We start from the raw sequence: 72089 nt of genomic DNA, 5'->3' as shown, positions 1-72089 counted from the left end.
AAAAAAAAGAATAAAATCAGAACATCCACTAGCAGCTACCCAAAGAATCTACAGCACTGACAAGTGCCAAGCTGTCGTTAATCTGTGATGACAGTCACAAGAGGTGTTCCCACAGTGAGGAGATGCCAGAGAAGAACTTGATCTATCTCTGAGGCTGGAGAAAGTTACTCAAAGCTCTTCCTGGACTAGTGGCAGATGCCAATATAGAGCAAGGAGAAGGTGTTATGGCAGTGAGAACTCTACCAGGAAGCACCAATTGTGTTGCTGCTCTGGGAGTGGGAAACGGCCCCTGATTCAGACAGGGAGGTCCAGAGCATGGTGACATCCAGGAGCTCAACTTCTTTGCAGAAAAATGATACTAGAGTAATTTACCTTTTTTTCTTTTCCTCCTTTTTATTTTAATTTTTATTTTAATTAAACTTGGTAACTCTCAGGGCTTACTCCTGGCACTATGTTTAGGAACTATGCTCACAACTCCTTTGTGGGATCAGGAACATATGGGGTGCAGGTTAGCAAATCCAGGTCAGCCACATGCAAGGTAAATGCCCTATCCACTGTACAGTGGCTCTGGCTCCACTTTTGCCTATTTTTTATCCTCTCTTCTTTCATTCTTTTCTCTCTTTTTACTGGAATGCTCAAAATACCCTCTGCAGAAATTTAGTTTTGTTTTTGGCCACACCCAGTTTCTCCTGTCTTTGCAGTCAGAAATTACTCCTGGAGGAGGCCACAGTGGTAGGGTATTTGCCCTGCACTTAGCTGACCCAGGACAGACCTAGGTTCAATCTCCAGTATTATGGTCTCCTGAGCCTGTCAAGAGCGATTTCTGAGCACAGAGCCAGGAGTAACCACTGAGCACCATCGAGTGTGGGGGAGAGAGGGAGGAAGGAAATAAGGGAGGGATGAGGGAGGAATTACTCCTGGCAAGGTGGAGGCCCATATGGGATGACAGGGATTGAACATGAGTCAGCTGTGCACAAGGCAAGCATCCTATCCACTGTGTTATCTCTCCAGGTCCCCTATGCAGGAATTTATTTTTAATTTAATTTAATTGTAGTGTAGATATGCTTATTATAATATCACATCACATGGTATTTCACTGTAGTTTATATATGCTTATTATAATATCAAAGTACATGATATCAGTATACAAATTTACAGCATCCCACCATCACCAAAGTATTCACAGTACCCCCACCATTTTCCCTATGTCACCTCTAGTCTTTTCTCTACTCATGCCCCTGCTTGATTAATCAATTTTATATTTCAAGATCATTGGTCTGTCATTGTTCAGTACTGTCTATTCCCTGCCTGTATTTATCTCTATTCTACAAATAAGTGAGATTATCTGATATTTGTCTTTCTCTCTCTGATTTATTAGGCTTAATGTGATGTTCTCAGTTCCAGTCAAGGTTGTAGCAAACAGCCTGATTTCATCTTTTCTTACAGATATATTAGCATTCCATTGTGCAGCTACCATAATTTATTTATCCACTCATTTGGCTTTGGACATTGGGTTGTTTCCATATTAAGATTATTGTACTAAGCACTGCAATGAACTAACTAATTTACACAAGAATTTAGTGGAGGGGCCAGAGAGATAGCATGGAGGTAAGGCATTTGCCTTGCATGCAGAAGGACGATGGTTCGAATTCAGGCATCCCATATGGTCTCCCGAGCTGCCAGGAGCAACTTCTGAGCATAGAGCCAGGAGTAATCCCTGATCACTGCTGGGTGTGACCCAAAACCCAAAAAATAAAAAAGAATTTAGTGGAGGTAGCACAAGCCTGCATGAAGCTGCAGCCAGGGCTTCTCTTGGCTCAAGAACAATCAGAATAAATTATAGAGGAGAATCAGTACATAAATTGTAGGTCTGGCCAAAAGGTTGCAGAACACCTCCAGGTTGGACTGAGTTCTTCTTGAAATTAGGTTTCTAAGTCTAAAGTATGGCAGTGTTGTCACTGTGTAGTGATCAAGATGTGTTTAGTCATTCAACTTTTTTTATCAATTAAGTGGTTTTATTCTATGCTGTTCACACACAGTATATGGGCAATGAGTTCAAAGCCAAAGATGTTGGCATGATCACCTCAAGAAATTCCAAGAACCTTATAAGAAGGTGCCATTATTATTGCCATATTATAGATAAGAAAACAGGCTCAAATTATTTTTTAGTATCTTTATTTAGGCATCATGGTTACAAACATGTTTATAGCTAGGTTTCAGTCATAAAATGTAAACCCCCTTCATCAGCGCAACCTTCCTGCCACCAATGCCCCCCATCTCCTTCCTCCCCAGCCCCTTGCCTGTCTTCGAGACAGGCATTCTATTTCTCTCACTCACTACCATTGTCATGATAGTTGTTGAAGTGATATTAAATATGTGAGGCTTTGGTTCAGCTGGTTAGGGACAAAATGGCTCTTTATTTGGGCTTCTCCATGCTTCAGAATTGTCAGATTCATGCTATTCTTTTATATTCCCCTATGTATACTGCACAAGACCGTACATATGTCATTGCTTATCATTCATGGTGGTCCATAAGAGATATGTTCAGAAACACATTATACTCAAAATAATAAAAAGCAATTTAGAGGGCCAAAGTGATAGTCCATTGAGTAAGGTACTTGCATTGCATATGGTTAACTTGGTTCTATCTCAGGCATCCCATATGGTCTCCTGAACCTGCCAGGAGTAATTTCTGTGTGCAGAGCCAGGAATAATTTCTTAGCACCATCCAGAGTGGCTCCAAAATAAAAATAAATTAAAGCAATTTATAGAGAATAAAACACACATCATTGGTTGGTTTCTGTCAATTGGGGCATTGATTGTTCTTCAGCTTCTCGTGTGCCACTCTTTTGCTTTCTGACTTGGTACCTATCAATAACCTAGAATCAATTCAATGTAAAAACTCCTTACAGGAAACTTGTGATTCCAGGAATCCAAAATCATCACCTAGAACCAGTAAATCAGATAGACTTAAGCTCTTCAAGCCAATAACCTAGGGCAGAAAATAAAATCTCTCTGAGCCTGCTTCCTCCTCTGTGAAATAGATAATGTTGTAATGAGTTGTGTGAAATTAAATGCAATTTAATTTCCCTTGCTATTGTTACTATTATTACCAAGAGTGTCTAAAGACTCTGAGGTTCTATCCACAGCTGAGTTCTGCTGTGAGAAACAAAATGGGAACATATACAAAGAAATGCCTAGAAAGCCCTAAAACAGAGAGATAAGACAAGGGAAAGAGAACCAATGAGAAACATCCTGAGAGGAAGACAGACCTGAAGGAGGAAGAGAAGATACAGTGACCAATATGCCACTTATCCCATGGGGCTGGTGTGGGTAGTGCTTACCCTGCATATGACAAACTCGGGTTCAATCCCTGTCATCCCATATAGTTCCCTGAATACCACTAGGAGCAATTCCTAAGTGCAGAGCCTGGAGGAATCCCTGAGCACCCCAGATATGACCAAAACAAACAAAATGAAACAAAAGCATGACAGTCACCTCAGTGAACAAATCTCTTGTTTTTTCTCAATTTTCCTTCAGAAGTATTTGCCAGCAGAACTTACAAGTCACTAAGGATAATAAACATGAGAAGAGAATATGTATCACCCATTGCAGGCTCTCTGTGCTCCAGCAGGGAGCTGAAAATCAGGAGGAGTTGGTGCCCACACTCAATGTGATATCTGGGAAATGCAGGGGATGAGCTAAAGAGGAGAGGGCCTGAGCGGTGGCGCAGGCTGTAAGGCATCTGCCCTGTGCACGCTAGCCTAGGACGGACAGCGGTTCTATCTCCTGTGTTCCATATGTTTCCCCAAGCCAGGAGCGATTTCTGAGCGTATAGCCAGGAGTAAACCCTGAGCATCACCGGGTGTGGCTGAAAAACAGAGAGAGAGAGAGAGAGAGAGAGAGAGAGAGAGAGAGAGAGAGAGAGAGAGAGAGAGAGAGAGAGAGAGAGAGATCTAATATGGTCCCCAATCCTGCCAGGAGTAATCCCAGAGCACTGCCAGATGTGGCGAAAAACAAAAATAAAAAAAGGAGAGTGGGAGTAGAAAGTCTGGGCACCATTTTCTGGACCTTCTCAGAGAAAACACGGCAAAGCCACAATTGCTCACAGTCAGGCTTTATCAAGCCCAACTTGTACTCCTTTGCAAAGAACTCTTCATCCAATAAGAAAAAAATTATTTTTCATGCCTGGTAGAGCCACTGGTCCATGGGAACTTTTCTTCCCAGATATCCAGGGTAAGCTTTGACTCCACAGCAAAGAGCTATTAAAATAGCCCAGTCTTCCATAGGAGACACAGAATGGGCCAGAGGACACTTAAACCTTCCTGTCACTGAGTCAGTCTTTGAAATAATAAGTATTGTCTGTACACTGGAAGCTTTTAACTTGTCATCAATACACATTTAGATCAAATCGGCTAATAGATTAGGTCACATCTGGAACAAACAAGTACATCTTAAGAGGAATGTTGAGAAAAATCATTGCAGATAATATTTTTCATTCATAAGCTGCCAGAGAAAGAATTCGAGGGAAGGGGACCAGGCCACAGGGTGGAGTGGTAGGGGCGGCATCCACATCTGAAGATGCACAGGAATGCCTTCTGGCTTCACACTCAGGAATGACTCCTGGTGCTATTGGGCAGGAAGGTGCCAGGGATCAAACTCAGGTTGGCTGTATGTAAGGCAAGCGCCCTACCTGCTTTAATATGACTCCAGTCCAAAGTCTGAATTCTAAGGTCTGAACTTTATTAGTGTTTCCCAACGTGAGTGATGCAACTCTATAGGGACAGGGAAGTGACTAGAGGGATCCAGAGTTGGTGGGGACAATAATAGCCTCAAATGCAATTAGCTGGGGTACTTTCTGTTTGTTCACTTGAAAATGATTGATTTTTCAAGGGGGTGATCAGTGATGTCTTTTTCTGAAAGGGGCACAGAGGCTAAAGATGTTTGGGAACCTCTGGTCTAAATTATTCATTACTTTATTCCCAGCAAATAGCTTTTTCTCAGGTTGCCAGGAAGAAGGGAAAGTTTGCAAACAAAGAGAACAGACTTCAATTTCCCAGGGTACTCTCTTCTCTCCAGATGGCACCACTCTTGTCCACAGCCACCACCACCTCCTTCCTATCCTAGCAGGGGCTCACCCTGCTGCATATATGACAGCTGCACCAAATCCTCCCATAAGTAAGTATTTCCGTGGCTCCAGATACATAGAAACATGCAAGCTCTTCTCTGCCTTCCAAATAAAACCCACTTTATCTTGTTGGAAGATAGTAGTGGTGAGGCCTTATGTACTGAGTTATGTAGGTATCTGGAGCAACCCTGGACCCTGAAGGGCCCAACTATAATGGGTGCCTCTTTCCTTCATACCTTGTCATAGTCTGTCATAGTCACCGTGGTTTACAATACTACTGTATAATACAATATATGGTTTCCTGTTTACAGTGTTCCAACACCACATCTCTTCCAGTGCCCATCTCCTCCCACCATTATCCCAGGGTTCCCCTACCCTAAACACACAGACTGTGCCCCATCCTCCTTCCCTATAAGTTTGGTTCTGTAAACCAATTTTCAAGTTCTGTTGTATTTGGGCAACTTGTTATTCCCCTAATATGATTCTTATTTGATTCCCACATTTGAGAGATCGTTCTATGTCTATTCCTCTCTATATCATGCACAAAAATCAATTCAAAATAGATTGAAGACCTCAATATCAGACCTGACTCATAAAATATACTAAGGAAAACATGACAATAAATCCAGGTATCTTTGAGGACTCTATGTCATTGGCCATGCAAACGGATACAAAGATTTAAAAATATTTCTTTTTTTTGTTTTTGTTTTTGTTTTTGGGCCACACCCGGCGATGCTCAGGGGTTACTCCTGGCTGTTTGCTCAGAAATAGCTCCTGGCAGGCACCATATGGGACACCGGGATTCGAACCAACCACCTTTGGTCCTGGATCGGCTGCTTGCAAGCAAACACCACTGTGCTATCTCTCTGGGCCCAGATTTAAAAATATTTCTACATCAAAATAAGAAGCTTCTGCATCACAAAATAAATAATGATCAGTAGTCAGCATTATAGTACAGCAGGTAAAGGTGCAGGTATGATTTCCAGCATTCCATATGGTCTCTGAGCCCCACCAGGCATGATCCTTGAGTACAGAATCAGGAGTAAATCCTGAGCACCACTGGATTAGCCCATAAAACCCCCTCCCTCCAAAAAAGACCAGAGAAAGAAAAATAAAGACTCCTTTTTATTTCATTTCAGAACAGTTGTTCTGAAACTCAATCATGAATAATTTTTTAATTCACACTGATTCAAAAAATTTAAAAAAAATACATTTTTTAAAATGAAATAAGAGATTTCCCAGGAGCAAAGAACTTATGGACTTGCCTGCCCCCTCCTCCCAGATTCCAGCAGGTGGAATCCTAAAGCCAGTTAACAGATCATCAACTTTCATTTTGTAAAAAGTGCATCAAATTTTGAAGATAGGGGCCGGAGAGATAGCATGGAGGGAGGGCGTTTGCCTTGAGTGCAGAAGGACTGTGGTTCGAATCCCGGCATCCCATATGGTCCCCCAGGCCTGCCAGGAGCAATTTCTGAGTGTAGAGCCAGGAGTAACCCCTGAGTGTCACTGGTTATGACCCAAAAACAAAAAACAAAAAACAATTTTTGGAGATAGTTGATACTGGGTGGGTAAGCAGCTATGTGGATTCATGAAAGTATTCACTTGGAAGAATTCTAGGCCATATAAAGTTTATAAAGAAAATATGATGCTTGCAAAAAAAAAGGGGGAAGGCAGAGTATAAAGCCTAGTACTGTCCTCTGTCCAGGTTTATATTTTTTTTCTAGATATGGCCCTGCACTGGAGGAGACATCTAATGAAACTTAGGCCTAGCAGTCATACTGGGGAATGGCCACATCTTTTCACTGTGATGTGACCTGCATCCTGCTGATAAGTGTTTTGCTAAATTGCTGTAAGTTAGCATCAGTGATCCTTAGCCTGTATCCCAAACAAAAACCAACTGAGACATTCTGGAGAGGCAGCGCAGGGGCCTGTCTCCCATGATGAGAGGTGGATGGATGAGTGGCTGATCTTCTAATGGTCTCCATGCCAGCATCCTGCTTCTGCATGGGAAACAAGGGGCCTATGGAGCAGTTTTATTTGTTAATAAATCACACCTTTTTCTCCAAATAGAGGTTCTGCTAGTCAATACTCACCAGATAATACTGATGGTCATACAGTGTATTCATGGATTTTATGCCCTTAAACTGTGTACTTAAATGTGGTTCATGTCCTAAGGATAGTAAAATGGGTAGGGCCATTGGCTTGCACACACCCAATCTGGGTTCAATCTCTGGCACCCCAAACAAACTCCAAAACAACAAGCAATAGAAAGTAGTTCATTGCAAGGCAGCCAACTTAAGTTTGATCCCCAGCATCCCATAGTGTCCCCAAGCCTGTCAGGAGTGGTTTCTGAGTGCAGCCAGGAGTAATACCTGAGCGCCACCAGAGGTGGCTGAAAAAAAAAAAAGAAAGAAAGAAAAAGTAGTTCATTTCTTGCATGTGCAAGGCTGTGGGTTTGAGGTCCAGCATTGCAAAAGAAAAAAAAAGTAGTTACGGATGGTAAGTTATAAGTTATATATATTTTACCACCATTTTAAATCTAAGCAATAAAAAAGATTAATTAAATGCAGGGCCAGAAAGATGGCCAAATGAGTGAATGCATGCTTTGCATGAAGGAGGCCAAAGTTCTGTGCTCCCCAGCACAGAACAAGGAGAACCCTTGAGCACCAGTAGATATGCCCCCCCCAAAAATAAATAGAACTAAGTTCCAGGTACTTTAATAATCACTGAATTAGTATTAAATTGGAGCAGGGGTGGGGAGAAATAGGACCATACCCAGCAATGATCAGGGCTTACTCCAGGATCTGCACTCACAAGGTTTCAAGGGACAAGCATCCTACCCCTGTATTATTGCTGCCACCCCTGGTTTAGTATTACATTATTTTTAAGGAGAATTTGGAATTACGATTAAGAATAGTAGTTTAAAGTTAATAGTTGAATTTTCAAATCAAAAGCAAAAAATATATATGCACTTATACCAAAATGGGCTTAAATGGAACCAAAGAGGTAGTATAGTGTGCAGGCCACTTTCCTTGCACACAGCTTGCCTGGGTTCAATCTAGCACTCTATATGATCTATATGGCCTGCCAGGAGTGATCCCTGAGCAAAGCCAGGAGTCAGCCCTGAGCACTGTCAGGTGTAGTCCAAACCCTTCCCACCCCAATATTTTTTTAACTTAATTTGAAAAAATAAAATGACTTTAAATTTAAAAATCAGGGGCCAGAGAGATAGCATGGAGGTAGAGCATTTGCCTTGCATGCAGAAGAATGATGGTTTGAATCCTGGCATCCCATATGGTCCCCCGAGCCTGCCAGGAGCAATTTCTGAGTGTAGAGCCAGGAGTAATCCCTGAGCGCTGCCAGGTGTGACCCAAAAACAAACAAACAAACAAAAATTAAAAATCAATATATTCTCCCTGGCAATATGACTACCCCTGTGAGTGAGATTTTCTAAAGACAGTAAAGGCTAAAGAGTCTAAAGACTAACAACAGAGCTAAAAATGAGTACTTGTACAGTAGGTAGGGCCCTTGCCTTGCACATGCCAACCTGGGTTTGATCCCTGACATTCCATATGGTTGCCCTCCAAAAGTAACTAGGTGGTGCAAAAACAAAAACAAAAACAAAAAAATAAAGACTAATGGTAGACTTTTCTTCTAGAAACCGGTTTTTCCACAGTTGCAGCTTGAAGAACAATCCATTCCCTGGAGTGGTTTACTAGATTTCCCACTTTCTCTTTCATAATGAGCCACCAACTGTCTGTTCTAGAAGGTTCTGTATAGAAATGCCAATAAACACAGCCCGCCCATTAACGTAAGTGGAAACATGTTTTATGCAGAAAAAAAAAGAATAATCTAAAGGACTGAGCTAATGGAACTCCACAAGAAGATAACTCCACTCAGATCCTGAGCCCCTGACCAGAAAGATTTCCTTCCCCTGGTTAAAAATTATTCAAGAAGCAAAGGTCACTCATGGGTACTAATTAACTCTTATAAATATCAACCCACCTAAGCAAGTGCCTCCTCTCTGAAATCATGCCAGTAGTTGAAATCCAACAATCTGTTGGCAGGCAGTGAGGAGCCCTGAAGGAAGGGAAAAGGGAGAATTTCTAATAACTGTGATCATATGCAAGTCTCTGGGGTAGGTCAGTGTTGGGTATACAGTTTCTGCATTGCTCAAGTTTTATCTCACTCCATGTTTCTGGCACAAGTGACCTCTGAGCATATTAGTTAAGAGTAATCCTGTAGGTAGACACCTCAGTGCCAAGTCTGAAAAGAGAAAACAGATGATCACTGTCTTCTAGCCAAGAAATGTCAGGTGTAGCATTCTGCTCCTCCATCAAAACTGAAAAATAAAAAAGAGAGGCCGGAGAGATAACATAGCAGTAAGGTATTTTCCTTACATATAGGCATTCCAGGACAGGTAGTGGTTCGAATCCCAGCATCCCATATGGTCCCCTGTGTCTGCCAGGAGCGATTTCTGAGCTCAGAGCCAGGAGTAACCCTGAGCACTGCTGGTATGACCCAAAATCCAAAAACCAAATCAAAAAAAAGAAGAGGAGGAGGAGGAAGAAGAAGAAGAGGAAGAGGAGGAGGAGGAAGAGGAAGAAGAAGAAAAAGAAGAAAACAAAACAAAAGGGAAAAAGGATGGAGAACAAAAAAGAACAATGGGCTCTATTAAGAGTTAATCTTATGTGCCCTACAAAGGTGTCTGGATCTGCCCTGGATCTCAGGTCTCTCCAGGTCTTAGGACAGGAAGATGTAAACCATCCTTGTTCCATCACAAGATAAAGCAATGTGTTCGCAGTCTTGAGTCATAAGACATCAGGAAGTGCACTTGCCTTGCACAAAGCTGACCTGGTTTGATATTAAACATTCCATATGGTCCTGTGAACCAAACTGCCTACCCAGTGAGCAGTGTCTTGCTCAAGGTCTTCCTGTCCCAGAGTCCTCTTTTTTCTTTCCTAGGTTTTTAGGACACGCGCAGTGGTGTTCAGAACTTAATCCTGGCCGTATGCTCAGGGGTTATTCCTGGCAAGGCTCAAGGAACCATATAGGATGTGAGGGGACAAACCCAGGTCAGCTACACACAAGGTAAGCACCATACCAGCTGTACTATCTCTCCGGTCCCTAAACAGGAAATTTTCAGAGAAAATTTAGAAATTCAGGTTCTTGCATTCAGTTGTAAGGGATAAGGAATTAGTCAAACCGTGAAGATGAGCAATAAACCAGGAATGAAGTACAAATTTGAAAGTCCCATACATATGGTAGTAGGATAATTATTTAAACCATGAAGGCAGTGAATTGGGCCTAGCATGCCACCACCATTAACTCTAAATTCTATTGTAGTCTATTAGGGAAGAGTTCTCTGGGGATTATGAAAAGTGCTTCTTGAAATAGAAACTACAAAAACAATTGCACTTTTTTTTTGGTTTTTGGTTTGGGGACCACACCCAGTGGCCCTCAGGGGTTACTCCCAGCTCAGCATTTGGAAATTACTTCTGGCAGGCTCAAGGGAACATATGGGATGCTGTGGATAGAACCAGGGTTGGCTGCATTCAAGGCAAATGTCCTACACATAGAACTAATCTTCAGCCCTACAATTGACACTTCTCTGTGGACTAGGACTTGAAGAAAAATGATTTTTCACATGGTGACCTTAAATTAACATCATCATCTGAATAGCTCAGATTCATTCTTGCTTCATGTCACCCTCATTAATCAGTTTGTATTAAAGATAATATCGTACATATTGGATAGCAGTATACTCAGCATTTAAGACTTCCATGTTGCAGCATATCTTGAGTGTGAAGATGTATCACTTCAATTTGAGAACACATATCAACTTTTTTATGTATCTTCACCTAGATTCACAGCTCAAGACCCCTAGAATAATTATAACCAAGACTCTTGTTAACTCTGCAGTTAGCTCCCTGACAGTCTTCATACTTTTTTGCACTCTAAAAGCTGACTTGACTTTCTAAAAAATATGCCTACGCTTAGTTTTCTAGACCAGTTTTTCACTTCTGCATTTTAAAATATAATCATATGATTTAAACATCACAAGGATCAGAGATATAGTTCAAGAGGCTTGGTGAATGCTTTGTGTGAAAGGAGCCTAATATCAATCCCTGGCATTGCACAATCTTCTGAGCTCTACCAGGAGCAATCCAAGACCACAAAAATCAGTACTAGCCTCTGCGTGCCATCAGATGTGGCTGACCACCCCCAATTAAGTAAAGGAGCCTAAGAGACAGTATAGTGTGTAAAGCACTTACCTTGCAAGCAGTCTATCCTAGTTGATCTCTGATGCCACATATGGTCCCCCAACACAGCTGGGAATGATGCCTGAGCACAGAGCCAGAAGTAAGCCCTGAATTGGCCAGGTATAGTCCCAAAACCAAATAACTGCAATTATAATGGACTCATCAAAACTTAAAAAGGAAATAAAGCATTGTACAGGGAGTGCCAAAGCAAACTAAGACTAATATCCTGCAGCAAAATTTAACCTCCACCTGACGCTTGATTTTAATTATTAGGTGGACTTTCCCATTGAACATAGGGATTACTAGCTGGGATAACCCTTGTGGAATGTGCACTGTGATATCAAAAGTACATGTGGGGCTTAAATTTGAAGCCTCATGCATACAAGACTTGTATGCAATACATCTCTGAACTATCTCCTTGGCCTTTTATTCTGCATTTTACTGCACAGCAAAACTCATCATTTCTAAATACTAATAGGGAATTCATTCATTATTGTTTACAATAATCTTATTTTTAAGGTATCATTAAACAGAGGAGGTGAAATGCCTTGTTAAAATTTAAATCATCATTAGACTTAGGAGGCAAAACCCCTTGTTAAAATATTCATGACAAAAAGAAAATGTTCATGACAACGGGAAAATGAGAATGAAAACCCTCTGATCCTGTTTGTGGTCCTCTTTCTCCTGCATATCTTTGTGAAAATTCTGTTACTAAGGATCTAACCTCTGAGTTACTCACATCAATCCTTAACCACCATCAAATAAATAAACTCCTACTTCCTACTTCCCCACCCCCACTTCAGGGTCTACACAACTCTAAAGACCATGTCTCTCCTTGAAGGGTTCTCTCTTCAGGAACTCACCTCAGTTCATTTTATCTACATTTTCATTTTTCATTTGTTTTGTTTGATACCCTTTTGGTAACAATATTGAAAATCACAGTGTCTAAAAGGAAAGGAGAGAAAGAGAGAAGAAAAATGTCTACCATCGAGGCAGGCATGGGGGAGAGTAAGAAGCAAACTGGGGATACTGGTGGCAGGAAAAGTGCACTGGTGAAGGGATGGGTTTTGGACATTGTAAAACTGAAACTCAATCATGAACAACTTTGTGACTGTATCTTATGGTGATTTGATTTAAAAAAAAATTTTTTTTTTTATTTCTGGGCCATACCCAGTGGTGCTCAAGGTTACTCCTGGCTCTGTACTTAGAAATTGCTCTTGGCAGATGGGATGGTAGAGCAAGGAGCCCTAGACTTCTAAGTCATGGCTTCTGAGTCACATGCATCATCAGTGTGGCCTTCATCTCTGGGATCTTAGTTTAAGAGGACATAGCTGCTTTAGGCAGTTTTTAAGACCCCTTCTAACTTTCATACATTGTGACAAGGTTCTTTTCACTTGACATTTTAAAGGGATAACAGGCTTCGAAATAAATCTTGGCAGGGGGATATTTTAGGGCATTTTCTTCTCATACAGAGATCTTACAAATCTTTAAATATGAGAAACTTCTGACTTCCCTGATTCTGTTCTCATTCACTAATGCTAAATTTCCAGCTTATAGTAAACTATCAACTTACCAAAAAGGATACTATGGCTTGTGGATATTGCTGTCTTGTTTTTGGTGTGTTCTTATATTGATTGCCCATTGGCCTGAAAATACTCATCGTTAGCCTGGGGGAAAAACACACAAAAGAAAACATTTTCCTTTCCTACTGACTTTTTTTCTGCTTGCATAAGAATCAAATGAACTTATATACATGAAAGCACCTTGTACACTGTACCCTATCAATGTAAAATGTTGTTATTTCATTAATTACTATTTGTTTAGAATGGAGTTTCCTATGCACTGCTGTAGCTAGGAAATGTTGAAATCAGCTGTGTTTTTTAATTAATCAATAGCTGCAAAATTAAAGTATCTTCAAAGGATAAATAAAAAAGAAAAAGGAAAGAAATTGCTCCTGGCAGGCTCAGGGGACCATATGGGATGCCGGGATTCGAAACACCATCTGTCCTGGGTTGGCTGCGTGTAAGGCAAATGCCCTATTGCTATGCTATTTCTCCGGCCCCTAAAATTTTTATTTTAAATAAAGATCAATGAGAAATTTAAATAATTAATAAATGCCAAATTAAAAGAAGATTTTTCTAATTTTTGTCTTCCATTAGATTGTTTTTATTTTGGTTCATTTTTAGCACTATTCTGGGTTTACAACTAACTCTAAACTTGGAGATCACTTTTTTTTTTTTTTTGGTTTTTGGGCCACACCCGGCATTGCTCAAGGGTTAATCCTGGCTGTCTGCTCATAAATAGCTCCTGGCAGGCGCGGGGGACCATATGGGACACCGGGATTCGAACCAACCACCTTTGGTCCTGGATCGGCTGCTTGCAAAGGCAAATGCCGCTGTGCTATCTCTCTGGGCCCGGAGAGATCACTTTTTGATGAGACTCATTAAACCATATACGGTACTGAGAATCAAACCTACGTTGTTTCCATACAAGGCAAGTACCCTACCTACTGTCTTAGACTTTATCTGCTTGAGGGGCAGTCTAGCAACCACAGGAATATTTTCCACAGGAAACATTTGAGTTGTTCCAAGAAGATGAGGCGTAAGTCATGATAGAAAGTAATCTTGAGGGCCGGAGAGATAGCACAGCAGCGTTTGCCTTGCAAACAGCCAATCCAGGACCAAAGGTGGTTGGTTCGAATCCCTGTGTCCCATATGGTCCCCATGCCTGCCAGGAGCTATTTCTGAGCAGACAGCCAGGAGTAACCCCTGAGCACCACCGGGTGTGGCCCAAAAACAACAACAACAACAAAAAGAAAGTAATCTTGAGAGGCCGGAAAGATAGCATGGAGGTAAGGCCTTTCATGCAGGACAGCATCCCATTTGGTCCCTGGAGCCTGCCAGAGGCGATTTCTGAGCATAGAGCCAGGAGGAACCCCTGAGCGCTGCCGGGTGTGACCCACCCCCAGAAAAAAAGTAATCTTTTTTTTTTTTAATTTTGGGCCACACCTAGCAGTGCTCAGGGGATACTCCTGGCTATCTGCTCAAAAAGAGCTCCTGGCAGGCAATCTCTCCGGCCCCAAAAATAATCTTGATAGGGGCTGAAGCAATAGCACAGTACTAGGGCATTTGCCTCGCTCATGGCTGACCCAGAACGAACTCCAGGTTCAATTCCTGGCATCCATATGGCCTCTTAAGCCTGCTGGGAGCAATTTCTGACTGCAGAGTACAGTAGTAAACCCTGAGCGCCATTGTGTGTGGTCAAAAAAAGAGAGTAATCTTGAATAATGTCAACCCATTAGCTCAGCTCTGCAGACTCACTAGACTCATCAGAGAAGCAAATCAAGTCATAAAAATTTATGAGTACACTGATCATCAGGCTAAAAGCTCTGAGTTACCTTTGAGTAACAGTGAGCGGGCAGTGAATTGAGTCTTTGCCCTGCCAAAATCCGCTTAGGGACTACTACTGGCTCTACACTCAGAAATCGCCCCCCTGCGGGCTCAGGGGACCATATGGGATGCTGGGATTCAAACCATCCTTATGCACGCAAGGCAAATGCCTTACCTCCATGCTATCTCTCTGGCCCTTCCTGCCAAAATCCTGACAGTTGCACCCCATAGTCATCATCTGACAAAGGCTCAAATTCACCATTTCATGACTAATCTCTGCAGAGATACTGACAAAATCTTAAGGTACTCTGGTTTGGGAACTGAAAACTCTGGGATCTTCTTGGAGTGAGAACATAAAACCTCCTCTATACTTCCAGAAGCCCTGGGCATCACACCCACATCCTGTAGCCACTCACATGTAAGCTTATAGGCCATTTCTACAAATCCTGGAGTATGGGCCACACAACACCACCAAGTTTTTTAATAATGATACTCTAGCAGACGCACACCAAATTAGATGGAAAAGTAGCACAGAAGCCTACTAATCTCAATAAACAGAAACAACCACAGAATACTCAACTCGCAGCAAATAGTAAACTTTCAGACAAGGATTGAACAACCCAGTTGGGTTATCATAGCCTTGGCAAGGTTAGACCAAATGATTCTGAGGGTCATGCACACCCCCAATGTGAAGGACCACAGTGAAAACGTATGAGAAAGCCGAAAGGGTTTAACTGACCTCAGGTAGAGTGGGGTTTTTTTGGAAGGAGGGGAAGTGTCATACCTGATGGTGCTTAGGACTCACTCCTGGCTCTAACTCAGGGATCACACCTGGTGATCCTACTGTACAGGGCCCATACCAATGGACCCTGCTGTGTCCTGTGGAATACTGTGGCATCAGAGGGTAGCTGCTACTCTGCAGCTACAGTATCAAGCATGGCCTGTGACACTCCTACTAAAAGCATCACCAGGCTCTGTAGTGGGCAATACAACATTCTTCCCACTCTGAGACTCTGAAAAGAGCTATCAGGGATGTCTTAAGTCTTGGAACACAGACACAGGGCCCTAGGAGGGAGCAGGACCAGAAGGTACACTGTGGAGGAGAAAGAGCAGGGCCTGCCAGGCTGGTAGTATTCATTTATGCACACACATAGAAGCCTCCTGGGACTCTCAGTAACACAGAGACTGTGTGTATGTGTGTGTGCACGCGCAGAGATTGTGTGTGTGTGTGTATGAGCTATTGCCCCAGGGACTGGCCCAGAACTATTTTACCAGGTGAAGTCCTACTAGAGTGGGTGGTATAAAAATCAGTGTCATTTGAGTGGCATGAATGATGTGAATCTCTCTGTACTAATAGCTTTGTACTAATTAATTCTCTTAGTACTAATCTTGGGTCATATTTGAGATATTGCTTAACAAACAATCATGACCAGGTTGTAATAACACCAGCTGTCAAAGTAAATACTCATATTTCATATGACACTCTGTGATTATTTAATTTAGCATAAGGAGCCTTCATTTTCCTATACCCAAGAAATGATTAATGTCATTTTACTTAGGGAATAACATGTTTACCAAAAAATAAGGTTCAACAAGTACTGAGAGGCCACAGAAACAATACAGCAGGTAGGGCACTCCCCTTACTTACAGATGACCCAGGTTTGATCCCCAATATCCCATATGATCCCCTGAACAAAACCAGGAGTAAGGGGCCGGGAAGGTGGCGCTAGAGATAAGGTGTCTGCCTTGTAAGCGCTAGCCAAGGAACGAACTGCGGTTCGATCCCCCGGCGTCCCATATGGTCCCCCCAAGCCAGGGGCAATTTCTGAGCGCTTAGCCAGGAGTAACCCCTGAGCATCAAACGGGTGTGGCCCAAAAACCAAAAAAAAAAAAACAAAAAAAAAAAACAGGAGTAATTCCTAAGTACAGATCCAGGAGTAATGCCTGAGCATTACTGGGCATGGTCCAAAAACTAAAAAAAAAAAAAAAAAAAAAAAAATGTAATAAGAAATTGAGATCCAAAGAGGGCAAGGGAGGGAAGAGAAAGAAAGAGGAGAAGGAGGGCCGGCAAGGTGGCGCTAGAGGTAAGGTGTCTGCCTTGCAAGCGCTAGCCAAGGAAAGGACCACGGTTCGATCCCCCGGCGTCCCATATGGTCCCCCCAAGCCAGGGGCAATTTCTGAGTGCATAGCCAGGAATAACCCTGAGCATCAAAAAGGTGTGGCCCAAAAATCCAAAAAAAAAAAAAAAAGAAAGAAAGAGGAGAAGATAAAAAAAAAAAAAAAAAAATGAGGGGAGAATGGGCTGAGAACATGATTTGTACACAGGAGGTTAAGTTTTATCGTAGGGAACATTGTAATGATCCCTGAGCACTGCCAGGTGTGACCTTGTGCTCATGACCCCTGAGCAGTGAACCAAGAGCAGCATCTGAGCACCAGTAGATATGGCCCAAAATCAACAGCCAAAAAAAAAAAAAACAAAAAACAAAAACAAAAAAAAAAAATTTGAAATCAAGTACTACCATGACAGAGAAATTATTCAGGTCATGCTTTGAATGTTTTTGACATCAATCTAATTCCCAACATCACATGGTCCCTAAGCACATAGGGTGTGGCCCTCTGACCAACACCATAGGATACAGTTGGCCAAGAAAGGGGCCTCCCTGGAAGAGGCCTCCAACACTTTGAGCACCATTTGCGAGGTGTCCCCCAAATTAAGGAACGACTAAACAACAAAATACTGAAAAATCAATTTTCTAAATTTGGCACAAATGAAAAGCATACTTGAACTAAATCCATGAAAAATAAAACATTCTCAAATAAGTTTTGAGTGACAATGTCACGAGTTATAAACTGTTCTTTAAAATCCATGGGCCATGAGAATGAATCTATAATCCTTCATGTGCAGAAAAGGAAATAAGAAAACAGAGTTGATTCTCAGCTAGATGAAAAAACCTGGGCATGAAGTCAAATTTTTCTTGTATCAAAAAAGAATTTTTCATTTATTTATTTGGCTTTTGGATCATACCTAGCAGTGCTCACGGGCTACACCTGGTTCTGCTAAAGGGCCACTCCTGGTGGGACTCAAGGAGTCATATGTGATGCCAGTGCTCAAACTCGGTCAGTTATATGCACAGCAAGTGCCTTACTCCCTTTACTCTTTCTCTCTCTGGTACCAAAAGAGAATTTTTCTATAGATTTCTATAACAACCTTAAAGAAATAAGTGTTAGAAGCACATGGACATAAAAACTTTAAAAAGATCAAAATATTAGGCCTGCAGAGGCTGAAGTGATAGCACAGCAGGTAGGCCCTTTACCTTGCACACAGCCAACCTGGGTTTGATCCCTGGCATTCTATATGGTTCCCGTGAGCCTGTCAGGAGTGATTTTTGAACAAAGAGCCAGGAGTACCCCTGAGCACTGCTGCGTGTAGTCCCAAAACTATATATGTATAACATATATATATATACATATATGTATATTAGGGCCAGAAATAGTACAGTAGGCAGGGACATTTGCCACACATGTGGCTGATCTGGGCCAGGGAGAATGTAGCTTAGCAGTAAAAGACTTACTCTATAACTCTATATATGTAAGAATCTGGGTCAATCCCTCACATTATAACTAGATAGATAGACATAAATAAAGATAAATTCACAGAAATAATAATCTTTCACAATCATACTAACTTAAAATAACACAACATTCTACTAACAATGGGGCCAGAGTGATAGCACAGTGGTCGGACCTTTGCCTCACACACAGCTGAACTGGGACAGACTTAGATTTGATCCCCAGCATCCCATATGGTCCCCAAGCCTGCCAGGAAAGAGTTCTAAGTACAGAGCCAGGAGTAAACCCTGAGTGCCACCAGGTGTAGCCCAAAAACAAAACAAAACAATTCTACAGTAACTGTGTTTGCACCAGGCCAGCTCCATGGACTCACTCTTTTCTTGACAGAGATGTAAACAAAACCATAAAAAATTATGGATACACTGGCCATGCAGCAGAAAGTTGGCAAAGCCATTATCACCCATAATCACTGCTTTGCCTATGGTCCTGCTTCACCAATCTTCTGATTCTTTTCAAAGATACCAATCTGACCAAACTTTAGGTTTGTCACTTATAGGGCTGATATCACCAGAGCTTTTTTGGACAAGTGCGAGGACCATCCCCCCTGCGCTCTTCTTCTTCTGGAGGCCTGGCAGCTGAGAACACACCCTACAAAAACTGAGGTATCAGTATAGTGCTTTGAATTCCTGGACACCTACATTTGTTTGATGTTGTTATCTCTATAAGAACAATTTTAATTATATTAAATTTGTAGTATAAGATGTAGCAGGAATAGAGAGCAAAGGCAAATCTTTGTAACTCAAAAGGTAAGCAACTAGTCCTAAAAACAAAGGCTACCACAAACATCACAATTAAACAAGATGTGAAGGTGATACTTGGAACCTCTCCAGTATGCAGAACATTGCTAAATCCAGAACCCGAACCCAAGAACAGGTGAGACACAGGTGCAAAAAACAAACTGTAAAGCACTCTGCCAGCTCAGTGTCAGGTCAGATTGGCTCTGGATTAACTACTGCAGCCTGATAAACAAAGGAACAGCTTTGCAGCAATAAATATTCTAAATATTTAACCCACTCTAACTTTTATGATGTTTTCTTTTCTTTTCTTTTCTTTGGTTTTCGAGCCACACTCAGTGATGCTCAGGGGATACTACTGGCTATGCGCTCAGAAATCGCTCCTGGCCTGGGGGACCATATGGGACGGCGGGAATTGAACCATGGTCTGTCCTGGGTCAGCAACATGCAAGGCAAGTGCCCTACCACTGTGCTATCACTCTGGCCCCAATGTTTTCTTTTTTGATTCCTAGAATACAGCTGAAAATTACAAAATGTGGGGCCGGGCGGTGGCGCTCGAGGTAAGGTGCCTGCCTTACCTGCGCTAGCCTAGGAGACGGACCGCGGTTCGATCCCCCGGCGCCCCATATGGTCCCCCAAGCCAGGAGCGACTTCTGAGCGCATAGCCAGGAGTAACCCCTGAGCGTCACCGGGTGTGGCCCAAAAACCAAAAAAAAAAAAAAAAAAAAAAAAAAAAAAAAAAAAAAAAAAGAAAATTACAAAATGTATGTAAAAACAAGAAAACATAACAATAGGGTTGGAGCAATAGTACAGCAAATCGGGCATTGCATTGTATATAATGTGACTGACCCAGTTTTGATCCTTGGCATTCCATATGATCCCCTATGTCTCACCAAGAGTAATTCCTGAGTACAGAACCAGATGTAACCCCTGAGCATTGCTGTGTGTAGCCAAAAAAAAAAAAAAAAAAAGTGACACGTGATTAAAAAGAAAATGGTCAGTATAGAGACTTTGAAATATTGCAAATACTAAAATGATTAGATTTGGACTCTTCAGGCATAAAATACTGGGGCCAGAGTGATAGCTCACTAGGACCCAAGTTAAAATCCCAGTATTTTATGTCCCTTGAGAACTGCCAAGGATAGCCCTGGGGTGGCCCTGGTGGCTCCTGGTGACACCACAGGGCATAATAGCTCTGCACTCTAAGATCCTAGCTTTGAACAGCTGGTCTAATATCAGGACTGGACCCCAGATTCCCTGAACTGTTCTTGGGAGTTATCATCTGCAAAAAAGACATGAAATACAAAAGTATATAGTGGAAAGATAGAAAGATACTTGAAAAGATGAAGAACATCAACAAAGACATAGGAAGTATTCTTTTAAAGAACATAATGGAAAGTGTCTAGAGAAACTGTATGTGGGTAGGGTGCTTGTCTTGAGTGCAGCTGATCTGGGTTAAATCCCTGGCATCCCATATGGTCCCCCAAGTTCCACCAAAAGTGATTCCTGAGTGCAGATTCAGGAGTAACCCCTGAGTGCTACTGAGAGTGGCCCCAAAATAAAAACAAGAAAAAAACTTAGCGGAAATGTTCAAAGTGAAAATGTAAAAATTCATACTTGGGAAATGGAAAGCCTGTCTAGAGTACAGGCGGGGGTCGGTTGGGGAGGAGGGAGATTTGGGACATTGGTGATGGGAACGTTGCACTGGTGATGGGTGGTGTTCTTTACATGACTGAAACCCAAACACAATCATGTATGTAATAAAGGTGTTTAAATAAAATATATTAAAAAACTCATACTTGGATACAACCACAAATTAAATACAACCAAAGAGAGAATTTGATCATTAAAATAGATTAATAGGGCCAGAGAGATAGCATGGAGGTAGGGCATTTGCCTTGCATGCAGAAGGATGGTGGTTTGAATCCTGGCATCCCCTATGGTCCCTTGCATGAGCCTGCCAGGAGCAATTTCTGAGCGTAGAGCCAGGAGTAACCCGAGCACTGCCGGTTGTGACCTCCCCCCAAAACAAAAGATAAATAATGAGTATCCAAAATAAAACATAAAGAAGAAGAATATAAAAGAACTTATCTGGGGACCCAGATAGATAACATGGAGGTAAGGCATTTGCCTTGCATACTGAAGGTTGGTGGTTCGAATTCCGGCATCCCATATGGTTCCCCGAGCCTATCTGGGTTGGAGAGAGAGCATGGAGGTAGGGCGTTTGCCTTGCATGCAGAAGGATGTTGGTTCTAATCCCGGCATCCCATATGGTCCCCCAAGCCTGACAGAAGCGTTTTCTGAGTGTAGAGCCAGGAGGAACTCATGAGCACTGCCGGGTGTGACCCAAAAGCCAAATAAATAAATAAATAAATAAATAAATAAAATTAAGAAAAATAAAAAATAAAGAACTTATCTGTAGGGAATACCAAATAGTCTAACATACATGCAATTAGAGCCCCAGAATAAGAGGAGAAAAAATATTTGTAAGGGTTGTTAGTTTCTTTTTTAATAAGTTTGTGGTACTAGTGATCAAGCCCAGGGCTACATGCATACATGACAAGTGTTCTGCCTCTGAGCTACATCCTCAGACTGGAAGAAATGTTTGAAGATAAGCTGGACAAGAATTCCCTAAAATTTATTTATAAATTTTTTTTCAAAGTCTCAAAAATCTTAGTGAATTACTTACAGAATAAACACAAGGAACTCACCTAGTCAGGTGAAATGAAAATACCAAAATACCAAAAATAAATTATTTTGAGAAGAGGAAAGTAGGGGCCGGAGCGATAGCACAGAGGTAGGGCATTTTTTTTTGCCTTGCACGCGGCCAACACAGGATGGACCTTGATTTGATTCCCGGCATCCCATATGATCCCCGAGTCTGCCAGGAGCAATTTCTGAGTGCAGAGTCAGGAGTAACCCCTGAGCACCACTGGGTGTGACTCCCCGCCCCCCCCCAAAAAAGAAGAAAGTAATAGGAAACATATACATATAGAAAAGGATGCAGATAGGGGCCGGCGAGGTGGCGCTAGAGGTAAGGTGTCTGCCTTGCAAGCGCTAGCCAAGGAAAGGACCACAGTTCGATCCCCTGGCATCCTATATGGTTCCCCCAAGCCAGGGGCAATTTCTGAGCACTTAGCCAGGAGTAACCCCTAAGCATCAAACGGGTGTGGCCCGAAAAAAAAAAAAAAAAGAAAAGGATACAGATAAAATCTGACTTCTCCCCCAGAAAGTGGGTGAGAGAGACAGACAGAGAGAGAGAGACAGAGACAGAGACAGAGAGCGAGACAGAGAGAAGAAAATGTCTATCACAGACAGTCAGGGAGAGGGGAAATAAAGGGAAGAGGTATGGGAAACTGAGGACATTGGTGAAAAGCAGAAAAAGCACACTAGTAAAGGGTATTGTACATTGCATGACTAAAACTCAATCATGAACAACTTTATAACTGTGTATCTCATGGTGATTCAATTAAAGAATTTGTCAAAAATAAAAATAAAATAAAATAAAATAAAAAGAAATAGAAAGAATGCTTCAATGTATTCAAATAAAAATAACTGCCAACATAGAATTTTATATGCTGTAAATAATGTTGGATGGATTCCTAGATGATTCACAAATACTTATACTATCCTCTCCCTGAGTTCTCCTTTCCAGACCCCCTAGCAAGCACTGTGGGAATGGAAACACATCTCTTATTTATCATGTTACTCACCTGGTTGAGGTGTTCACACACCTGATTGAGATGCCAGCAGGTGCTGCACATCTGTGCTGGTGCAGAAGATCACAAGGCAGTGTTGTCAGAATCCACATTAGCTCAAACTCATAGGTCTCATGTCTGCAATCAGGCACTCAACCACTAAACACATCTCTAGGCCACCAATTTTTTCGGAGGGTGGGAATTGGGTCTTGGGTCACACCTAGGAGTATTTACCTGGTGTTTCCTTGCACTGTGCGCAGACTGACTGCTGGTGGTGCAGGAAAATAGATGGTACTCAAGGTTTACTTTTTTTTTTTTTTTTGGTTTTTCTTTTTTTTTTTTACCCCACCCTTTTTTTTTGTTTGTTTTTCGGGCCACACCCATTTGACGCTTAGGGATTACTCCTGGCTAAGTGCTCAGAAATTGCCCCTGGCTTAAGACACCATATGGGACACGGGGGATCGAACTGTGGTCCTTCCTTGGCTAGCACTTGCAAGGCAGACACTTTACCTCTAGCACCACCTCGCCAGCCCCAAAGTTTACTCCTAACTTTGTGCTTAGAGATCATTCCTGGCAGTGCTTAGGGACCATATTTGATACCAGGTTCAGTTGTGAGCAAGGAAAATATCTTATCCTAAATCTTAAAATAACATTGATTTTTCTAATCACATACCTAAAATCAGGTCAGAGCACAGCCAAGTTCAGTGACCAAATCACCCTACGATGGCAGATGGTCAAATTTCCACTTGGTACCTTGATGTAAGTGTGTGAAGTGCTGGGTTCAATTCCTAATACTTCCCAGAGATAAATGTCTATTTGAAATGATTTTTGAGAAGTCATTCCAATACTTACCAGTCTCAGATGTCTGTGACTAGTGGGAGGCTTGAAAGGTTTACTGAGTAGCAGCTCAGAGTAGCAGCTCAGAGTAGCTTCATGCTCAACAGTGCATGTCACCATCCCACTGCCAGTCATCTAGGAAGCTAAAAACATAACATGGATATGCTTGAAGGGTCATAAGACTATGGCCAGAATCAACTGATGCAGCTGGAACAGCAATACTGTACAATGAAGAAATGTCAGCAATGTAGTTCAGGGTAAAGTGCATGTTTTTTGTTTTTGTTTTTTTTTTTTTTTTAGTTTTTGGGCTACACCCAGCAGTGCTCAGGGGTTACTCCTGGCTGTCTGCTCAGAAATAGCTCCTGGCAGGCACAGGGGACCATATGGGACACCGGGATTTGAACCAACCACCTTTGGTCCTGGATCGGCTGCTTGCAAGGCAAACGCCGCTGTGCTATCTCTCTGGGCCCTAAAGTGCATGTTTTGCACGTGGCAAGGCCTAGACTGAATCCCAGTACCACATCCATCCATTACCAGCACCAATAATGGTGACTCCTGTGGTTAAGAACAAGGAAAAAAGTCAACAGCAGTGAAGCCTGAAAGTAAGCCCTCTCACCCAAGATCAACGACCTGATACAGTCATTCAGCCAAATGACATCCCTTACTTAAATACTTGTCAGGAGACCTGAGTCTGCCTTAAAGGAGTTGTCTTCAATTCATCCTTGTGTGTCAAGCTCAGCTCCACGGTATCTGTGCAGCTAGTCCAGTCTAACCATAGCTAGATATCAATGGGAACAGGTCAGTCTATTCTATACACTCTGGGTGTAACTCCTGAATTCCAGATGATTTAAAGTTGTTAGGTTACACATTATTTTACCTAAAACAAAGATCATCCCTGGTTTTTTTGTATCTGTTTGTTTACAACTTGGTTTCACCCAAAACAAAGATTGTTTTATATGTAAACGTGGGTGAGACAGGTGCAGGACAACCTGAGCTATCTGCCCTGGCTCTGTCCTTACTGCCCTACCTGAGAGTGGTCTCTGTACTCAATAAAAACAGATCTGCCAGGCAGCTTTGGTAAGAAACAAGGTAGAAGATGGCCAGACTATATGTGCTTCACCTTCAGTCTGGTTTGGATTATTTCACGTGTGACCCTAATTCACACTCGTTCACCTGGTGTTGGAGATACGGCGTGTGGGTTCATTTTACAGAGTGACCCAGACATTCTGATCCAGTGGTAATATGTCATCAAATTTTGAAACCCCAAGGGAATATCCTAATGCCACATCTATACTTTTCCAAAGATGACTCAAACTTTTAGGCTAACAAGCTTCAGTTCAAGGGGGAGCAAAATGGGTTTTATCTGAGGATCTGTAGGTCTGTGAAAACTGTCATGCTCAATGTACCAAATGAACCCAGCATACCAATGTTGGCTCTGTACAGCTAGAGTAGAGGTCAAGCAGCAGCAGAAGCTCAAGGGGGACAAACAACATAAGGGGGGGGTGCTTCAGGACAAGGCTTAGGGGACCCTAGCATCAGTAATCAATTAGGCTCCCATGACACAAACATTTTGCTTTAGATAGGGGAGGGGACCCTGAGTGCCCAGGGTCCAGGGAGATGGCTTAGTAATAGAGCATTTGCCTTCCATGCATGAGGCTACATTTCCTACCCTTCACAACCCTCCACATGCTGAGAACAATCCTAGCAGCACTGATATTTGTGATCCATGATACCACAGAAGTGTGTGATCTCTAGCACACCACAACCAAGTGTGAGTGTGACACTCTATACTGAGCACCATGTCCACAAGCATTTGATCCCCAGGATTGCAAACTCTTACAACAGGGTCGTGGATACAGTTCAAACTCAAGCCTGACATATGCCAGGCTGAATTTAGTCACCAGCACTGTATCATCACTAATGCATCAGGTCCATCCACACTGCTGAGCTGAGAATAGCCAAGAGTTGTCTTTGGTTTATATAGATCAGCCACCCTATAGCACTGTTGCATATGGCCCCAGCTAAAAAATAATGGAAAAAAATAAAATCATCCCCAGGGGCCAGAATGATGGTACAGCAGGTAGAGTGCTTGCCTTGAATGCAGCCAATCTGGGCTCAAGTCCTGGGATTCCCACATGGTCCCCCGAGCCCATCAGGGTAATTTCTGAGTGCAGAGCCAGTAGTCAGCCCTGAGTATTGCTGGGTGCAGCCCCAAAACAAAACAAACAAACAAAAGAAAAATATCATCTCCAAAGGTGCAGTTTCCCCTTTTTCCTATAAAGCTAAAAGTACATAGAAGCCAGGTTAGCTGCTTTCTGGAATATGACATTTCCACAGGACAATAAGGCTTGTGTAGTTTTTTCTCACCTTGCTTGCCATCTATTTTTCACCAGTGTGACTTATCTTCAAATTTTCAGGAGAAAATTCCCTGGAGAAATAGCACTGGGACTTCAAGCTCCTGCTTTGCAATCACATGATTATGAGTTCAAATCCCTGGGGTCCCACTTGTGCAAGCACAATCCTGGTAGCTCTATAGCCTGCAATCCCCAGTACAACGGGCAAATGTTAGCCATGCTACAACCTAGTATGCCACAAAGTAGGGTACAACTTGTTTGTTTTTGTTTTCGGGCCACATTTGGCAACTCTAGGGGGGTTATTCCTGGCTCTGCATTCAGCAATCACTCCTGGCAAGTGGGGGGCGAGGAGCCATATGGGATGCCAGGGTCAGCCACATACAAGGCAAATGCCCTACCCACTGTGCTTTTGCTCTAACCCTCAAGGGTGCAATATCTTGAAGAAATAAAAAAGATGGCCAGGAATAAAGACCTCTGATCAGCATGTGTGAGAGCATCACAGCAAGCTCTTATACCTCAGTATTTTGTATGCTAAAACTAAGAGTGAGACTCCTGTAGAAGCAAGCACTACAACTCACAGAGCGCAAACCTCAGTGATTGCCACTGCCATGTGTTCAAACCCTGCAACTCAGAGTTCCCTATGGCTAATTTTAGAGCACCACAGAATGCATGTGTGCAATACTTGGTTACCATAACAACAACAACAGTAAAACAAAGAAGAAAAATAAGAAAACTAAGTGAGGGCCCAAAGAGATAGCACAGCGGCGTTTGCCTTGCAAGCAGTCGATCCAGGACCAAAGGTGGTTGGTTCGAATCCCGGTGTCCCATATGGTCCCCCGTGCCTGCCAGGAACTATTTCTGAGCAGACAGCCAGGAGTAACCCCTGAGCAACGCCGGGTGTGGCCCAAAAAACAAAAAAAAAAAAAAAAAAAAAAAAGAAAACTAAGTGAATTTTACATAAATTATAAAATGAATTTCGGTAGAATTGGAAGAGAAGAGCTCGGAGAGATAGCACAGCGGTGTTTGCCTTGCAAGCAGCCGAACAGGACCTAAGGTGGTTTGTTCGAATCCCGGTGTCCCATATGGTCCCCATGCCTGCCAGGAGCTATTTCTGAGCAGACAGCCAGGAGTGACCCCTGAGCACTGCCGGGTGTGGCCCCCCCAAAAAAAAATTGGAAGAGAAATGGTATCCAACTAATGATTACAAATAGAGCAGAGGGGCCGGAGAGATAGCATGGAGGTAAGGTGTTTGCCTTTCATGCAGGAGGTCATCGGTTCGAATCCCGGCGCCCCATATGGTCCCCTGTGCCTGCCAGGAGCAATTTCTGAGCCTGGAGCCAGGAATAACCCCTGAGCACTGCCAGGTGTGACCCAAAAACCAAAAAAAAAAAAAAAAAACAAATAGAGCAGAGATGGGGCTGGAGTGAGAGTATAGCAGATAGAATGCTTGCCTACAAAGCCAACAACCCATGTTCGATCCCAGGCACTCTTTATTGCCCTCAGGGCCCACCAGGAGTGATTCCTGAGTTCAGAACTAGGAGTAGCCCTTTTAGGTGGGTGTGGGCCCCACCACCACCAAAGCAAGCAAGCTTTGGGAAATATTGATGTCAGGGGTCACAGAGACTTGTGACTCAGGTTATGGTCACCAAAGGCCAGGTATTTCTTTACATGCATTTCTTGCCAATTATGAGAATCATCTCTGGCACTGAAAGCATCTATAGTTCAAGTACATAAAACAATACTATTAAAAAAAAGAAAGAAAAACTACTATAGTTGTGCTCTGACAGCTCAAGATGTAACTGTACAGGGTCAAAGAGATAGTACAACTTGTCTTGCACGTGGCCAACCCAGATTCCATCCTTGGGATCCTATCATGTCCCCTAAGCACCAGGTGTAGGCTCCCTCTGCCCCTAAAAAAGGAGAGGGAGGACACTGTGGGAGAGAGCTTCTCAGCCCAGAAGCAAGATTTTAACTTCAATTTCAGAACCAATGATCAAGGTCTATCTGAATGAGTGTTTTCAGGCCATTCAATGATCTGTTTTGAAAAACATGTCCTTTACTGATGGTACCACTTATGTCAGGGTATCACTTCAAACGCAGGATTCTTTGGCTCATCAGTACCAGCTATATTGTCTTCAGAGTTGTGCATTATTATAAGATTCCTTCTTCCTCCTACAAAGAAAAGACTGATAACCAACCAAGACACTATTAAGGCAGCTTATCTTAATAATGACTAATAGGGCCAGAAAGATAGCACAAAGGTAGGGTATTTGCCTTGCATGCAGCCGATTCAAGACAAATGGTGATTTGAATTCTGGCATCCCATATGGTCCCCGAGCCTGCCAGGAATAACCCCTGAGCATCACCAGGTGTGACCCAAAAACCAAAGAAAAATAATAATAATGACAAATAATGGGGCCAGAGAAATAGCACAGTGCTAGGGCATTTGCCTTGCACACAGCCGACCCAGGACGAACCTGGGTTCGATCCCCAGTGTCCCATATGGTCCCCCAAGCCATTTCTGAGCACATAGCCAGGAGTAACCCCTGAGCTTTTAGGTGTGGCCCCAAAGCAAAACAAGCAAAAAGCCTAATAATTAATAAACGACTACCTCATAGTCATTTATAATCACTAAACAAAGGATAATTTATGAGAGCATATGTAATATGTAAAGTAAGAGGAACAGTCATAAAAGCTCACACATGACAGACTTCCTCTTGACAATCAAAGTGACAAAGAACTTCACCTGGGGTGTAACCAGTCAAGAAGCAAGAATAAGGTGTGGCCTACACCTGGAAACCAGTAATTAAGAAAGTTTATGACACCTTTGACCACAGGTATCAGTCCTGGAATCTCCAATGAAGGTCAAGAGTCCACAAAAAAATACAAAAAAAAAAAAAAAAAAAAAAAAAAAAAAAAACAGGATTCTGACCATCCAAGGACAATCTCTGAAACCTAACCAATGTCAGGGCTCATGAACAACAAATTTAGGAGTCAACTGGGCTAATGTAAACCTTGACATCAGAAATATCAGATGGCCTATGCCCCCAATTTGAACTTTGGGTTCATTGGATTCTAATAACTGTTATAGGCTGCTCCTGACTTAACTGTTGGAAAAGGTTTCTGATCATTCAAAACCTGAATAATATACCTTATTTGTAAAATGACTGATAGGATCAATGTGAATAACATGAAAGCAGCTGTGAATTATATGCAATCAACTGTGTAAAATAAAATGGGTTTAAATGAATATTTAAATAGCAATGTTGAGGGCCCGGAGAGATAGCACAGCGGCGTTTGCCTTGCAAGCAGTCGATCCAGGACCAAAGGTGGTTGGTTCGAATCCCGGTGTCCCATATGGGCCCCCGTGCCTGCCAGGAGCTATTTCTGAGCAGACAGCCAGGAGTAACCCCTGAGCACCACCGGGTGTGGCCCAAAAACCAAAAAATAAATAAATAAATAACAATGTTGAATCCAACAACCCAACTGGAAAGGTACCAGTGAGTCCTCTTAGCACCTCTCTTGTGAAGCCATTATCCTTCCCCTTCCAGACCACATTTCTATCACCATCCCCTCAACACTAAAACCATAAAAAACTATGAAAGGCCTAAGACATTACTCTTCCTACAAGCCAATAAATTAGTTTAGCACAAATTGTTTTATATTTTGTTCCTTGTTGTTTGTTTGTTTGTTTGTTTTGGCCACACCTGGCAATGCTCGAGTTATTTCTGGCTCTGTACTCATAAACCAGGGCAGGGTTTGTAGGACCATATGTATGGTTCAGAGGCCAGGAATGGAACCAAAATCAACTGCATATAAGGCAAGCACCTTACTATCTCTCTGGCACATAGTCTAGCACAGTTTTAAGGGTCTGGGGCGGATGACATGAGAGTCTAGGTCAGGCATAAAGCATTTTTTTTGTGTGTGTGGTTTTTGGGTCACACCCGGCAGTGCGCAGGGGTTACTCCTGGCTCCATGCTCAGAATTGCTCCTGGCAGGCACGGGGGACCATATGGGACGCTGGGATTCGAACCAATGACCTCTTGCATGAAAGGCAAACGCCTTACCTCCATGCTATCTCTCCAGCCCCAGGCATAAAGCATTTTATTACAATAGTTCTGATTCGCAAGTGCAATGCCAACAGAACAACTGAAAAAGACCTGATGGTACTCGTCCAGGCAGAAACAGTATAGTACCCAGAGAAACCCTGAGTAGTGAACCCAGAGCTCGTCTAGAGCCCTGAATTTAGAGATATAGTTTTATTTTTTTTATTTTGTTTGTTTTTCGGGCCACACCCGTTTGATGCTCAGGGGTTACTCCTGGCTAAGCACTCAGAAATTGCCCCTGGCTTGGGGGGACCATATGGGACATCGGGGGATCGAACCGGGATCGCGATCTTTCCTTGGCTAGCGCTTGCAAGGCAGACACCTTACCTCTAGTGCCACCTCACCAGCCCCAAGAGACAGTTTTCTAAGGTTCTAAGCAACCCTGCTCTTTGTTCTGGAAGAAGATACCTTATCTTCTCTATTATACCAAACCACCTTCAAAAATATCCAAGGATATAGGCATATATAACCTCTGCTTGGAAGATATAGTCATATGAGCCTCAGAAAGAGTATCTTCGGGCCAGGAAGGTGGCGCTTGAGGTAAGGTGTCTGCCTTGCAAGCGTAGGACGGACCACTGTTCGATCCCCTGGCGTCCCCTATGGTTCCCCCAAGCCAGGAGCGATTTCTGAGCGAATAGCCAGGAATAACCCCTGAGCGTCAAACAGGGGTGGCCCAAAAACAAACAAGAAAAAAGATTATCTTTATAAATATACAATATTCCTCATTTGTAACTTAGGTCTCCCCCCAAATAAAACCTAACACTTGTATCAGTTGGTGAAAATAAGCATCTCTGATTATTTTTCAATGCTCATTCTTCTATTTCTCTTCCTCTCCCTTAGACTCTCTGATGGCCTTAAACTTAACTTCAAAGTACCTCACAGACCAGGTTTTCATGTATATTTAATGTATGTCAATAAAGAGTAGAGTTGAATTAAAGTCTTAAACATTGCTGAGAGAGCTCAACAAAGTGAAACTCATGTTTTACTTGCACAAGGCTGGGATTCAATCCATGGCACCACATGGGCCCAAGCTCCTCTGAGAGTGATTTCCAATCCTGAGCAGAGTAGCCCCAAGCACCACTGAGTCTGATTAGCCCCAAAACAAAAACAAGGGGCCGGGCGGTGGCGCTAAAGGTAAGGTGCCTGCCTTGCCTACGCTAACCTTGGATGGACCGCGGTTCGATCCCCCGGTGTCCCATATGGTCCCCCAAGCCAGGAGCAACTTCTGAGCACAGAGCCAGGAGTAACCCCTGAGCGTTACCGGGTGTGGCCCAAAAAACAAACAAAAAATAAATTTTACATATTATTCAAAAACTCTGAACTAGCAAAGTTTTCTTTTCTTTTTTGTTTTTGGATCACACACAGCAGCGCTCAGGGGTTACTCCTGGCTCTATGCTTAGAAATCACCCCTGACAGGCACAGGGGACCATATGGGATGCCAGGATTCAAACCAGGATTCTGCATGAAAGGCAAACGCCTTACCTCCATGCTATCTCTCCGGCCCCTCTTTTTTTTTTTTAGCAAAGTTTTTTTTTGTTTTGTTTTGTTTTGTTTTTGGGCCACACCCTGCGGTGCTCAGGGTTACTCCTGGCTGTCTGCTCAGAAATTGCTCCTGGCAGGCACGGGGGACCATATGGGACACCGGGATTCAAACCAACCACCTTTGGTCCTGCATGGGTAGCAAAGTTTTCAAAGGCCATTATGTGTTTAGTATTTGGGACCACACCAGACTGCTTAGGGCTTACTCCTATCTCTGCACTCAGGGATCACTCCAGACAGGTTTGGAGAACAAATGGGATGCTGGTAATCAAACCCAAGTCAACACCAGGGAAGACAAGATATAGTACTCACTGAACTATATCTTTTTTTTGGGGGGTGGGGGCATGCCCGGAGGTGTTTAGGGGTTACTCCTGGCTTTAAGCTCAAGGATTCCGGGATCATCAAACTTCCTGGGTCGGCAGCATGCAAGGCAAATAAATGCCCTACCCAGCACTATCACTCCAGCCCTTCATTGTATTAAATCACTCAAGGCCCAAGGCCTAGATATTTAAGAAAATTAGCAAAAAAAAAAAACTGTGAAAGGCAGGCTAAATGTGAATTTCTTTTAACAATGCTTTTATGTTGAAAGGTATATTTAGATATATGTATTGCTATTATGTCATAATTTCAGTTCAGAAATATGAACATTAAATATTGAACTACCAAGGAAATAAATACACGTTACATCACCTGATTTTTTTTTAATTTAATGAGTTTACATCAAAAAAATTAGGTAGTCATTTTACATTAAAGAAAATTTAAAAAAAATTTTAAACAATAGCAAGAATGAAAGGACTTTCATCGAGTTTACATTTCTTTTTGCTACCATTTAAACTACAATTCATCTCTTCCTGCCTTTGGCAATGTGCAAATACAGTCACTGTACTCAACACAATCAATTAGAAAACTAAACATAAAGAAGCACATTATTAGTCAATGATCCTCAGAGAAAACTCAAGTACTTTTTCCTAAAAACTCAGTAATATGAAAGCATTACAGAATAATGCTATTAAATACCTTTTGTCACAAGAATGATCACCAAAGTTTTCCAGAAGTGAGTCCACATAAGAACTAAATATCCAAAATGTGAAATGTTCCTTATTGTAAGCTTTATCAAGCTCTTCCTTTTGTATTGTTAAGAAATACTTTCATAGTTTTAAATCACATGTGTTAAAGAGTCTAGACAGCTAAATCTACACTCCTGTGTTCAAACTTGTAAGCCTCTTGGAAATAGTTTTCAAATAAAATGTTATCCCTCCCCATTCTCCCACCCCAAATCATGTAATGTTTCTTACAAAACTTTGGTCAAGAGTAGAAATATATCCAGGCAGATGAATATGCCATTAAATAGGAATTACAGTAAAGCCCAACTAATGCGCTTCGGGTTTTACAAATTGAAGGCAATTAAAATGTACTCGAAGTTACATTAAGAAAAAGCTTTCACAGGATAATATTGAAACAGTCACAAAGGTTAAGAAAATACTGATATCAAAGTACAAATGACTACAATGTTGAAATAGACAAAAACTCGTATAGAAGAGCCTCTTTTAAAATTATAAATAAAGAACATAAAACGCATGAGCCAGGATTCATTTCCTGTTCCACTCATGAATTTTAGTCTTCATATTCATTCAGTAGGTTGGTTGTATTGACATCTAGGAGTTTCTCATGATCGCTGATGAAGTATCCTTCTAACTTCAGAAGATGATTCTTTCCTAAGGAACAGCCTGGTTCAAGTCACATCTTGGTCACTGTACGATTTCAAAGTAGTGCAGGATTGCCATGATGTGCTGTGGCATGAAGACGTATCCTGTGTACAGAGCCATCCCCACAAAGGAGACCAGCATGGAATCGAAGTCACGTTAAGGAAATGCTTCTTTTTCATTCAAACTAAATCCCTGAATCAGAACCAGAAGGTTTCATGTGCATTCTGGGCAAGCCGATGACCCTGGTTTGATCCCAAGCACCGCACATGATTTCCCTGCACACCACAGGAGGGACACTCAACACAAAGCAGCAATAACTCCAAAGTACTTCTGGGTGTGGCCCAACTCCCCCAAAATTAAAACATTTAAAAAAAAAAAGGAGATGAGTGCACATGACTGTGTGCTGGGGAATGTTTGGAAATGCTGAGTACCCTCCTCCCTACCCCTTCCTGAGTGTGTGTGCATGAAACCAAAGAGAAACCTCATGACACTGAATGCATGCTTTACTCAGAGAAGGCCTAGGTTCAACACTGCATGGCTTGGACCCCCAACACCATTGACCATGAATCCTGAGCCCAGAGGTAGCAGTAGTCCTAGAGCACCATTGAATGTAGCAAGAAAGTTGTAAATAATAACTATGACTACATGGGGCCAGAGCAGTGGCACAAGTGGTAAAGTGTGTGCCTTGCATGCACTAACCTAGGACAGACCATGGTTCTATTCCCCAGTGTCCCATATGATCCCCCAACCCAGGAGCAATTTCTTTTCTTTTTTTTTTTTTTTTTTTTTTTTTTTGATTTTTTGGGTCACACCTGGCAGCACTCATGGGTTACTCCTGGCTCTATGCTCAGAAATTGCTCCTGGCAGGCTCAGGGGACCATATGGGATGCCTGGATTCAAACCACCGACCTTCTGCATGCAAGGCAAATGCCTTACCTCCATTCTATCTCTCCGGCCCCACCATTAGCAATATCTGATAGCATAGCCAGGAGTAACCCCTGAGCATCACAGGGTGTGGCCCAAAAAGCAAAGGATAATGATGATAATATTATTAATAATAATAACAATAATAACAATAATAATAATAAAATTATGACTAAAGTCATTACCATTAACCTGGCACTATTTTAACTTTTGTTAGTTCATTTTCTTTTCTTTTTTCTTTTTTCTTTTTTTTTTGGTTTTTGGGCCACACCCAGTAACGCTCAGGGGTTACTCCTGGCTATGCGCTCAGAAGTTGCTCCTGGCTTGGGGGACCATATGGGACGCCGAGGGATCAAACCGCGGTCCGTCCAAGGCTAGAGCAGGCAAGGCAGGCACCTTACCTTTAGCGCCACCGCCCGGCCCCAGTTCATTTTATTTTCACCATGATCTTATAAAGGCTAATTTATAATATGTCATTTACTATATTTACAAAACATCAAACTAATCAAAATTAAGCACAGACAGAAACTGAATAGGAATAAAACAGTAATGATTTTAAAACAGCTACCAACTTGAAGATGAAATGAGTTATGATTCAAGAATTAAAAAAACAAAAAACAAAACAGAAAAAAGGGACTGGAGAGATAGCATGGAGGTAAGGCGTTTCATGCAGAATGTCATTGGTTCAAATCCTGGCATCCCATATGGTCCCCCGAGCCTGCCAGAAGCGATTTCTGAGCGTGGAGCCAGGAGTAACCCCTGAGCGCTTCTGGGTGCGACCCAAAAAATCAAAACAAAAAAACAAAAACAAAGACCAGAGAAGCAGTTCAATAAACTAAGCACACGCAGAAGGTCCAATTTGATCCCTGGCATCACAAATTCCCTCAAACAACCATCAAGCATTAGGACTCCAATAAATGAAATGTAACATAGAACAGTAGAACTTAAGAGTAGAATGTGGCCCAAAGCAATGACTCTAGAATCAAAGCTAAAATTATATTTCTGACATATAAATCATATACTGGTTACCTCTAAACTATACAACATCAAATAACCATTCTGTACCATGTTCCTTTGCCCTCACTGCAAAAAGACCTCAAATAGTACAAATGTCAATATCAATAAGGATCCCTTTGTTTATATCAAAAAAAAAAAAAAAAAGGACTGGAGCAATAATAGTACACAGGATAAGGAGCTTCTTTTGCATGTAGCTAAACCAGTTTTAATTCCCAGTACCCCATAGGTTTTCCCCAGACACTGTCAGAAGCGGAGTAAGCCCTGAACAATAAAAACAAAATCATACCAAAAGCTGCTGTCAAAAATGATGAAAATTCTAAAGACTTTTCCCTTTACAAAATCAGACTAAGGGGAATAACTAACTGCTTCTGACATATTTTATTTCCTCATTCATTTTCTCTCTCTCTCTTTCTCTCTCTTTCTCTCTCTTCTCTCTTTCCAGTCTTTCATACTTTTAGTTCCACATACTAATTTCACAATCTTACATTCTTTTATGAAATGATAAGGCTAAATAAACAATGGGCACTCTACTAGTATTTAACTAACAGTTTTGTTGACAAATCTCTTTCATACTTTATCTTGCTTAACCTGTGACAAATATAACTGTGAAATGTTTATTGTAACCATTACTCATCAGGGACTAAAAAAAACGCTCACTTGTCCGGTGCCTTATAAAACACTGCTTTCGAGTTAATTAAAACAGAAGCGATCTGACTCAAATCTTAAATTCACTCTTTTTATTTTGGAGGGGGTGGGAGTCAAACCCGGCAGCACTCAGGGTTTACTCCTGGCTCTGCACTCAAAAATCGCTTCTGGCAGGCTCAAAAGATCATATGGGATGCCAAAGATCAAACCCAGGTCTGTCCCAGGTCAGCCACATAAGGCAAATGCCCTACCGCTGTACTATGGCTCCAGCCCTTAAATTCACTCTTCCTTGGGGCCGGAGAGATAGTACAGTGGTAAGGCTTTGCCTTAGAAGGACGGTGGTTCGCATCCCGGCATCCCATATGGTCCCCTGAGCCTGCCAGGAGCAATTTCTGAGCATGGAGCCAGGAATAACCCCTGAGCACTGCCAGGTGTGACCCGAAACACACACACACACACACACACACACACACACACACAATTCACTCTTCCTTGTACAACATTCATGTAAATAGCTCCCCACCATCATTTAAAAAAATTTTTTTTTGTCTTTGGGCCACACCTGGTGGCCCAGGGGTCAGGATGCCGGGGACTGAATGCACGTAGGGCACATGCAAGGCAAGTGAATTGACATGAATTGACACAATTTTAGTCTTTCCTCTATAAAACTCTTCCTTTGCTCTCAGCATTTTTGTGTGGCTTTCTTTTTTGTTCTTTTTTTGTGGGGGGGGGCACATCCTGTGACGCTCAGGAGTTACTCCCTCCTGGCTATGCACTCAGAAATCACTCCTGGCTTGGGGGACTATATGGGACACCAGGGGATTAAACTAATGTCTGTCTGCAGGCAAGGCAGACACCTTACTGCTAGAAGCCACCGCTCCGGCCCTTTGAGTGGCTTATCCCAAACCTCCTGCGAAAAGGCAGACCTTGGTTTTTTTCTTCTTCTTTTGTGTGTGAGGGGAGGGGAGACGGGGGGGGGGGGGGGGGATTTGTTTGGATTTGGTGCCATACCCAGGATGCTCAGGCTTATTTCTGGCTCAACACTCAGAATCGCTCCTGGCAGTACTTGGGGGGCTATATAGGTTGCAGGGGATAGAACCCAGGTTAGCCATGTACAAAGCAAGTGCCTTACCTAGTGTACTATCTATCACTCCAACCTCAAGTCTGAACTACCTTAACTGTAATCCTGTCTTCTTTGTAGCAATCCCCTCCCAACACTAACTACTCAGATCAAAGCTTGGGAATTTAAGAATTTCAAGAATGACGATCAGCACCCTAAAATTTTTCAAGAATGAAGATAATGGAACCACAGAGTTAATACAGGGGTTAAGACATCTGTATTTTTGTTGTTTGTAGGCCACACCTGGTGGTGCTTACTCCTGGCTCTGTGTTTAGAGACCACTCCGGGCAGGGCCTGGAACACAATATGGGGGTGCCAGAAATCAAACCTGGGCCAGCCATGTGCAAAGCAAATACGCTACCCATTTTACTATCATTCCAGCCCAGCATATTATATTTTATTTTATACTGCTCTGCCTTTGTCTGTGATTTAATAATAATATGCATAAAAATAATAACAGTAACAACTTTTCTTTTTTTTTTTTTTTTTTGGTTTTTCGGGCCACACCCGTTAGATGCTCAGGGGTTACTCCTGGCTACGAGCTCAGAAATCACCCCTGGCTTGGGGGACCATATGGGATGCCGGGGGATCGAACCGTGGTCCTTTCCTTGGCTAGCGCTTGCAAGGCAGACACCTTACCTCTAGCGCCACCTCACCGGCCCCAACAATTTTTCTATCAATGTCAAATGTGCCTGGTACCACATCAAGTGAACAGTTGATAAGTTCTAGTAATATATTGACATTATAGTAAATAATGGAGCCAATCCATTTCAAATCAAACTCCAAAAATCTGCTCTGAACCTTTATATATAAAATGCCCTCCTATGAAGAAGCTCTATTTCTCATGATAACACCAAATTATTCTGAGAGTTTAATTCATATTTCTTCAAGAGGCCTTCCCAGAATTCAATATTTTTTCCTCATATGGGAAATTTTTTCCATTCTGCAACTTCCCATCAAAATTGATTCTCCATGATTCTCATAAAGATCTTTATTCAGGAACTTGAGCAATAGTACAGCTGGTAGGTACTTTGCCTTGCACATGGCCAACACAGATTTGATCCCCAGCATCCCTGAGCCTGCCAGGAATGATTACTGAGTGTAAAACCAGAAGTAATCCCTGGGCACTCTGGTTGTGGCCCCCCTCCCCAAAAACAAATCTTTATTTATAAACAGTCGTTGCCTTTGTGCAAATACAAGTATCACATTATCAGCTTCTTGAACACAAGAATAATGTCTTGGGCCCGGAGAGATAGCACAGCGGCGTTTGCCTTGCAAGCAGCCAATCCAGGACCAAAGGTGGTTGGTTCGAATCCCGGTGTCCCATATGGTCCCCCGTGCCTGCCAGGAGCTATTTCTGAGCAGACAGCCAGGAGTAACCCCTGAGCACTGCCGGGTGTGGCCCAAAAACCAATAAATAAATAAATAAATAAATAAATAAATAAATAAATAAATAAATAAATAAAAGAATAATGTCTTAAGATTTCTGTATCTCCAACATCCTTTTGTTTTGTTGAGTTTTGTTTTTGTTTTTGTTTTTTTTGGTTATTTTTTGTTTTTGTTTTTTGGGTCAAACCAAAAACCAAAAATACCAGGGTGACTCCTGGCTCTACACTCAGAAATTGCTCCTGGAAGGCTTGGAGGACCATGTGGGATGGCAGGATTCAAATCATCGCCCATCCTGGGTCAGCTTCGTGCAAGGTAAATGCCCTACTGCTGTGTTCTCTCTGGGCCTTGTATCTCCAACATCTAACATAATAAATGTTCAAAAAAAAATAAATGTTCAATAAATATTTTCTCAATAAAAGCATCACTCAAGAAATACTAGACTCCACATTCACTATAATACATTCAACATACTCCACACATTACTGTGACTAACAAAATTTATAGTGGCTATATAAAAGAAAATCAAATAGCACCTTGACAATATTATCTCATAACACTTCATAACACAAAAATACTTCAGACATAATACATAATCCTTCATAATATAAAAGTATCTATGTGATTTCCCCCTACAGATTTCACGTAAGTATTATAAATGTACACACCAAGCAAACACTCTTCGAGCCATTTATTCAAATTCAAGTAAGCAACAATTACTAAAAACAAATATTTGATGATTACTAAAAAGTTATTTGACATTATGACACAATAGTATTTCAATTTAGGATATAAAATATATTAGCTAAACAAATATAAATTATATTAATTTCTCTTCCTTAAGACCAAAATTCATAACTTGAGCTCAGTCTTGAAAACACTAAAAACAAAACTCTTAATCTTTTTATGTGTATAAAAACATGTTTTTCTTGGGGCAGAGAAATAAAAATAAAAATAAAAGCATATTTTTCCTTTTAGGCCACAAATGGCAATGCTCAGGGCTTACGCCTGGCTCTGCATTCAAGGATCATTCCTGGCAGTATTCCAGGGATCATATGTGATTCAAGATTAAACTCAAGTCACCTGCATATAGGCAAGCACCTTACCTGCTTGCTGTACGCTAAAATCATGTTTTCCTATAAAGAAGGTGTCAGGATAACAGACGTGCTCTCAATAATCAGTAGTTATCCATAACACGATATGTTGCAAATATTTTATGGTTTCAGATGATTTAAAAATGAACCAATATGAAATGAAATATCTTCATGATATTTGCCCCTAACAGGAATTTTAGAACTGAGAAGATTCCAGCTCCATAGAAAAAGTTTTTCTTGCACACATTAGACCAGGGGTGGCGAACAAGTGGCTCTCGAGCCTCATGCGACTCCCAGCCAAAATGAATGCGGCTCTTTGCCTCTTATCACTATTTTGTATACTCTTTTTTGTATGCACTATTTTGTATGCTCTTTACCAAGTTTGGATTTTGTTCTGCTGCTTCTGATGAGGGACCTCTGAGGAGAGATCTCCGAGTGCGTCATCCGTCTCCTCGGAAAAAACTGCACAGGCCAGCGAGTGGGGGACCCGGATATCAATGTTGGGTCACATCATCCTGTTAGTTCTTAGTGTGGAAGACGCAGCACACCCTCACCATCACTGCAGGATTTAGACCCTCACTCAAAATGGCAAAATGCAATGTGTTTAATAGATTATTGTTAAAATTAGATGCTTTTGTGTGAGTGTTTGTCTGTTTTGGCAGGTCACTTCGTGATGTGGCTCTGACTCTCACAGTTTAAAATTATGGCTCTTAGTGTCAGACTTGTTCGCCACCCCTGCATTAGACTATCCTTAGTCTTGTCTAGTAAATAACAGGGAGAGGAAATGCTTTATAGATAATTACAGTACCTCAGAAACAAGGCCACACTAATTCAGTTTTCTGGTCCCAACCAGCCACTTCAAACTATCACCTACCAATCAATGGAAGCGTCTTAGTGGGTGAAACAATTTGTAGCAGTGGGGATGACTTAACTATTTAACTCACTTTAATTATTCTAATGCATTTACATATCTAATTGCACTGGCACATCGAAGAACCAAGTATATCTTAATAGGCTATTAAAAAATCAATCAAATAATTATTAATTAGATTATTGTTAATTATTGCTTAAAATATTATTATTATTTTCCTTTTTTTTGGTTACTCCTGGCTGTCTGCTCAGAAATAGCTCCTGGCAGGCACGGGGGACCATATGGGACACAGGGATTTGAACCAACCACCTTTGGTCCTGGATCGACCGCTTGCAAGGCAAACGCCGCTGTGCTATCTCTCCAGGCCCTATTATTTTCCATATTTAATGGAAAAGTAACTCTACATGGTAGAGCACATACTTTGCGTATAAAAGGCCCAAGTTTAATCCCTGGCACCACACAGTCCCCTGAGCAACATTAGAAATGACCTTTGCGAGCCAAATCAAGACTAGTTCCTGAACATTTCTGAGTGTGACCTAAACAAATAATGTTAAAGATTTGGGATATGGCCTATGGACATACCACCCTGAACACGCCCGATCTCGTCTGATCTTGGAAGCTAAGCAAGGTCAGGCCTGGTTAGTACTTGGATGGGAGACCGCCTGGGAATACCGGGTGCTATAGGCTTTGAAAAAAAAAAAAGATTTGGGATATGACTCAGTAGTAGAGCACCTGCACTTCAGTTTTGAAACCTTAGGCTGGAGTCCCAGTACCATAAAAACAAAGGTAAAAGATATCTAAACAGGGCCCGGAGCGATAACACAGTGGTAGGGCTTTTGCTGTGCATGCGGATGACCAGGACGAACCTGGTTTCACTGCCCAGTGTCCCATATGGTCCCCCAAACCAGGAGCAATTTCTGAGCACATAGCCAGGAGTAACCCATGAGCATCACAGGGTGTGCCCCCCCAAAAAACAGATATCTAAACAGCCAAGACTTCTATTAGTCAAATGCCTTTTGTAAATCCAATCTTTTTTTTTTTTTTTTTTTTGGTTTTTCAGGCCACACCCGTTTGATGCTCAGGGGTTACTCCTGGCTATGCGATCAGAAATCGCCCCTGGCTTGGACCATATGGGATGGGGCAGGGGGGAGGGAATCAAACCGCGGTCTGTCCTATGCTAGCGCTTGCAAGGCAGACACCTTACCTCTAGCGCCACCTCTCTGGTCCCTGTAAATCCAATCTTAAAATTGCCACTTTTATCCTTAGAAATACTTTTGATTGGGGCTGGAGCAATAGCACAGAGGGTCGGCATCTGCCTTGCACAGGACCACCCCCAGCATTCCATATGGTCCCCAAGCACCACCAGAAATGTCCCAAGCACAAAGAGAGGAGTAACTCCAAGCACCACCAGGTGTGGATCAAAGAACAAAACAAATAAATAAAATAAAATACTTTTCATAAATCTTTTAAGAAATCAGTCATCTTTTTTTTTTTTTTTTGGATTTTGGGCCACACCCGGCAGTGCTCAGGGGTTACTCCTGGCTGTCTGCTCAGAAATAGCTCCTGGCAGGCACGGGGGACCATATGGGACACCCAGATTCGAACCAGCCACCTTTGGTCCTGGATTGGCTGCTTGCAAGGCAAACGCCACTGTGCTATCTCTCCGGGCCCAGTCATCTTTTTTTAATTGAACCAGTGTGAGATAGGGTTAAAAATCTGTTGACCGAGTTTCAGTCATACAGTGTTCCAACATCCATCCCTTCACCAGTGTTCATTTCCAGCCACAAATATCCTCAGTCTTCTTCCCCATTTAACCTCAACCCATGCCTGCCACCCCCAATCTGCCTCTAGGCAGACTAAAAAGTCAAAAGAAAGAGGGGGGGCCAGAGAGATAGCACAGCGATAAGGCATTTGCCTTAGACACAGAAGGAGGGTGGTTCGAATCCCGGTATCCCATATGGTCCCCCGAACCTGCAGAGGGCGATTTCTGAGCATAAAGCCAGGAGTAACCCCTGAGCACTGCTGGGTGTGACCAAAAAAAAAAAAAAAAAAAAAAAGAAAGAGGGGCCAGTAGGGTATTTACCTTGCATGCAGCCAACCCGGGAGAGACCCTGGTATCCCATATGGTCCCCTCAAGCCTGCCAGGGGTGATTTCAGAACCTCCAGATATGGTAAAAAAAAAATGTATTTGAACAAATATTGCCACAGGCTTTCAGTAAAATGCAGTCAACATAGTTGGCTAATGAATATAACTCTAAAAATGAAATCTCCCTTACTACTGTAATCTTCCTCCTGCTACTGGAAAACTGAGACCACCACCAAATGAAATGTTTCTGTAAAAGTTTACTTCTGGGCCAGAAGGATAACTCAATATGGCAGAATCAGTTTAATCCCTAAAATCACACACCTAGTCCACCAAGCACTACCAGGAGTGATCCTTGAACAAAGAACTAAGTCAGCTCCTGAGCACAGCCAGATATAAACAAACCCCTTATCCTCATCAGCCACGCCCAAAAAATGTTTATTTCTACCAAATATATCAACCTGAAATTTTCCTAGTTGCATTCAAGTGCAAGGTGTTGATGCTGTTAGCCCATTTTACATTCTTGAATCATATTATAAGATGTCACATCAGGGACAGGAGCAACAGTACAGAGGGTGTTTGCTGGCACACAGGTGACAGGGATTTGATCCCCAGCATCCCATGTGATCCCCTGAGCCTTCCGGGAATTCTTTCTGAGCACAGAGCCTGAGTGCTGCTGGGCATGGCCCAGAAACAAACCAAAAAGAAAAGAAAAAAAAAAAAAAAAGAGATCTTACATCAGCAACAAAAGATGCATAAGAAGCAAAATCCATTGACTAAGCTTTCTATAGTGTGCTGATTATATCTAAGTATGGCAACTGAATTTAGAATCATACAAACAAAATAAGAAGTGTGCTGCTGAAACAGCGATGATTCTGTTGAGTCCAAACTAAAATTCTGGAAGTGGTTTGCAGCTGCGCCCAAAAAACAGACTGAATTGCTGTCTTGACTGCATTTATTAGGGCATCTTTGAATTTCCTAATCATCCCCTCTTGGGCTAAGGGAAAGAAGTGGAATTTCTTTTTTTTGGGGGGGGGCCACACCAGTTTGATGCTCAGGGGTTATTCCTGGCTAAGCTCTCAGAAATCGCCCCTGGCTTGGGGGGGCCATATGGGACACAGGGATCGAACCGCAGTCCGTTCCTTGGCTAGCGCTTGCAAGGCAGACACTTTACCTCTAGCGCCACCTCACAGGCCCCAGAAAAAAAAATTTTTTTTGGTCACACCCGGCAATGCTCAGGGGTTATTCCTGGCTCTACACTCAGAAATCGCCCCGGGCAGGCTCGGGGACCGTATGGGATGCCGGGATTCGAACCAGCGGCCTTTCGCATGCATGGCAAACGCCTTACTATGCTATCTCTCTGGCCAGAAGTGGAATTTCTAATCTGTTCTGAAAACTAATGTGTCCTGCTACACTTCGAGACTTGGAGACTATCAAGAAGTCCATGCCAGGACTAGCCAAGAATTGTACGGTTTCCTATCTGAGTTTTCATCAGGAGCCAGAAAAGTAGGTTAAGAATCATAATCTTCTACTACAACTATCCTTCAGCTCAGGGGCTTGCTCAGGCAATTTTTCTAGTTCTAATTATAAGAAAATAAAGAGTGTCTGCACTTGGGCTCAATCTCCAGAAAGACCAGAGCAGCTCTCTCTGCAGGCAGCAGACTGCGCCTACCCAGTGTCACCTCCATGGCAGTCAGGCCTCTTGCACTGCTTCAGCATCCTCCACCAGGACAGCCTCTCGAGCCTCATACTTGAACTACCCAGCTTATCCCCCAGATACCAATTACATTTCTGTTGGTGCTTACAAGCTTACAAGTGGGAGGCGTAGCCTCAAATGCCATTGCAACCATAAACCCAATAATTTGGGGACTTTTTCCACAGGAATGAATTGAAAACTTAAGGGTCAAAATTCTACTTTTCCTAAATATGGATCATAAATACTATTTTAGTCATTTCACTATTTTTAATCATTTATGAATATATATATATATATATATATATCCTCTGAGTATTTAAAAAATAAAATTTAAGAACCAGAGTGATAGTACAGCAAGTTGTGCATTTGCCTTGCTGATCAGGGTTTGATCCCCAGAATCCCATATGGCCCTGAGCACTGCCAGGAATAACAGCTGAGTGCAGAACCAGAAGCAATTAATGAGCATTGTTATGTGTGGTCCCAAAACAAAATAAAGAAATAAATTTTAGGGGCAGGAGAGTATAGTAGGTAGGATACTTGTCTAGCACATGGTTTACCCAGTTCTATCCCTGCCATCGCATATGGTTCCCTAAGCCAGCCAGAAGTGAGCCCTGAGTACAGAGCCAGGAGTAAACCCTGAACACCACCAGATGTAGCCCCAAAATAGTAATAATAGTAATAATAAATTTTATAGAAATATGAGAACTGAGGCAGGAGCGGTGGTGCAAGCGGTAAGGTGTGTCTAACTTGGAGGCTGGAGAGATAGCATGGAGGTAAGGCGTTTGCCTTTCATGTAGAAGATCATTGGTTCGAATCCTGATATTCCATATGGTCCCCTAAGCGAGCCTGCCAGGAGCGATTTCTGAGTGTGAAGCCAGGAGTAACCCCTGAGCGCTGTCGAGTGTGACCCAAAAACCAAAAAAAAAAAAAAAAAAAATCACAAAAGGTGTCTGCCTGGCCCACACTAGCTTAAGGAAGGACTGCGGTTCGAACCCTCGATGTCCCATATGGTCCCCCAAGCCAGGAGCGATTTCTGAGCCAGGAGTAACCCCTGAGCATCACCAGGTGTGGCCCAATAGCCAAAAAAAAAAAAAAAGAAAGAAAGAAAGAAAGAAATATGAGAACTGTCTTTTTTTCTTAATCTAAAGAAGTTCTGGGGGCCGGGAAGGTGGCACTAGAGGTAAGGTGTCTGCCTTGCAAGCGCTAGCCTAGGACGGACCGCGGTTCGATCCCCCGGCGTCCCATATGGTCCCCCCAAGCCAGGGGCGATTTCTGAGTGCATAGCCAGGAGTAACCCCTGAGTGTCAAACGGGTGTGGCCCAAAAACCAAAAAAAAAAAAAAAGTAAAAAAAATAAATAAATAAAGAAGTTCTTATTCTGTTCTGATATACCATAACTATTACAACACTCAAAGTCTGGGGGTTGATGAAGGTCACAAAATCTTTTAAGAATATGCAGCAGAGAGGCGAGAGCAATAGCATGGCAGGTAGGGCATTTGCCATGCATGTAGATGACCCAGGTTCAATTCCCAGCATCCCATATGATCCCCCGAGTGATTTCTGAGTGCAGAACCAGGAGTAAACCCTGAATATCACCAAGTTGGCCCAAAAACCAAACACAAAAGAAGACCCAAAAACAAAAAAAATGCAGCAGTAAAGCCAGAAAAATAGCTCAATGGACTTCCCATATCCATTTAATCCCTGTCACTGCATGATCACCTAAGCTCCACCAGAAGCCAGTATGGATCCCAGTTGTGGACCCAAAAAGCAAATCAGTATACATACATACACACACACAAAGAGGTCAGAGGACCATTATAGGAGATAAGGCACTAGTCTGAAACCCTGGCTTTATATATGGTTCCTGGAGCTGAGCCAGGAGTTATTACTAAACACTACCACGTATTGCTCCTCCCCTCCTGCCTCCACAAAATGCAATATGTAGCAATGAAGATAAGATATGCTGTCATTCTTCAGATCATAGCCAAAAACACTGAAGATATCACTGTCTACTGTATCCCAATGTCATCACTATCTATGAGCTGCCCTCCTTCCCACAGTACCAATCACTTCTTGTATAGCACAATTTTCTCTTTCACTATCTTTGAAAGCTATTACAAAAAGTTATAATGATCGGGGCCGGGCGGTGGCGCTGGAGGTAAGGTGCCTGCCTTGCCTGCGCTAGCCTAGGACGGACCGCGGTTCGATCCCCCGGCGTCCCATATGGTCCCCCAAGAAGCCAGGAGCAACTTCTGAGCGCATAGCCAGCAGTAACCCCTGAGCGTCACAGGGTGTGGCCCAAAAACCAAAAAAAAAAAAAAAAAAGTTATAATGATCTAAGGAATGCAGGAAAGGAATATTCTAACATTCTTAGCCAACCCAATATCCAGGCCCTGTTGAAAGCTGCTGGAGTCCAAGAATTCCCCAGAGGTTGGAACTGCTTGCAGGAAGTTCTTTAGTCCCTACTGCTCAGTCCAGTAAAGCTGATCTGAAAATCACTTGACTGCCTCCCTACCCTCGTCACAACTTCACTTTCCTGGTTTTACTTCCTGGATCTCATTAACTGTGCATTTCCCCAGGGTATAAAATAGTCAATCAAGCAATGGAATAATAACTAACTAGGTTGTACTAAGGTTTGTCAGATCACAAATTCCAAGCACAACTGTACGCCTCATCAGGTTCTCCATCTAACAATCAGAATTTCGAAAACAGAAACTTCCTAGCCAGAGCCAGACAAAATGGTTCCCACAAAGAAAGATAGTAAAATGGGTTGTTCTATCAACCAAAAGGTATTAACTAGATTTAATACCTGTAATGTTGGGGAACTCCAGAGCTGTGGGCCCTGTACAGGCTCAACAAAGCATTCTAGGCAATCAATGCTAAGAGTTTACATGTGTGAGGTCCTGCATTCATCTCCTGAATCAAGCAAAGGGATTGTTGGGATAAAGGAATAAGGACATCCCTCCATAACAGATCCTTTTGTACTTCTCTAAGAAACAGAGTAAGAACGATTCACCAAATGAGTTCAATGTGACAACAGTTATCGGGATGCCTATCGCTGAAAACTGCTAACAGAACACACCAATGAACCCACACACACACACACACACACACACACACACACACACACACACCCAGAAAGATAATACACAGAATAAGTTGTTTGCCTTGCACATTGCCAACCACAGTTCAATTTCTGGCATGGTCCCCACCACTAGCATAAGAAACCCCAGAACACAGAGACAGAAGTAAACCCTGAGCTCCACTAAGTGGACACAAAAACAATGCAAGAGTGTGTTTGAGCAATTATTTGAATAGAAAATCAGCCTTGTTTATTTTTGGTTTGGTTTTGTTTTTGCATAGACACAGTAAGTATTGGAGAAATTAGAAAGGAAATTCCCTTAGCCTAAGAGATACAGGATTGGGGCTGGAGAGATAGCACAGCGTTGTTTGCCTTGCAAGCAGCCGATCCAGGACCTAAGGTGGTTGGTTCAAATCCCGGAGTCCCATATGGTCCCCTGTGCCTTCCAGGAGCGATTTCTGAGCAGATAGCCAGGAGTAACCCCTGAGCACCACCGGGTGTGGCCCTAAACACCGGGGGTGGGGGGGTGGGGGGGATGGGGGGTGGGGGGGAGGAGGGGGGAGATACAGTGTTTCTCCACCCTTGAAGCATATTGTCATGAGACCAACTACAGGTTTCAGATATGTTCATTGTCCAACCCCAAGGTCTTTTTATGGTGCCAGGAAATACCATGCTCAGTTGTGGTAGTCAAAGTCAGTCCTCTGTAATTAGAGATCTTGGATTTTGCACAGATCCTAGAACAAAGTCTAGGATAGAGTTTTTCTTTATGGTTCCTCAATACCTCTGGAACTAGAGATCTTGGTTACTGTACAAATCCTAGACCGAAGTGTAGACTAGGCTCTTTCTTATTGGTCCCAGAATAAGTTCTGCCCAGTCGCATTTATCAAAGTCCATCTTCTGTAATTAGTGATCTTGGTTTCTACCCAGATTAAAAAAAAATGGAGTGTCTTCAGATTTCATCTCACCATTAGGTGATGAGGTAGGGCAACCTACCCTTAGATCAAGTTGTTTCTATTTCCTCATCACCAGGATGTCGTATGAACCTACCCTGGCACAAATTGGTGCCAGAGTAGTATTAGGGACTCCCCAGGGGGAGTTTGATTCCTGGTGCTACTACAGGGAACTGTGCCAGTTCTAATCCTGGGATCCAGGATTCAGAGTGGGACAGTCGATGTCTAATCACATGAGGTTCTAAGTCAGGTCCCTATTAAAAATGTTCAGGGTGGAAGTCGCCCCTGTATTATAAAATGTATGGATTCTTATCCCTAGTAGATAAGAACTTGTTTCTATGCATAAGACTTGCCCCATTTTAGTGTGCCTATGCAAAAAGGAACGATGCCATATTATATTGTTGGTGCATTTGGGGGTAAAATGACAAGCTATACAATCTCTGTGCCCTGGTTTTGATCTGAACTTTATCATGCCACACTAGCTCCCCCACTTTTTTTTCTTTTTCTTTCTTTCTTTTTTTTTTTTTTTTTTTGGTTTTTGGGCCACACCCGGTAACGCTCAGGGGTTACTCCTGGCTATGTGCTCAGAAGTTGCTCCTGGCTTGGGGGACCATATGGGACACCGGGGGATAGAACCGCGGTCCGTCCAAGGCTAGCGCAGGCAAGGCAGGCACCTTACCTTTAGCACCACCGCCCAGGCCCCTTTTCTTTTTCTTTCTTTTAGATTTATATTTATAGCTTCTAGACAGGGGCTCCCACCCACTTTCTTTTTGTTGTTTTTTTTTTAACAGAACCACAGAACATGATTCATATTGTTCTGCCTCATATTTCTATGTCTTCCTAGAAATTGAAAAAAAATGATGGTACCAGGGGCATTGTGTGGAAATAATAAACGATCAGGAGCTGGAGAGATAGCATGGAGGTAGGGTGTTTGCCTTGCACACAGCTGATTGGAACAGACGGTGGTTCGAATCCCAGTATCCCATATGGTTCCCCGAGCCTGCCAGGACCGACTTCTGAGCACAGAGCCAGGAGTAACCCCTGAGCGCCACTGGATGTGACCCAAAAAACAACAACAAAGTGAACGACAATAGAATCAAGAGTCCCAAAGTACAACAAGCTATACGCAAAGGGACCTGGAACACTAGCAATGGGATGCATGCTGGGAACAGGGGCAGAGGGAAGTCAAGATTGGTGGTGGGAATGGCCCTAATTCACTGTCACTATGTACCATAAATATAACTGTGAAAGACTTGTGATTCACATTGGTCTCAATAAAAATTATAAAAAAAAAAAAAGAAAAAGAAAATCAACCTTGTGATTCTGATGAAAAGGCTGACTTTGCCTAATTTATTTTAGAAAGAACATCAGCTTCACTAACTGGGTCATATGAGAAAAACAGTTTCTGTGAATGTATGACAAAAATGTACAGTTTAAAGGATTTTATATAGGATAAAATATATGTATGAAAATAAAAAATTAAATCCTTTGTACCTGACTTTCTTTGATTCATATACTAACTTGAGTGCCTGGACATGTAGTAATGTGGCTTTTGATTTTGGGGTGTTGGGTGTGTTTTGGGCTCTGCACATAGGCTCACTCCTGGCTGGGCTCAGGAGGATATCAGGGATTGAACGTGGGTTGGCCATAAGGAAGAAAAGCACTGCACCCATTGTACTATCACCCCAGCCCCAGTAAATGCTTCATCTTCTAGGAGCTACACGAAACTCTAGGATTGAAAGGTTGGAGTATTAATTAACAACAATTATACCTACTTCAGCTTTTCCATTCTTCTCTAATAATGAGTGTTATATTGATACTACAAAAAGATCAAAAGTAAATGAGGGAGGGATGGCACAGCATGTGGAGCATTTGCTTTGCATGTGGAGGACCTGGATTTGATCTCCGGCATCCCATGGACCCCTAAGCCACCAGGAATAATTCCTGAATGCAGAACCAGATGCAAAGCATTGCTAGGTATGATCCCCCCACCCAAAAAAAAAAAAAAAAAAAAACATAAATGAGAGCTAAAGAGATAATACGGTGGGTAAGGTACTTGCCATGCATGCATGCAGCTAACACAGGGTCAATCTCCAAAATTCCATGTAGTCAAAATGGGTTTGATCCCTGATATTCCATACGATTTCATTCCCTACTCCCCCAGCACTCAGTAATTCCTTTGTACAGAGCAAGAATAAGCTGTGAGCAGCATCTGGTATGGTGCTCACAAAACAAGAAGAAAGGAATTTTACCTATTTACATAATTATCATGCAAATTCTATTCAAAGTCTATTAATGTCTGATACCTCTATATAATTTTATTTTGGGGCAAGGAGGTTGAGAGCAACATTCAGCAGTGCTCAGTACGTACCAGGCAGTACCAGAGATCCTTCTGGGGCCATGGGATGGCCCTATACTACCTTCTCATTGCCAAATACCCTTTTTATTATTGGGAGGGGTGTTGGGCCACACCCAGTGATGCTCAGGGGTTATTTCTGGCTCTGCATTCAGAAATCACACCTGGTGGTACTAGGGGGACCATATGGGATACCAAGGATTGAACTCGGATTAGCTACATGCAACCCTAATGCTCTCTATGCTGTACTATTGCTCCTGACCCCCAAATACCCTTTCCAAAAAAATAGGTGTCAGAGCCAGAAAGATCAAAGGGCTGAGCATGTAGGAATCCCAGGCTCAAGGCCAGGCACCATATAGGCCCCCAAGCACTGCTGGGAGCAACTTGCCAATAATCAACCTCACCCCCAACATCCTAGACTGACTCTTAAAAAAAGTGGAGAACTGTTTGTCCCTACAATTTTTTTTTTTCATTCCAAATAATAGCATTGAGTCCCATAGAACTTTCAGATGGCTTTTCTTTACCTTATTAAATATTTGTGGGTATCCCCTCACCCAACTTCCTATTTATTCCACAGGGATTGTCAGACCCACCCACACCTGGGAGGGGTCTTCGGTTTGGAATAAAAAATATAAAATGTGGGGGGCCAGAAAGATAGCACGGCGGTAGGGAATTTGCCTTGCAGGCAGCCAACACAGAGCTGACCCCAGTTAGAGTCCCAGCATCTCATATGGTCCCCCCAAGTCTGCCAGGAGCAATTTCTGAGCACAGAGCCAGGAATAACCCCTGAGCACCGTCGGCACACCAAAAAAATAAAATAAAACAAACAAACATATATATATATATGTATATATATATATATATATATGTATATATGTATATATAAAAGATGTGACCTGGGCGGAAGGAGGGAGTAAGGAAGCATGGAAGACTGCTGAAAGGGAGGCAGAGGCAGAGGCGAAGCAGCTTAGAAGAACCTGTTGAGCATAGAAGCCATGTGAGGAAATGCACATGGCAGATAAAGCCTTGGAATAGAGCTGGGTGACTCCTATAAAACTTGGCTGATAGTGCAGTGGTAGGGTATTTGCCTTGTAAGCAGCTGATCCAGGAGGGACCTCGGTTTGATCCCCATTTGGTCCCCTGAGCCAGGAGCAATTTCTGAGTACATAGCCAGGAGTAACCCCTGAGCATCACCGGGTGTGGCCCTCCCCCCCAAAAAAAAAACCCTTTAAATGACTGCTTGTGAATTAATCTCTCCGTCTTTATCCTGCAATCTTCAGACCTGCTGGCAAAGAGGCTACAGGCGCTGTGCTGATGTCCCCATCACTAGGACTTTAGACTTTATATTTTATATTAAAACAACAAATGTTACTATGTCCATGAGAATACTGTTACTGGATCTTTAACCTACTTAAAAGGTACAAGCACCTCCCTTCATCTTCACATAAACTCTTACTTCCTTTCTGCACTCAGCCCACTACAAGGAAGTGTGCAGCCTTTCTACTATTCCTTCTGCCTGGAAGGCACATTCTTAGCATTCTCTCCTGGCTTTATTTTTCTGAAGTTTCCCTTTCAGAATACCAGAGATAAAACAGAGGAGCACTTGCTCTTCCTCAGTTTCTGAGTTCCCCTCCTGCTTTATTTTTCTCCAAATAGTTAAGATGCTGCTAGTGGAATTGGAATAAATATTTTCATGTTATATCTCTAATATCTAGAATAATATCTGGTAAACAGAAAGTATTTACGTGAAATGCAGAATTCGACAAATGTACAAATTTTGCAAATAAGTAGACAGAGCAAAGCAATAATAAAATATTTTATTATCTCAAAAAAAAATAAAGTTCTATGGAGCCCTACACACTTGAAATCTAAATTCTATTCAAGAGCTGAATTCAGTTCATTAGAATCAGACAAGTTCCAAATGTACTTGTTTTTGGTTTTGTGCCCACCTGGCAGGGATAGTCCTAGCTCTGTGCTCAGAATTCACCCATCCTGGCATACTGATATGGGGTGCCAGGGATCAAACCTGGGTCCATCACATGCAAGGCAAATGCCCTAACCGGTGTACTATCTCTCTGGTCCCTCCAAATCTATTCACAAAGTACTCTCTTTCCCACTACCATATTCCTCTGCAAGTGTTTAGAATGACGAATTAATATATAAACAAACAAATGTTTCTTAAGTACTGTGTCCCCAGTACAACTTTAAAAATTCAGGGCCGGAGAGATAGCATAGCGGTGTTTGCCTGTCCCATATGGTCCCCCATGCCTGCCAGGAGCTATTTCTGAGTAGAGAGCCAGGAATAACCCGAGTACCGCCGGGTGTGGCCCTCTCAAAAAAAAAAAAAAAAGAAAAAATTTAAAAATTCATACATTCCAAAAACAGAAACAAAAAATTCATACATAGGGCCAAGTGATAGCACAGGAGGTAGGGTGTTTGCCTTGCATATGGCCAACCCAGATTCGATCCCATATGGTCCCAAGCCTGCCAGGAGTAATTTCTGAGCATAGAGCCAAGAGTAACCCCTGAGCAATGCCAGATGTGGCCCAACAACCAAAAAAAAAAAAAAAAAAAAAATTAAAATCAAATAAAATAAGAATTCATACATACAGAACTGGGGAGATGGCTCAAAGGTTTACAGCACACACTGCAAGGACCCCTGGGACCCAATGATCCTCCAAGTTATCTCCAGAGAAACCCCTGAGCTACTCTAGGCTTGAACCCAAAACCAAGAATTTGGCCCAAAACAAACAAAAAAATTTACATTTTTAATTTTAAAAAATATATGTATATATTGCCTTAAATACATACAGAAAGCAAAAAAAAAATACATACAGAAAGCATTTGCGGGGATATAATTCCAAATATAAGACAAAAATTGCCCCATATGGTCCCCCGTTCCTGCCAGGAGCTATTTCTGAGGAGTGACCCCTGAGCACCGCCGGGTGTGGCCCAAAAAAACAAAAAAACAAACAAAAAAAAAGACAAAAATTGTTAACATTTTGTTTAAAATAAATATCAATGCTATGAGAGTACATTGATTATAGAAGAAAGTTGTGTTTTGGTTTTTTGGAGTGTTTTTTGTTTGTTTGTGTCACACCTGGCAGAACTCAGGGGTTACTCCTGGCTCTACACTCAGAAATTGCTCCTGGCAGGCTCGGGGGACCATATGGGATGCCGGGATTTGAACCACAGTCCTTCTGCATGCAAGGCAAATGCTCTACCTCCATGCTATCTCTCCAGTCCCATAGAAGAAAGCTTTATGTGTTTTATGATTTTGGGGGGATAAGACCCGGCGGCGCTAAGGGGTTACTCCTGGTTCTTCACTCAGAAATCTCTCCTGGCAGGCTGGAGGACCATAGGGGATGTGGGAATTGAAACTGGGGCAATCCCGGGTTAGCCCCGTGCTAGGCAAACGCCCTACAGCAGTGCTATCACTCTGGCCTGTATTTTATCTGCCTCCAAGTGGATGGTTACAATGTAATTTAAAGCAGCACTACAGGGGGTCTCTCTGGTTACAAAACCTACGGTGGATACAAAAACCTGCTCTTTTCCTTCCTCATTCCTGGCCGCCAGTATAGAAGGGGCCTTTGAAACAGCTCTCCAAGATGGGAGGCTAATGATTCTCAAAATGCAGCTAAATTCTTTCATTATCATGTGCTAATGATCTTTTTTTTGGGGGGGAGGGGGGTTCGGGCCACACTCGGTGACACTCTGGGGTTACTCCCGGCTATGCCTCAGAAATCGCTCCTCCAGGCTTGGGAGACCATCTGGGACGCTGGGGATTGAACTTGAACTCAGGTCCGTCCTGGGTCAGTCGCAGGAAAGGCAAACACCCTATCGCTGTGCTATTGCTCTGGCCCTAACGTTCTATCTTAATGCAAGTGTCCTGTGATATATAAACATGTCGCCACATGAAAAAAACTCAAACACTGGTTTACAAACAAACCAAAAGCAATTTTTCTTTTTTTTTTATTTTTTTTTTTTTTTTTTGTGGTTTTTGGGTCACACCCGGCAGTGCTCAGGGGTTACTCCTGGCTCCATGCTCAGAAATTGCTCCTGGCAGGCATATGGGACGCTGGGATTCGAACCGATGACCTCTTGCATGAAAGGCAAATGCCTTACCTCCATGCTATCTCTCCAGCCCCCAAAAGCAATTTTTCAAAAGAATAAATATTTAGGATACAGGCCCCAAGATAGAATGTATAAAATAGGTTTATAAGTTTTCTTGTACCAAGAAGACTTACAAATTGTCTGGCTTGAGATAGCATGCCCAAATTAGGGCCACAGTATCTGTAGAGTGAGTTGGGTACCTGCCTTGCACAGGGCCAACCTAGTCCAATCTGAATATAGAGCCAGGAATAACCCCAGCATACCTGGGTGTGGCCCAAAAACAAAACAAAAAAGAACTGAGGCCAGAGTGATAGTACAGTGTTATGATATTTGTCTTGCATGCAGCTGCTGAACCAGGTTCAATTCGTGGTACCCCAAGTCCTGCCAGGAGTGATACCTGAGCAAAGAGCCAGGAATAAGCCCAGAGCACCATTAGGTATGTCCCCAAAACACAAACAAACCAAAATAAACTTCAAATTGTTAAAAGTGTTACAGCAGTGAAGGGCCGGAGAGATAGCTTGGAAGTAGGGCATAAGCCTTGCATGCAGAAGGATGGTGGATCAAATCCAGGCATCCCATATGGTCTCCCGAGCCTGCCAGGAGCGATTTCTGAGCATAGAGCCAGGAGTAACCCCTGAGCGATGCCGTGTGTGACCAAAACAAGCAAACAAACAAACAAAAGTCACAGCAGTGAAATGTAAGCTAATTTTTACCTTCATCTATAACCTTTCTCAACCCAGGATATCTAATTCAGAAACAGATTTTCCCAGACAGGTGAAATCCTCTTACATGAAATTTTAGGTTCCAGCAGTGAACATTAAATCCAATGTAATTTTTAAGAAAATATATCTTAAAAAATAAGAAAATATATCTTTACAAAAGATATTAGTTGCACAATAGTTCAGGATGATGCTTACTAATTTTTTGTTTGTTTTATTTTTGAGTCACACCCGGCAGCACTCAGAGGTTATTCCTGACTCTGTGCTCAGAAATATCTACTGGTGGGCCCGGAGAGATAGCACAGTGGCGTTTGCCTTGCAAGCAGCTGATCCAGGACCAAAGGTGGTTGGTTCAAATCCCGGCGTCCCATATGGTCCCCCGTGCCTGCCAGGAGCTATTTCTGAGCAGATGGCCAGGAGTAAACCCTGAGCACTGCCGGGTATGGCCCAAAAACCAAAAAAAAGAAAAAAAAAAAAAAAGAAATCACTCCTGGCAGGCACGAAGGACCATATGAGATGCCGGGAATCAAACTGGGGTCTATCCTGTGTTGGCCATGTGCAAGGCAATAGCCTACTGCTGTGCTATCACTCCAGCCTGCTTAATAATTATTGAGTTTATGAAATTCAAACTGCTTCACCACAATAATTAAAGGTCCTATTAAGCAGAAAAAATTCCAGCTTTCTCCTGAAGTTCTTGTCTTCAAACTAGAATTAATGTTCCATATACAGAATAATTAAATGCCTGACTTTAAAAATAACTGGGGGAGGGGGGAGATATAGCACAGTGATTGGGCATTTGCCTTGCATGCAGAAGAATGGTCATTCAAATCCCGGCATCCCATATGGTCCCCCAAGCCTGCCAGGGGCGATTTCTGGGTGTAGAGGCTGCCAGGTGTGACCCAAAAACAAAAACAAAAAAATAACTCTGGAGGCGAGGAATAATTCTTGAGTAAGTAACCCTGAGCACTGCATGGCCCAAAAAAGCAATGAGAAATAATACAGTGGCTAAGATGCCTGCCCTGTATGGGGCCATCAAGGGTTCAATCCTCAGCATCTCATATGGTTCCCACAACCATTGGGCACTGCCAAGATCAGTGAACCCTGAGAACAGCGTGGTGTGATCCAGAAAACAAAATTTTAAAAAGTAAATGAAGAAAATGTAATCAAATTTTATAGTAAAAGAGCAACCACCAGTACTATTTATTTATGACTAGTTTCTGATAAAGAATTACTGCTGCAGAAGAGGGACATACATAGCAGTACTGGAGAATTACTCCAAGCTCAGAGGGACCCTAAGGTGACAGGGATCCATTCCAGGCCTCCTGCAAACAAAGCATATGCTCCAAACACTAAGTTACCACCCAGACCAAGAATTAAATGCCAGGCCTGAGCGATAGCACAACAGTATAGGCTTTTGCCATTGCATGCTGCCAATTCAGGACAGACTTTGGTTCAATCCCCTGCATCCCATATGGTCCCCCAAGCCAGGAGCAATATCTGAGCTCATAGCCAGGAGTAACCCCTGAGCACCACAGGGTGTGGCCCAAAAGAAAAAGCCAAAATAATAAATTTCAAATATCAATTCAATAATGAAAATTTAGAAATAAGACACACCCTCCAGAGCAAACAATAGTAAATAATAAATAGTAAGTAGTAAAGCGGATAGGGCTTTTGCCTTGCACATGAGTCCCCAGTCTCAAAGGAGTAACTCATGAGCACTGACAAGATGTTAAAAAAAAAAGACTGTTTTAAATCTTGAAGGGGTACAGGGAAGATGATAGATCAGCAGGTAGAGCATTTGCCTTGCACACTCCAGTGACTGGCATTCTGAGTGGTTCCTTGAAACAACCAGGAGTAGCCTATTTGCTGAGAATCCAGGGTCTCAGACAGGCAATCCAAGGGTTCTACCAGTGAGCTATATCCTCAAACCCTTCATCTGAGGTTAAAAGCCATAAGATTCTGTAGTGTGGGGCCAGGAAGGTGGCGCTAGAGGTAAGGTGTCTGCCTTGCAAGTGCTAGCGTAGGACGGACCGCTAGCATAGAACGGACCACGGTTCGATCCCCCGGCGTCCCATATGGTCCCCCCAAGCCAGGAGCGATTTCTGAGCGCATAGCCAGGAGTAACCCCTGAGCGTCACCGGGTGTGGCCCAAAAACCAAAAAAAAAAAAAAAAAAAAAAAGATTCTGTAGTGTCAGATGCTAGCTGGTTGCAGTTCTCACAAAATTCCAACCAACCACCCCCACCAAAAAAAAGAAAAGAAAAACGCCCTAAGCAGGGCTGTAGAGATAGCACAGTGGTAGGACATTTGCCTTGCACGAAGACGACCCAGGATGAGCCTGGGTTAGATTCCCAGCATCCCATATGGTTCCTCGTGCCTGCTAGGAGCAATTTTGGAGTGCAGAGTCAGGAGTAACCCCCTGAGCAAGCCGCCGGGTGTGACCTAAAAGCCAAAAAAAAAAAAAAAAAAAAAAAAGCCCTAAGTATTTATTACTATTATAACATAATGAATAAAGACCTTGGCACTTTCATACACATAGCAACAGCAGCGTTCATGTTTAAAACCTTATAGAGAAGGCTATTTGCAACCTCTGGTTTAAATTGTTTCAATCTGGTGCAACATTGTTTTAATTCACTTTTAAAATTATTTGAACTGAACCAACAAGTAGCGCTTTACGAGTTAGTGTTAGTGCACGTTTTACAAGAAAGACTGGGAGTTCTAACTCACGGCATTGACAGTGGAAATCAAGCTGCTGTTACAAATAAACGGCATAGAAAATTAGAGTATGCGTAACAGTCAGGCTCAAAGTTCAAAACATGCATTTTAGAGCTGGAGAGATGAATAGTTCAAAGAGCTGCGCCCAGGTTTTACATGCAGGAGGCTCTGATGGATGGATCCCAAGCATCTTATGGTCCCCTGCACACCTCCAGAAATGGCGCTAAGAGGAGAGCTAGGAGTATCCCAAACACACTGCTGGGTGTGACCCCAAAACAAAACAATAACAAATCAAAGCATGCATTCTAGTTCTTAAATTCCAGGTTTGGAAGCAAATGCCAACAAAAATAAAAAACATTTCCGGGTAAGCAGCTAACATTCATGGAAAGTGTTGAAAGAAAACTCAGCTTTGAGTATAATCCAAACGCTAGTTTAATACAAATACGCACATTTACTAAGGATCGAACCGAAGCTACCTCAATTCTGACACCCTAATGCAATAATGCAACCTGCAGTTGCCCTGGACTGCTCCAAATTAAAGCACAAAGAAAAAGAGTGACGCTCGGTGAAGCATGTTTAGGTGAAACATTGGTTTCATACCGGCCGCGTCCTTTTAAGATTATGCTCCATTACTGATAAAAATGTAGTCTGCAAGAACGCCGAAGGACAAGTGCAGGCACAAAAATCAGACTCCAGGGAGGGCTAACTTCACAACCTTGAGTTATTCTTGAGGCGGTTACGCAAGGTTAGGTGAGTTGAGATACAGAGAAATGCTCAGCACCGTGGCTTGACTCACAGTGATTACCGGCTAGTAAGTATTCAAGATCTCTCTACAAGCACAGTTTCCATACACCACACGACTTCCACAAATTCCTTTTCGGGCTCTACGTCTAGGAACTACGCAGGGCAGCAAATTGACCAATAAAAAAAAAAAAAAAAAAAAAAAAAAAAAACAGCACTTAGGATACGACTCGTTTTGGAAAACCAAAATAGAACAAACTTTTTTTAAAAAAAAAAAAAAGGTTTTTTAAAGCTGTCCTACGAAGACAAGTCCACCCACCCAGGCCCCAAGGTAAAAAAGTTGCTAAAGCGTTTTGGATCTGGATTCAACTCAGCCACATCGCGGCCAGGTTTTAAAGAAAGAAAAGGTCGAGACTTTCAACGGGAGTGACCGTGGCCTGCCCCGGGCAAGACCTCCGCGCAGCCCCCCAGGAGCGGCGGGCCGACCCCGCTCTGCCCTGGGCATATTTCCTCCGCCATCCAAGCACGCCACCCGACCTCCGAGCTCAGCTCCGAGCCCCACGGCCGGCGCGGGACCGACCGCACCCCGGGCTGCGTGCGCGCCGCGCGCTCGGAGGCCGGACTTCGGGGCGCAGCTCGGGCGCGCGGCTCTCCCCCGGGCCGGAGCGGCCTCTCCGCCCCGGCCCCCGCCCTAGGCCCCCGAGGATGCCACCTCGCACCCCACGCCCCGGCCCTGCCCGGCAGGATACTGAACATGGTGCGCTCCCAGGGCTCCAGCATGTACAGCGCCGTGACCAGCAGGTACTGGTAGTAGAACCAGGACATCTGCTTCCAGGCCCGCGCCAGCGCCATCCCGCCACGCGCCACCGCCACCGTCGCCGTCGCCGCCGCCGCTGCCGAGCGTCAGTCTGCCGGGCTGGCCGCGCGCTCCGGCCCACAGCCCCCAGCAGGCTGGCCCGCCCGCCCGCGCCCATTGGCAGGCCGGCCCCGCGTGGCCCCGACGCCCCGCCTGGGCCCCGCCGCGCCCGTGCGCCCCCGCCCGACCCGCGCCCATTGGACGGCCACGGCTGCGCGTCGTCGCGCCGCCCGCCTCTCCGCGTTCCCGGCCGGCCTGCCGCGCCCACGCTCGCCGCTCAACGGTCCCGGCCCGAGCGGCCTGGGGCCGTTGCTGATCGCTCGTCCCCGCTGGGGTCCGCGATCGAGGCCAGGCAGAAGCCAACGCGCCGTGGGTTCTTGCAGCCGGGGCCAGAGCTGTCCCCCAAAATGCTTCGTGGAAACCATCGTCGCGAAAGGCCCTGGATGGAGCGTGGATTTAAAGGAGAGAACGGGAACGTGGCAGCATATGTGCTTCCTGCAGCTAACGAGGCCGCTTCGAAGCTGGGCTTTGAGCGCTCGTCTGCTGGGAAAGGTGCAGAGACCGAGATTCCACCGTGCTAAGCAAAAGAGGAAAGGCGGTGTCTCTGAAGAAGTGATGTACACTTGGCCTCCTACCTGCCTCTCTCACGCACTTGCACACGCCGGCACCACCACATAACCCCATAGACTGCTTGCACTCTGTCTTCTGAAAAAGAAATCACTGTAGGAGCCCGGAGAGTTAGCATGGAGGTAAGGCGTTTGCCTTTCATGCAGAAGGCGAATCCTGATATGGTCCCCCCGTGCCTGCCAGGAGCAATTTCTGAACATGGAGCCAGGAATAACCCCTGAGCACGGCCGGGTGTGACCCAAAAACCCAAAAAAAAAAAAAAAAAAAAAAAACACTGTAAATATGTCCGTCTGACCTTCTCCTTTAGAGGCTCTAAGGTGCCTCCTAAATCAAGAGCAGTAGGATGCTAATCGGGGTGCTACTGCAGATTAAGCTGCTTGAGTTTCACCTAAAAGCTGATGGCATCTCCTGGACCACATCCATACTTTCCCACTGGCAAATGAACCTTCAACAGTCCATCAGAAGCCTTTGCTCAGTTAGCATGTGATGTGACCGGTTTATATGTTTACAGTTTCTAGGGTCAAGCTAGAAAGAAAGTACGAATTTGATGGTGCTTGCCTTGCATGTGACTGAGCCGGTTCTATCCCAGGCACTTGAGATGGCCCATCAAATGCCGCCATGACTGATCCCTGAGTTCAAACGCAGGAGTAAGTTCCAAGAACCGCGCTGGGTGTGGCCCAAAAACAACCCTCTCCCCAAATTTCTAGGTTAAAGAGCCTATTATTTCAACTTCAGGCCTCAGTGCGGTGGATTGATAGTACAAAGGGTACAATCAACTTTAGTCCTCAACAATCGATAAGCTTTTTATTCACTTAAAAACAGTGTGGTTAAAGAGCAGAGCATTGGGAGGAGAAAAATCAAACACACGATCTGCCTTCAGAAAGTACCCAGTTAGGGAGAGAGAGCATGAAGGTAGGGTGTTTGCCTTGCAGCAGAAGGACGGAAGTTTCGAATCTCGACATCCTATATGGTCTCTCTTGGGCTTGCCAGGAGCGATTTCTGAGCATAGAGCCAGGAGTAACCCCTGAGCGCTGCCAGGTATGATCTAAAAACCAAAAAAAAAAAAAAAAAAAGTACCCAGTTAGTTTGGGGGCCTGGAGAGATAACGTGAAGGTGTTTGTCTTGCATGCAGGAGGACAGTGGTTCAAATCCCGGCATCCCATATGGTCCCCCGAGCCTGCCAGGAGTGATTTCTGAGTGTAGAGCCAGGAGTAACCCTTGGCTGCCAGGTGTGACCCAAAAAAAAAAAAAAGAAAAGAAAAAAGGAAGTATCCAGACAAGGGAAGAGAGATGTGTTAATTGATTTACAGTGAGTTGTGGTAAGAGATAACTTTATGTTGTATGTAGGCCAATATGATAGTGGGAGGATCATAAAAGGTTTCTAAGAGATTGCAGTTAGGCCTAGAGCAGGGTTGGCAACCCGAGGCTCTTTGGAAGCTTTACCGCTGCTCCAATAGCAGAACCAATAGCTGGGGGTGCAGTATCACTTAAATATTTTAATTGGCTCTTAATTTGCACAAGTATATGTTTTAAATTGTTAAGTGAAAAAGTTCTGCACGATCCTGTATATATATAGCATTAAGATAAGAAACAATGTATGGGGCCAGAGAGATAGTATGGAGGTAAGGTGTTTGCCTTGCATGCAGAAGGACAGTGGTTCAAATCCTGGCATCCCATACAGTCCCCTGAGCCTGCCAGGAGCGATTTCTGAGCGTAGAGCCAGGAGTAATCAACCCCTGAGCCCGGGTGTGACAAGAAAGAGAAAAGAAGAAAAGAAAAGAAAAGAAAAGAAGAAAAGAAAAGAAAAGAAAAGAAAAGAAAAGAAAAGAAAAGAAAAGAAAGAGAGGAAGGAAGGAAGGAAAGGGAGGGAAGGGAGGGAAGGGGGAAGGAGAAAGGGAAGGAAGGAGAAGAAACAACGAAGGGGTGGGAGAGAGAGAGAGAGAGAGAGAGAGAGAGAGAGAGAGAGAGGGAGGGAGGGAGGGAGGGAGGAAGGAAGGAAGGAAGGAAGGAAGGAAGGAAGGAAGGAAAAGGAAGGAAGGAGGAAGGAAGGAAGGAAGGAAGGAAGGAAGGAAGGAAGGAAGGAAGGAAGGAAGGAAGGAAGGAAGGAAGGAAGAAATAAATGTATGCAGTGCTATATTTGTTTTAAATGTCGCCAGATTGTGGGATGCCCACCACCTTTTTCCTACCAAAGGTTCTTTGTGCAAGGACCTCAATCCCACAACTTGCAGCAGCTTATTGAAGTCATTGATGCCAGTGACTGATGCCAAAGAAAGCTCCATTTGAGGGGGGGCCAACAGCAGGAAGATGAGTGGATCCCCCACCCGGATTCCAGTCCAGGTAATGAAGGCTTTTCTGCCCAGGTGATCCCAGCAGCCTATCACAGAAGGTGGGAGATAGAGAATCCAAGCCTAGCCGAAGACCCAACTTAGGAGAAGCTGCTTCAGAACTTCCTAGACCTGGGTCATCTCCAAAAATTAACTTTCCTCTAGTCTAGGTTAATCTCTTGACCCTATTTACACAATTTAACCAGTTAAATTGTGAAATTTAAATTTAAATTGTGTGTTACCTGTACAGATCCAAATAGCTACTCTCTTGTTCTATGCCCCACTGCAAGCAAATAATTACATGTCCAACTCCACTGTTTTAATATTCATTTGCACAATTCTGGGAAAATGCATAATGTTGTTAGATTTGTTCAATGGTTCTTGACTATCCTACTGTATGTTTCCCAATTGCTTTGATGCTTGATTATATCATTAGCAACTTATTCTCAAATTATGTCTGCAAATATTCTTTTCTTTCATTTTTCTTTTTTTAAGAAAGAAAGAAAGAGAGAAACAGAGAGAAAGAAAGAAAGAAAGAAAGAAAGAAAGAAAGAAAGAAAGAAAGAAAGAAAGAAAGAAAGAGAGAGAGAGAGAGAAACAGAGAGAAAGAAAGAAAGAAAGAAAGAAAGAAAGAAAGAAAGAAAGAAAGAAAGAAAGAAAGAAAGAAAGAAAGAAAGAAAGAAAGAAAGAAAGAAAGAAAGAAAGAAAGAAAGAAAAAGAAAGAAAGAGAGAAAGAAAGAAAGAGAGAAAGAAAGAAAAAGGAAGAGAGAAAGAGAGAAAGAGAGAGGGGGGCAAGAGAGATAGCATGGAGGTAAGGTGTTTGCCTTGCATGCAGAAGGTCGGTGGTTCGAATCCCGGCATCCCATATGGTCCTCGAGCCTGTCAGGAGCGATTCCTGAGTGTAGAGCCAGGAGGAACCCCTGAGCACTGCCGGGTGTGACCCCCCCCCCAAAAAAAAAAGGAAGGGAGGGAGGGAGGTAAGGAGAGAGAGAGGAAGATTGCAAAAATATTCTTAATATTTTTTGAGGCCGGCGAGGTGGCGCTAGAGGTAAAGTGTCTGCCTTGCAAGCGCTAGCCAAGGAAGGACCACGGTTCGATCCCTCGGCATCCCATATGGTCCCCCCAAGCCAGGTGCAATTTCTGAGCACTTAGCCAGGAGTAACCCATGAGCATCAAATGGGTGTGGCCCCCCCAAAAAAAAAAACAAAAAAATATTCTTCATGTTTTTGTCCTTTCCTATGGAAAAAAAGAACTTGGATGCAACAATCTCTTATTATAGTGCTTATTATAAGAATGTTATTAGGGGCCGGAGAGATAGCATGGAGGTAAGGCGTTTGCCTTTCATGCAGGAGGTCATCGGTTCGAATCCCGTCGTCCCATATGGTCCCCCGTGCCTGCCAGGAACAATTTCTGAGCCTGGAGCCAGGAATAATCCCTGAGCACTGCCGGGTGTGACCCAAAAACCACAAAAAAAAAAAAAAAAAAATGTTATTATGTGGGCCCGGAGAGATAGCACAGCGGTGTTTGCCTTGCAAGCAGCCAATCCAGGACCAAAGGTGGTTGGTTCGAATCCCGGTGTCCCATATGGTCCTCCGTGCCTGCCAGGAGCGTTTGCCTCGCAAGCAGCTAATCTAGGACCAAAGGTGGTTGGTTCGAATCCCGGTGTCCCATATGGTCCCCCGTGCCTGCCAGGAGCTATTTCTGAGCAGCCAGCCAGGAGTAACCCCTGAGCACCGCCGGGTGTGGCCCAAAAACCAAAAAAAAAAAAAAAAATTAAAAAGACCCAATGTGCAGCAAGGTAGTTCCTGGCACACAGGTTATTCAATATAAAAAAAAATAAAAAATAATAAAAAATAAATAAAAAATAAAAACACTTAAAAATTGGGCCCGGAGAGATAGCACAGTAGTGTTTGCCTTGCAAGCAGCCGATCCAGGACCAAAGGTGGTTGGTTCGAATCCCGGTGTCCCATATGGTCCCCCGTGCCTGCCAGGAGCTATTTCTAAGCAGACAGCCAGAAGTAACCCCTGAGCACCGCTGGGTGTGGCCCAAAAACCAAAAAAAAAAAAAAAAAAGAATGTTATTATGTATAGCTGCAAAATGTTCTAATGGGGCCAGAGTGATAGCACAGTAGTAAGGCATTTGCCTTGCACGTGGGCAACCTGGGATGGACCTGGGTTCAATCTCTGAGCCTGAGCCTACCAGGAGCAACTTCTGGGCGAAGAGCCAGCAGTAATCTCTGAATGCCAACAGGTGTGGCCCAAAAACAAAACAAACAAAAAAAATGTTCTGTATGTGATGCATGCTGGGAACAGGGGTGTAGGGAGGCAACACTGGTGGTGGGAATGGCCCTAATTCACTGTCATTATGTACCTTAAATATAACTCTGAGAGACTTGTAATTCACATTGGTCACAATAAAAATGATTTTAAGAAATGTTCTAATGATTTTGTTTAGAGAAGTTTATATAAAAGAGGCTTGGATGCTCTAGACTCATATTACAGTGCTCAGTGTAAGAATGTTTAGGAACATGGGCAGGAGAGATAGCATGGAGGTAAGACGTTTTTCTTTCATACAGAAGATCATTGGTTTGAATCCCAGCATCCCATATGGTCCCCCGAGCCTGCCAGCAGTGATTTCTGAGCGTGGAGTCAAGGAGTAACTCCTGAGCGCTGCCGGGTGTGACCCAAAAACAAAACACACACACACACAAAGAATGTTTAGGAACTTGTGTTCAAGTATATCTGCAGTAAGGTTCTAATATTTATGTTCATAGAATCTATGAAAAGATTGTGATAAGTTGTGATACAAGGATATGAAAAAAGCTGTCTAGGATACTTTTAAGACAAGCCTACCCTGCCGTAGTGGTAGCACAGCAGTAGGGCATTTGCCTTGCACACGGCTGACCCAGGACTGAAGTGGGTTCGATCCCCGGCATCCCATATGGCCCCCCAAACCAAGAGCAATTTCTGAGTGCAGAGGCAGGAGTAACCAAATGCTGGCCGGGGGGCGGGGAGAGACAAGCCTCTCCCTACCCTTAGCAATGATTCCTAGGAATTAGCTACAATAACTGTCTTAAAATTTCCTCACCTCCTTGCTACTAAAGGGTTTTTTTTTATTTTATTTCCCCAGCTTTTACTGTGCCTATACAAAATAATAACCACTTATATAAATTCTGATCTGGGGTTCCCGCCTCTTGCAGAGAGTTATATCACATGACTTATGTACCCCTCTCTTTTTTTTTTTTTTTTGGTTTGTTTCTGGGTCACACTGGCAACACTTGGGTTATTCCTGGCTCAATACTCAGAAATTACTCCTGGCAGGCTCAGAGGGTCTAAATGGAATGCTGGAGAACAAACCTGCGTGCAAGGCATACACCCTACCCGCTGTGGTATCACTCCAAGCCCCCTCCTCAATTTTTGAACTAAAGGGAGTTGTTAGATTACACCTTGTTTCACCCAAAACAAATATTATTCCTGGTTCCTTTGTATCTGTCTGTTTACTACTTGGTTTAACCCCAAAATAGATAGTCTTACATGCAAATCTTGGTGGGACTGGCTAAGGATATCCTGATCTATCTGTCCTTACTTCCCTACCTGGTGCTGGTTTCTGTACTCAATAAAAAAAACAGTTTTGGCAGGGAGCTTGCTCTCAATAGGAGGTATAAGATTGCCAGGCTACATGTGTTTCATCCTCAGCCTGATTTGGATTATTTCATTCAGTGACTCTGCTTCAGACCCACTCACCAGGGGTTGGTAATATGGCATGGGGGGTGGGGGCATTTTTATGAAGCATGATAGCCATTTCGTAACAATATTGCAAACCAGTGTCTAAAGGAGATAAAAAAAAATAGGGGGTCAGAGAGATAACACAGCGGTAGGGCTTTTGCCTTGCATGCTTGCCAACCTGGGAGGGACCCCCGGTTCGATTCTTGGCATCCCATATGGTCCCCCAGCCTACCAAGGATGATTTCTGAGTGCAGAAACCAGGAGTGACCCCTGAGCACTGCTGGATGTGGCCCAAAAACCAACCAATCAATAAAGTTAAAAAAAAAAAAAAAAAGAGGGCCGGAGAGATAACATGGAGGTAGGGCATTTGCCTTGCATGCAGAAGGATGGTGGTTCGAATCCCAGCATCCCATATGGTCCCCCGAGCCTGCCAGAAGCAGGCTCTGAGTGTAGAGCCAGGAGTAACCCCTGAGCGCTGCCGGGTGACCCAAAAGACAAACAAACAAACAAAAAAAAAAAGAATAAAAATGTCTGCCACAAAGGCAGGCAGGCAAGAGGGCAGGGAGAGGGCATGAGGAAAACTGGGGACATGGAAATGTGCACTGGTGAAGGGTGTTGCACATTATATGACAAATTCAATATAAACAACTTTGCAAAAAAAAAAAACACTTTATGAACAGCCTTGTAAACCATTGTGTTTAAAGTGATTTTTAAAAATAAAGTCATTTCGGGGCCGGAGAGATAGCATGAAGGTAGGGCGTTTGCCTTGCATGCAGAAGGACAGTGGTTCAAAATCCCGGCCAGGAGCGATTTCTGAGCGTAGAGCCAGGAGTAACCCCTGAGCGCTGCCAGGTATGACCCAAAAAAAACAAAAATAACCATTTGGGGCCGGAGCAGTGGCACATACGGTAGGGCATTGACCTTGCACGCACTAACCTAGAACAGACCTTGGTTGTCCCATATGGTCCCCCAAACCAGGAGCAATATCTGAGCACACAGCTGAGAGTAACCAAGCGTCACAAAACCAAAAAAATAAAGTAATTTGCCTTGCGAAGAGGCAGACTCAGGGTTTAATTCCCGGCATCCCATATGGGTCCCCCAAGCCTACCAGGAGTAAATTTCTGTCCACAGAACTAAGAGTAACCCCTCAGTGCTGCCGGTGTGGCCCAATAAAACAAAACAATAAATGAGTGCTTAAGCTAAGAATTGAAGTTTCAGGAGCATATATATGACCCTTTATTTAAAAAAATTATAGAAGAACCTTATGGGAAGGCCTGGCCTTTTTAAAGAACAGAAAGAAACTTCTACATAACTAAAACACAAAGAATGTGTAGTAGCAACAGCAGATGAGACTAGATACTAAGTCCAAGGACCCTCTCTGAAAGACCTTATAGACTTTCAAGTTGATGTCCAAAAGTTGTGACTACCAATGCTTTATAAGATCTTGCACAAATGAGTATATGAGGGAGCAACATTCTGAGTCTACTGAGGAAAAAGACTGGAGTGAGAACAGAGACGGCGCCCTGAAATGTATACATCCCAGTCCTAGGAGCTCTTTCCTTTGGAAAAATCCCTATACACTTAGCCCTCCCGCATTTGAATCTTACTGTATTGGGCCTCTCTCCATTCATGGACCTCTCTAAACTATTTCTTTCATATCAGTTGGCAAACAAAGTTCTTTTCCCTTTCTCCTCAAAGTTCCAATGAGCATGTGAAGCTCACCTTAATTTATCCAAAACTGCAGTCACCATCTACAGCTGCTTTTCCTCCCTGGATCAGCTCCTATGCACCTACCACTCCTCCATGTAGTTTTCTCCAGTATATATAGCCACTCTCCCTCCACAAGGCAACCCAATGCGTCTTTTTATAACAGCCCTGAATGTTAATCTAAGTCTTTCCTTTTCCATGAGATTTGATCTTTGTTCTTCTGTCTTGTTTTTTGTTTGGGGGGCCATACCCAGTGATGCTCAAGGCTCTGTCAGTGCCAGGGGATCAAACCATGATTAACTGCAGGCTTACAACTATATTATTGCTCCAACCACCCAGGATTTGATTTGTTAATAAGAAAGGACCAGTGCTGTAGTGATAGCACAGCAGTAGGGCATTTGTCTTGCACACAGCCAACCTGGGATGGACCTGAGTTTGATTCCCAGCATCCCATATAGTCCCCCAGGTCTGCCAGGAGTGATTTCTGAGCACAAAGCCAGGAGTAACTCCTGAGAGCCACAAGGTGTGACCCAAAAACCAAAACCAAGGGAAAAAAGAAAGAAAGAAAGAAAGAAAGAAAGAAAGAAAGAAAGAAAGAAAGAAAGAAAGAAAGAAAGAAAGAAAGAAAGAAAGAAAGAAAGAAAGAAAGAAAGAGAGAAAGATAGAGAGAGAGAGAGAAAGAAAGAAAGAAAGAAAGAAAGAAAGAAAGAAAGAAAGAAAGAAAGAAAGAAAGAAAGAAAGAAAGAAAGAAAGAAAGAAAGAAAGAAAGAAAGAAAGAAAAGAAGGAAAGAAGGAAGGAAGGAAGGAAGGAAGGAAGGAAGGAAGGAAGGAAGGAAGGAAGAAAGGAAGAAAGGAAGAAAGAAAGAAAGAAAGAAAGAAAGAAAGAAGAAAGAAAGAAGAGAAAGAAAGAAAGAAAGAAAGAAAGGAAAGAAAGAAAGAAAGAAAGAAAGAAAAGAAGAAAGAAAGAAAGAAAGAAAGAAAGAAGAAAGAAAGAAAGAAAGAAAGAGAAAGAAAGGAAAGAAAGGAAAGAAAGGAAGGAAGGATGGAAGGAAGGAAGGAAGGAAAGGAAGGAAGGAAGGAAGGAAGGAAGGAAGGAAGGAAGGAAGGAAGGATAGGAAGGAAGGGAAGGAAGGAAGGAAGGAAGGAAGGAAGGAAGGAAGGAAGGAAGGAAAAGAAAGAAAGAAAGAAAGAAAGAAAGAAAGAAAGAAGAGAAAGAAAAAGAAAGAAAGAAAGAAAGAAAGAAAGAAAGAAGAAAGAAAGAAAGAAAGAACCAGACCATGACCTACAGACTAAAACCATGTTGACCTGGTTCTTGGGGCTGTGGTACACCCAGCTGGCTAAGAATTGGGTCCCCACAGCAGACATATGGGAGGTCAGGGACACTGTGGGGCCCACCGATTGGCGGTGATTCTCGACTGAGTCCCCTATATTAACAGCAAATTCAACAAAGACAGTTAAGGCACTCCACATATCTCTGTCCTGGTGCTTTGTCATGATGCTGGAAGGAGGGACCCACATGGGGCACTGTGTTCTTGGCTGAGCTGGAAATGGCTGTGTGAACAGACATCCTATTAATCTCCCTCTTAAAAAAAGAAGGTCCAGAGCAATGGTACAGTAAGTATGGCATTTGCTTTGCCTGCAACCAACCCTGACTTTGGTCCCTGACACCCGATTGGGTTCCCCCAAGGACAGAGCTAGGAGTAAACCCTTATCACCACCAGTTTTTGGCCAACACACACACACTTTAATAAATTTTTAAATAACATTACAAAAACAAAAAAAGGAATCAATTAATAATTGATAGAAAATGACTCTAGATGCTGAATACCATAGAATCTGGATGAAAAAATATATGGATCCTATTAGGTAAATTCTGAGGGACATTCAAGCAAAGTTGGTAGTCGAGTTTATGGTGTGGAACTCAGAAGGGAAACCTGAATAGGAGCTACAACCAGTAGAATTTTCATTGGACCCATAGCTAGTAGAGCTATTGTTGCAGAAGCTATTGTCCTTCTAGAGCAAGGACATAGACTGCAGTGAAGAGAGCAAAGTATGTCACTTAGAAGAGCAGCTAAGAGACTTGCTATCAGAGTACTGAGATCTGGGCAAAGTAGTAAAGAATAATACAAAGTCAGAAGCTTGCCAAGCTCAGGAAGGAGAAGCAAAATGAGGGAAATGCCAATTGCATTTGCTCACTGGATGACTGACCTTTACTTTGTGGAAGTGATAAAGGCAAATTCCAGATAAAAGGAAGAATGGGAATCAAGACAATAAGAAAGTAAATTTAGATTTATCTATTTAGGAAAGTTGTTTTGAGGATGCAATGAGATAGAAGGAAGAGATGGCTTTGTTGAGTTTATTTTGCAGGAGGAAAAAGTAATTGAGCAAGTTTATAGTCTCAGCATACAAGGTCAGGGTGGGGACTGAGGAGCATATAAAAGCCTTAATAAGTAGATGCTGGTAGCCGCCTTCTCTACAGTAAAAAAGCAAAAAAGACAGGCGTCATGTGAATATAAATATGGAAGAGAAAGTAAAAGAATGCACCCTATAGATGAATCAGAGTTATTCTCTTGGTGGAGTAAAAAAAAAAGATGGGGTTGGAGAGATAGCATGGAGGTAAAGCGTTTGCCTTTCATGCAGAAGGTCATCGTTCGAATCCCGGCGTCCCATATGGTCCCCCCGAGCCTGCCAGGAGCAATTTCTGAGTGTGGAGACAGGAGTAACCCCTGAGCGATGCCAGGTGTGACCCAAAAAAAAAAAAAAAGAAGCAACCTTTTGGAGCCTGAGAAGTAATAAGAAGGTAAGGTGATTGCCTTGCATGTGATTGACCCAGGTTTAATCCCTGGTATCTCATATGATTCCTCCAAGCCTTGGAAGGAATGATCCCTGAGGTAGAGTAGAAAATAATCTAATTGGGTATGGCCAAAATAAATAGAGAACAAAACAAAAATATGAACAAAAATTCTATTTGAGACTAGAGTAATAGTACAGTGGGAGAAAGTGTTTACCTTGCATTCAGGTGTCCTGATTTTGGTTCCCCTAGCAACACATAAGTCCCTCAAGCACCACCAGGAGTGATCCTGATCACTTCTGGATGTAACCCAAAAACAGATTTTAAAACACACACACACACACACCACACACACACACACACACACACACACACACACCCTATTTGTGGTCTCAAGTTTTCTTAGGGAAAAAGTAAGGGCCTTCTTTTGAAAGTGATTGAGAGGTTGAGGGAGAGGGTTTAGACAAGAAAGTGGGATTTTTGGGTTTTTTGTTTTGTTTTGTTTGTTTTGGTTGGTTTTGGTTTTGGGGGTCAGCACCCAGCAGTGCTCAGGGGTTACTCCTGGTTCTGTGCTCAGAAATTGTTTCAGGCAGGCTCGGGGGACCATATGAGATGCGAGGAATCAAACTTGGGTCAGTCCTGGGTCAGTTGTGTGCAAAGCAAACACTCTGCTGTTGTGCTATTTATCTGACCCATCAAAGAAAAATTTAAATAATTCTTTGCTTTAAATATAAGAAAAGAAAAGATTCTATAATGTAAAAACTTATATAACATCTATTCAAGTTAACTAGCTTTTCATTCACCATTAAATCTTAAATATTTACTTATGAGAAAACATAAAAGAAAGTAGGCAAGAGGTAGAGGGATGTAACAGTGGGTAGAGTACATGACTGAGGTTTGACTTGGTTTTCAATCTCTGGCAACCCCATATGGGTACCCCAGGCTCTACACACTAGGAATGATTCCAAGTGCAGAGCCAGAAGTAAGCCCTTAGCACAGATGCACACCCCACAAAAAGAAGAAGGAAAAGAAAAGCCATTTGTTGGGGAGATGGCTCAAAGGACTGGGAGCATATGCTTTACTCTTAAGACCTAGGGTGCAATCATACAGAAAGTCTGTGACTGAAAGGTAAAAGCCTCAGTTTCCACCCCTTGCACACTGTTG

The 72089-nt window shown here is 43.0% G+C and overlaps 1 protein-coding gene, 1 non-coding gene and 1 pseudogene across 2 annotated transcripts; 2 read left to right on the top strand and 1 right to left on the bottom strand.

Annotated features, from left to right (window-relative positions):
* Positions 1 to 32490: 32490 nt before the first annotated feature.
* SPTSSA (serine palmitoyltransferase small subunit A) lies at positions 32491 to 59753 on the bottom strand. Its single transcript, XM_049767006.1, has 2 exons — positions 59644 to 59753; positions 32491 to 33530 (listed from the first exon to the last, which is right to left on the bottom strand). Exons 1-2 carry the CDS (start codon positions 59744 to 59746, stop codon positions 33427 to 33429), a joined length of 207 nt encoding a protein of 68 aa, XP_049622963.1. The 5' UTR covers positions 59747 to 59753; the 3' UTR covers positions 32491 to 33426.
* LOC126002529 (5S ribosomal RNA) lies at positions 41010 to 41128 on the top strand. The gene has a single exon (XR_007493219.1). It is a non-coding gene; the product is annotated as a 5S ribosomal RNA (ribosomal RNA).
* Positions 59754 to 69431: 9678 nt separating the features above from the next.
* On the top strand, positions 69432 to 69592 carry LOC125998894 (cytochrome b-c1 complex subunit 10-like; annotated as a pseudogene).
* Positions 69593 to 72089: the final 2497 nt, after the last annotated feature.

This window comes from Suncus etruscus, chromosome 2 (assembly GCF_024139225.1).
Source record: "Suncus etruscus isolate mSunEtr1 chromosome 2, mSunEtr1.pri.cur, whole genome shotgun sequence".
NCBI lineage: Eukaryota > Metazoa > Chordata > Mammalia > Eulipotyphla > Soricidae > Suncus > Suncus etruscus.
Note: the sequence above shows the minus strand (reverse complement) of the source record. Positions and strands in the feature narration are given on the sequence as shown.

What these genes read in the sequence shown, in the direction of transcription:
- SPTSSA (XM_049767006.1), bottom strand. Translation starts at nt 59,746, where the DNA reads ATGGCGCTGGCGCGGGCCTGGAAGCAGATGTCCTGGTTCTACTACCAG. An exon ending in CTGGGAGCGCACCATGTTCA is followed by an intron (nt 33,531 to 59,643) that starts GTATCCTGCCGG and finishes AACGTGACTTCG; the next exon opens with ATTCCATGCTGGTCTCCTTT.